Below are 60,948 nucleotides of genomic sequence, written 5' to 3' on the forward strand. Positions count from 1 at the left end.
TCCAGCCAGAAGCGCATTGCAATAATCCAGTTTGGACAGGACAAGAGCCTGGACTAGGACTTGCGTAGAGTCCTCCGATAGGAAAGGTCTAATTTTCCTAATGTTGTAGAGGATGAATCTACAGGACGGGGCGGTGCTGGCAACATGACTTGTGAAGTTAAGCTGATCATCGATTACCACTCCCAGGTTTCTGGCTGTGCTGGACGGTGTAATCGTTGATGAGCCTAGTTGAATTGCAAGGTTGTGGTGAATCTTTGGGTTGGCTGGGATCACAAGCAGTTCCGTTTTTGCAAGGTTTAGCTGCAGGTGATGATCCTTCATCCAAAGCGAGATGTCACTCAGGCATGCCGCGATGCGAGCAGCTACCGTCGGATCGTCCGGTTGAAATGACAAGTAGAGTTGTGTGTCGTCGGCATAGCAGTGATAGGAGAAGCCATGCTTCTGAATGACCGAGCCGAGGGATGTCATGTAAGTTTCCACGTCACGACTTAATTGTTTCCACGTCAATGACGATCAAAGTTTTCATTAAAAACATTTAATGCAAATAAATTACGGATCTCATTCCAATTTTTATTTTGAGAAGGAACGCTGAACTCCTGGGAAACAGAGAGGGTTATTTGCAGATGACAAATGTGCGGGATGACTGGCCATCTTTGAATGGCTGGTGTGGCATGGACAACTGCAATGTTTAGACAAATAGATGTATGTCTGATGATTTGCCTTTTCTAGTGGCCTTTCTTTGTTTCAGCCACAAGATCGGGCAATTTATTGGAGACGGTGGTTCAGCCACATGTTGTGCAAATAGTAATAGTGATCTGAGTTCGAGTTTGTGTTACTTTCCTTAATCCGGTTCCCATATCTCTTTTCCCCGAATTTCCTGTGTCACTCTCCGCTATCCTAGAAGCTATAAAGACAAGAAAACACATTATTTAAACGTGACCTTGTAAGCCCACAGAAATCCCATGACACTAAAGTGAACAATTTCCAATGCAATGTTTGAAAAGGTGTTTTAAAAATGCTTATGCATACTGTTTCCTGTAATGTCATAAACAGATGAAACAACTCAGTTCATTTTAATAATACAATCCTTGATTCATATGTTTACTGCAATAATTTACATGACAAATAGCAATAACAACATGGCTGACAAGAAGTGTCTAAAGAAAGCCATTAATAATGAGCTCTGAGTTCATTCTAAGACGGGCTAAAAATCTCACATAATTCATCACTAATCTATTGTAATTGGGGCCGATACCACGCTCATGTCTACTCATAAAGATACATCGATACCAAAGATCGATACCTCACGTGACATACCTGACTGAAATTTGTACTTTAAGGGTTTGTGACAAGCACATAAAATCACGTCATTTTTTATAATTTGTTGGATTGTTCACAATAAAGACACTATTCTAGTTTTATTAGTTTCACTGTGTTGTGCTTGGAAAATTGCCACCTCACCAAAAAACAATAATGGTACAGGCATCGGTATCAGTGAGTACCCGAATAATATCGGCACTGCGTCTTAAAAAATTGGACTGAGGGTCAGTGGGTTCAGCTGGAGTGTAATTGCTTTGGTTTTCTCAGCACTGTGCTTACTGGTTATTTCTACTATCCCATCAATTATCTCATGTTTAGTGGCTGCTTTATAAATAAACTCATTGAGACCGTTGACCATCAGACACCCAAACACATTTTGCGGACAGTTGAAAACAATCACTGCTTAAAACTCGATTAATCATTATTGCACTTTCTCTGCGAATGCAAGTTTGTTGCAAGACCTAAGACTGCCAGAGCCTTTGAAAGCTGCAGTTTTCATTTACATAATACATGCATGATGAGCTCATGAATATCTAAATGTATCTATTTATCTTTTGGAACGTAGCCTGTGTATTCACAGCTTGATACCTCAGCCCAGATGAGGCTCGATTTTACCACTGTATTTCATTCACAGTGGAGGAGGTTAGTTTTTTCATTGGAAATGCTCTGTAAGAAACCAGAGAAAACATGGGTCTTTACATCTCTGAAAAAAACAGGTCAATTGGACAATCCTGCCTCTGATCCCAAAATATAAAAAATGTAGGGGGTTTCATTGGGGCAGCATCTATTTGCCAGGATTCTACCCCCTTCAAATGTTTGCATTGGTGCACATATAGTTAAAACAATTAGTTTGTAGCATGCACGTAACTACATTTACATTTATTCATTTGGCAGTTGCTTTTATCCAAAGCGACTTACATTGCATTATACTGTTGAATTTGTATCTGAGTATGTGCAATCCCTTGGATCGAACCTATGACCTTAGCATTGCTAGCGCCATGCTTTAACCACTGAGCGACAGGAAATAAAGGAAGACATGGACTGGCCTTTACTGTGCGTATTTTGCCAATTCAGGGCCACCAGGACAAACTATGAGCCTACACTTGAAAACCAAGTATCTGATCATGCTCTGCTGCACCAAACAAGTAATTAAACACTCCTTCCATTCGTTCGCCTGAGGGGGGTGAAAGAGCAGGGTCAGTTGTATGCGTTCCAAGTAGTCTGACCTTCTTCTAGTGATCTACCCTACAATGGATCCCAGTGGAGAAAAAATTAACATGCAAAACGCAAGCACATGTAAAGGCAAATACGCACAGACTTGGTCATCTCCATCTCTTCCTTTATTTGGCAGGTTTTCACATGAAACACAAGTTTAAGCTTTTCATTTGCATGAAGCAGGAGCAAAGCTCAGCAGAACGGAAGAAAACGGGTTATCTGTGACAGCAGAAGTCATTACATGGAAACTCATTACAAACCGTTCAGATGAGTAGAGCGTTAAATCGCTAGATGGGGCAAACGTCAACTTCAGCATGCTTGATTTATGTTTGATCAGACTGCTTGTTTGATGGTTATCTTATCTCCGCACAGTTTGAGCGTTCAAGAACCTTTCAACGTAAAAAAAAATACTTCTCAAACATTTGTACTTAAACAGAGGCATATTTAAAGAAGTTGTTCACCTTCAAAATGAAAATTGCAGAAGAAAGAAAGTCATACATTTTTGGAAATGACAAGAGGGTGAAGAAATGAATTACAACAGAACAATGTTTTAATGGCACCGCAGATCCACTGTGTTTACAAAACAAAAAACAACATATCCATGGATCATAGATTTCATAATATCTTTCTTCATAAAATATGGATGTGAACCTTTAACAGAAAGATAAAAGACAAAAAATAATGCTGGATTAAGGGAAAATGAAAACACCACCAGTATCACAGGAGCAACAATATTCATGAATCATTTTTGAGGGGACACCTTTTTCTCACCTTTAATAAATCATAATCTCATGTCAGCGCCCCTTATAAGCTGCCACCAATATTTTCCTCGATCAGTGTATATTGAATTTGTCATGTTGTGTTAGTGAGCTCATAGCCCGTGTCAAACATTCGGAGAGACCTAATTAATACATTCAAGTAATTAAAGCACAGAGAAGCTGAACTTCTACTTTGGAAAAGGTAACAAATATGAATAATGCATGGTTGTGTAAATGGTGTTTATTAGAAACACGGAATCGGTAATCAGCTTCTGTTAATTCTTCTGATCATTCTTGAGTGTATTTAAATTTTGGAAGCCGATTTTTCATACGGCACCACATGCCGGAGCTATATTTCTCATTCCCACCTTTTAAATTTTGAGCAGGTTCTTGGGTTTTTAAAGCTATTTCTGTTCAAATAATTAGCCGTTCAGGTCTGATCTACACACAAAAAACAAATGGTGCTATATAGCACTAAAAGTGGTTCTTTGGCTCGTAATCATAGGGGAACCATTTTTAGTGCTATATAGCACCTATTTTAAATGGTGCTATATGGCACCTTTATCGAATGGTGCTATGTAGAACCATTAAAGGTGCCATATAGCACTTTATGCTTAATGGTGCTCAACAGAACCAACAATGGTTCTCTGGATCATAATCATAGGAGAACTTCTATATGGCACCTACTTATAAAGAAGCGTTATAGCATTTATCAAAAGGTGCTAGGTAGAACCATAACAGGTGTCGTATATTGTTTTAATTTATCTAGTAGGGCTCATTTTAATGCCAGATACTACCATAGACAAGTTGAAATGCTTTAATAAATGACACTTATTAAAAAACATTTTTTAATCGTATCAAAACACCATAACACCATAGATTTAAAAACCTTTAAATTTATGCATTTAAGCAGCAAATAAAATATATGCTTAAATAAAGGGAATAAACAGAGGCAATACAAAATTAGATTAGATTCAACTTTATTGTCATTACACATATACAAGTACAGTGTAACAAAATGTAGTTTAGGTCTAACCAGAAGTGCAATTAGCAGGTGCAGGATATACAGTTAGAATAAATACAGAATACAATTTATTTCTTACCACTGAGCTACAGGAAACTTGCCTCTGGAACCACTTCTGTCCAGCAAACGGTTTGCGAGTTATCGCTGATGATGTAAAAAACCTACTTTTGCGAACTAATCCTTGGTTTTTCGACCGATCGGAACCAAACCAATGCAGATGACTTCTGTGGAGTGTGAATGTAAATAACTAACTAAGTTTACTACTTGTGTAAATGTTCCATTTCAGTGTTTTCAATGTAAAAAATGTGCAATAAGTTCTTCAAACTGTAATCAAATGTTCATGGCTTACCTCAACCTCAAACAGCAACCCTGGGTCCTCCTTGAACAGTGCAGGTAAGAGCAAAATAGCTGCTTCCAACAGTAGACCTTTAAATACAATAACCTCATTAGGTTGACATAACATGGTGGATGCTTTCACCAAATACTTGTTTAGTTTTTTAAACATTCATTACTGTGCAGACAGAAACATGCAGGGAGACTATCTAAGCAGTGCAGATTGAATTACCTTTTTTAGTCTGCCATTTACACAGTCCTCAATTTTGCGCCTGAATCTCTTTTTCAGGGGACTCTTCAAGGACTCGAGGTGCCATTACAGACAGCTGCGCAAGAAGTCGTTGGTCCACATCAACAGATGTGTGGTCTCTCAAAATCCAAAGTAGCTTCCGATTAAGTAAAAAAGACGCATATTAAAATATAGCCATAACTCAATTAAAGGAGCCAATTAATATACTACTGTACTTACTATTTTGGCCAGTCTAAAACACGTGAACTCACAGAGAGCCTCCTCTGTGCTGTAGTTGGACATAAAATTTCTTTGGTAGCATTTAATCAGTGCCAACTTTTCTTTTCTGAGCTCTATATTTGGTCGAAGCTTCTCAGTTTCCACCTTCATTGCTCACAGATGTTCCTTGATGCTTCGTTCATCTTCTCCGGCATCTACCTATTAAGGGAAGTTAAATTGTCATAAATGAGGGTTGTCAATAAAATGTAACAAATAAGTGTCAATACTAAAGTGATCAATGACATTATAACCTGTTCCAGTCAACTATGCCATGTTATGTTTAAATAAGGCACAATACTAAACTCACCGGCCACTTTATTATGTTCACCTGTCCAACTGCTCGTAAACGCACATTTCTAATCAGCCAATCACATGGCAGCAACTTAATGCATTTAGGCATGTAGACATGGTTAAGACGATCTGCTGCAGTTCAAACCGAGCGTCAGAATCAGGCAGAAAGGTGATTTAAGTGACTTTGAACGTGGCATGGCTGTTGGTGCCAGACGGGCTGGTCTGAGTATTTCAGAAACTGCTGATCTACGGGGATTTTCACACACAACCATCTCTAGGGTTTACAGAGAAGGGTCCGAAAAAGAGAAAATATCCAGTGAGCGTCAGTTCTGTGGGAGAAAATGCCTTGTTGATTCCAGAGGTCAGAGGAGAATGGCCAGACTGGTTCGAGCTGATAGAAATGCAACAGTAACTGAAATAACCACTCGTTACAACAAAGGTATGCAGAAGAGCATCTCTGAATGCACAACACGTCGAACCTTGAGGCGGATGGGCTACAGCAGCAGAAGACCACACCGGGTGCCACTCCTGACAGCTAAGAACAGGAAACGGAGGCTACAATTCGCACAGGCTCACCAATATTGGACAATAGAAGATTGGAAAAACGTTGCCTGGTCTGATGAGTCTCGATTTCTGCTGTGACATTTGGATGGTAGGGTCAGAATTTGGTGTCAACATCATGAAAGCATGGATCCATCCTGCCTTGTATCAACGGTTCAGGCTGGTGGTGGTGTAATGATGTGGGGGATATTTTCTTGGCACACTTTGGGATTTTATGAGTCCGAAAAACATGGATACGTAAAGAACTTACTCTTTTGTACCTTTTTAGGCAGCCACTGTGTCCACATACAACAAAGAAATGTGGCTCACTTTCATGGAAATACCGCAGGTGTCTGAGGTGTTTGTTGTAAGTGAATGTTCTTACATGGCAGTTAGGGCACTGGTACATCAATTGCAGAATATGTGAACCTTACCCAAAAAAGTTTCACAGAATTCCCCCAATTCGATATCTTTTAGCCACTGGCAAACTTGAACAGAAGTCTGTCATAATCTAAAGAGAAAGATAAAATAAAGGTGAATGTTAGCCTATAACATTATCTGCTATTATGCCTACATGAAAACCTGAATTACTCATATCTGCTAGAACAGTAGTTTAACACAATTTGAACTGAACAGTTACTGTAATTCAGTTAAATAAACACAAGGCCATTAAATGTCTTAAATCCAATTCATTAACACTTGCAATGAATCGCTTACTGTAAATACAGATACACAAAATATACACGTAATTATGAAACCAAGGATATTTCGTTACACTTTACTGTTTGTAAACTTATCTCTGTTACGTTAAATGAACCCTGTTTTTTTAGTCTCGAGGTTAACGTTAACGTTATGTGTCTCGAGCTTTGTCGGTTGGTTCGTTTTTTTGTTTAAAACTAGCAATTGCAGCTGGTTCGACTTTGTTGGGGGTTTTTGAGCGTGAATGGGATGGTAATCGCATATTAAAGAAAACTAAATCTGCAATTTAGCGTTACCTTACGCGGTTGGTTTGGCTCTGTCACAAAACGCTATAAGTTAAAGTTACGTTTGCAAATACAAATGAAAAATGTCGCCTGTAGAATACATTTTGTAAAGAGCCTATTTCTGTGGCACTGTTACTCACCTCGATATATATTTGATTCTTTTCCGTCTGAATCCGCGTCCAACGATGAAGTTTTCTCCTCAGGAAGCTTTGAACTCGCGCTTGCATGGTGCGTCCACCTGATTGGCGAATGGTTGCTAGGTTACGTGACGTGCTCTGGTCAAAGGTAGTTCTGAGCAGGTCCAGCTCAGGTTTTTAGCGATTTAAATTCTTGTTCATGGTGGGATTTTATAATCTATGTAAATAAGATTAAAGATGGTACGGTCTAAACCTTTTATAAATGAAATGTAACTATATATGTAAGATATAATTTAAAACAATGGTGTGATAAAAAACACTTCCAACTCATTTTTGTGGGCAGGACACATAACCATTGTTGTATTATGTCTAATATCAAGACTATAGTTATTGAGAATATTGAGAATGCTTTTGATAATCTATCTGAATATTGCCTATTTATAATTTATTATATTTTGCTTTTCACCCAATATGTGATACACTAAAGACATTGGAAATTAGTAGTCTACTTGAATGCAGTTTCCAACAGAAAGGTCATTATATAAGCTTAAATCACAAAAAATTCATATATAATATTTCACTAAATAACACAAAGCAAAGTTAATATATGAGAAAAAGGCAATAGCCCAAAAATTGAGTTTGTGATATAATTTCTGTGACTTCGCACACCCATGTGAAGTGTCTTATCCATTTACATTCATTCAAAGACTAAAGCCGTTCACCATGTTTTAGCTTTCTCTCATCCTCCTTTCTCCTTCCACATAATTTAAGCTACAACTAACAGCTCTCACATCCCAGAATTATCTTGTTGTTTATGTTGTTTTCAATCCTTTCCCCAACTAAAGAGACTAAGAGAGAGTTGAGATCCTAAATAACTATATACTGAGGGGTTAACGGTTTACTTGTACGGCAGTGGTGCTATATATCACCTTAACAACCCCAAAGAACCAATGAAGAACCGCTGAAGAACCATACAGGTGCTTAACTGGTTCTTTATACAGTAGTGGTGCTATATAGCACCTCAATCATCCCGAAGAACCGGTGAAGAACCGGTGAAGAACCATTTTTTTTCTGTGTGTAGACAAAGAAATAACTAAGCTCCCACTACGTTCCAACACTCCACAAATGTAGATTTTATTGGAAATTAAGGAATTTCATAGAACGGAGGGCAATTGCTCAGCTGATAGATAAAGGAAACGAGTAGATAAACGGATATAGGTGCCACTTTATTGCTGACGCTACACCATAGCTGATAAATTATTCACTGAGAGTTTGCCAAGGGACATTTTAGATTTAGTTTAACACTCACCCTGACCACTTTGAGCAATAAAAATACAATGATGTTACTTTCAAGAAACATCTGTCATTTCTACAGTGTGCCAAGCTTGATAACCAAGAAAACTTAAAATTCCATTCATCTGAGAATAATGCTTTCATAGGAAGAATACTGATCAAAAAAGACAAATACGGTTGGGAAAATCAATTAAGACTTTAATTTAACTTTTTTAAGTTTACAATATGGCTTTAATGTGAATGGATGACAGAGTTACAATAAATTATTTAATAAATACTGTATATCAATGAACATATCTGCATGAATATATTAAGTTGCCTTTTGTTTGGTTGGTCATTTTTTTACTTTAACACAACATGTAACTTAAAAGTAACAATAGTTGTGTGCTGTGGGGTGACATTAAAATAAAATACAAAAAAACACTTTCTAAGGACTTAAGTCCAGCTCATTTGAGAGCCTTAAAGGTCCAGCTGCACAAATGCTGTGATTCTCCAACACTTGACTGCATACTGAACTCTGGACAATGTCTTTGATTATCAAACACATTGTCCTAGCACAATAACTTTCACATATAAGACTGGGACAGAAAAAAGAGTTTCACGTTTTCACAACATTCTGGAGATTTGTTGCATCTTTCTTGGATACATTTAATACTTGTTCAGAGAAGTAAACCAACAACGGGCAGACACAAATTCTAATCCATGTAAACAGCAATGGTGTTGTATGGGTCCCATTAAGAAACTTTTAACAGTAAGGATTGAAAGATCACTACTTACTCGTACACACTGTTTGGATAGGTGAGATAAACCTGGTCAAAACACTTAAAAATGTTCTACTTAATTACATTTAGTGTTGGCCTTAGACCAGTATTTGTTTGCACAATTGGTGCCTAAAGGTAGTCCTCAAATGTTTAGAGGAGCCAATGCTTTTCAGTTACCACCAGCGCCAGTAGTTTAGATTAAGCTGAATATCACGTGATGCTAACATTGTGTAACTAAAAGTAATGGAAGGAAAAAATGTGAACCAGTATAAACCGAAACAAGTGCATTTGGGTGCTTTAGGCACCTGAATTATGTTGCATTGAAAGATGCCAACACAAACAACACAGTGTTAAAGCAGCCAATGAAAGCGTAGTCACACACGCAGGGAGCGCATACACTTCCCTACAAAAACAAACAGATTGTTTGATGCTCCCGCTGCTCCACGTGGTTGCCACATGCCGACACTTTGTCTGGCACCGAGGCAAGAGGCAAACCAGCCGGGAAACCCGCTTTTTTGTGTTTATTTTTGGTTTGTAAGCTTTTATAAAAATACAAGTCATAGTGAAAGTGTGGTGTATGTGCACATGCTCAAAGATTTGTGGGTCTTTCTGAACAAGGTACCAAAGCATCTTTCCCTCTATATTTCTCTCTCGTCTCTTTCTCTCGACATTGCGTGGAGTAGAGCTTAGCAGTCATCACCAGTCAGGTCTGTTTGGTCACATCGGTTGACAGAGATGGATGGATGCAGAAATGGAAGAGTGAACGAGAGGATATGGGGGTCACCTCTCTGGGGTGCGCTTTTTGAAAGGTGGTTAATTTCCAATCATGCATCCAATTAGACATACGCACATAGGTTGCAAATTTAGCCCTTTCCTCACCACTGCTCCACCATCAGGTCGAGCACTCTGTTGACATTAAGGTCTGAGTCAAGGCCAAAGTCGCTCTCCACAAATGGAGCAGTGGGGGGTGTGGGCGGGTGTAGGCCAGAGGTTAAAGACTCTAGCCAATCGGCAGGGTCAAAAGCGGGAACCTCTGACCTTCTCTTTCTGGATTTGGATGGTGGAGTGGTGCAGATAGGAGGAGGAGGAAGCGGTGCTGGGGTTGAAGCAAGGGGTGGAACGTTGCTAGGTGAAGGAGGAAGCTCCAGAAGAAGCGAGGAGCACAGAGGAGAGGAAAGGAAGTTGTCATCTTTTTGACATTTGGCGGACTGTGAATGGTCGAGCTGCGGGACAGGGGAGGAGCCTGAAAGGACAGGAGTGATTGATTGGAGATCTGTGATGGTAGAAGTGTTATCTGAAAGATAAGATGTTGAAATTGCTTTTGAAATGTTGGAGAAACCTATTTGGCATGTCAAAATGTTCATGGGTTACACATTTTCTTTACCTGTACAACCAATAGAATCTTCCAGAATGTCATCTATGGATTGAGTAGGGTCCATCTTGCATGGTGAAAGAAAGAGCAGACAGAAAGTCGAACACTTAGTTCCCACTGTTGAAGGACAGCACTCAATACATCAATAGTGGCATGAAGAGCAGACAGCACACACACACCCAAATACACACACCTGCACTCTTTGAATAGCCTCCTGGAGCTCCTCCTCTAAACTGCGAATGGTTGGTAAGGCTTGTGCTGGACTAGCTGTGATTTGCATGGGCAATTCAAAGTCTCGACCGATCCCTTCGCAGAGCTGACAGCAGTTTACCTAATATTAGATATAAATCATAGGAATGCTATTAAGCTCAATGGCATGCATGCTTTTTGGGCTAGCATAGCTCTCAACTGCTTGTAGAAGAGTTTTGCTGGTGTGTTGCAATATACTATCTTGCGAAATGCCTGAAGCACTTACTTTCCCATTTCCACTGCAGTACGCAAAGTGCATTTCCTGTCCACCTGTGTCTGGTGTTCCTCTACTGCATCCTGAATCCTGTTGCAGGAATGGATGCAGGGAACTACCACATAGCTGGAGAAGGAATAAAAAAGTATTTTTGAAGTGGTTATGACTAAATAAATTTACAACAAATTAAAAGTGAAACAGAAGCACAATATAGCAGATAGAAAATAAAATAAAATGCAACAAATTATAGCTCATTCAAATACCTAAAAGGTCCAATGTGTAATCTTTTGGAGGATCTGACAGAAATGCAATATAATATAAATAACTATATCTTCAGAAGTGTATAAAGACATTACACATTGAAGTGTTATGTTTTAATTTAATTAGAATGAGCTTATAGATTTCTATCTATATACACCGTGGGTCCCCTTGCATGAAATTCACAATGTTGATTCTACAGTAGCCCCTAAATGGACAAACTGCTATACAGAGCGCGTTTCGTAAATGTGTTATCTCTTTTGGCAAGGAGGCAAAAACATGATGACATCTTAGTTCTGTGTCAGCCACTGCAGTGCTTAGAAAGAAAGGGGTTTCATTCAACAACCTCACTGCCTGATGCCACTAAATTTTTTATACACTGGACCTTTAATGCAATTTTTATGCAAAGGTTTTATGGTCGATTGCATTTTTCAGCAAGTTGTAAAGTTTAACGCAAACTTAAACTCGTGTTGCCCAAAGCTATTTACCTGAGTGTCTTCTGGGCTTTCTCTTTGTCTGCTCCTCATCCTCTCTCGCATTTCTAGCTCCACATTAAGCTCATCGACTGCCTGGCCTGGCCTCCACGTGGCACCCGAGGGCATTGGAGAGGAAGATGTATGTAAGCTGGGGCTTGAGCCAGCAGAAGAAGAAGTGAGGTAACTATCACTAGCCAAGATTTGTTCTGCTAAACCCGAGGGATGGATGTACATCTGAGTCGGGCTTGCGGAGGTGTCTACACTGTTGGGGATCATGCTTAGGCTGTCCGGGTGAGATGGTTTTAGTGTGGCACCAAGCTGGGAAAGTGGAGCAGGAGTTAATGTGGGGCGAGGCATTTGGAAAGGGCGGAGTCTCTCCAGCAGCGCAGGTTTGGTGCCAGAAACAGGCAGTCCACGTTTTCTCAACTGCTGACGGAGTACCGAAACCTATTAAATAATAAAGGGGGGATTAATGCTGTTTCATGACTTCTTTACAATGTTAAACCTTGCTGGCTTCTCATGCTTTACATGGTCAACTTGTCAAAAAAACGAGTTGGACATGTTACGTAGTATTTCTGTGCTCGTTACACTCCCCCAACGTTCGTATAGATTTCGTAAAGTTTTTTTTCCAACATGAAAAACCGTTACTTTTCTTGGTCACTTATTGGGCAATTCTCCCATAAAAGCACACTCCACGGATAGGTGAAAGATAAAGCCCGCCCAGGCGTCAACCGCCGAGTGTTGCCATGTATTGTGTGCTCCTGATTTAGGTTCCCAGGATGATCATCTGTTTTCGGAAATATTCCTACAGCTGTATCTATCTTTTATAAATGTGATCATGTGATCTCTTCGAAGATACGAAGTATGCAATACTGCTCTATAGGAACTCAAGATTAATATGAGATTGGCAAAAACTGCACGTTCAACCGGACCTTTAAATGTTCTCTACAAAGTTGTGCTCAATCTTTGAGAAAGATTTATTTTATCATAGTGAAATCTTACTGTTAGGTCATCAAGGTTATTTGGGAGTAACTCAGCCTGGTGGATGGGACTTGTATCAGGGGTTGAGGGGCTTGTTGATGATGTTCCAGACTGAGGTGAGCTTTGAGGTGTGGTTCCAGAAAGCTTTGCCTGATTCTCACTATTGGAAATGTAATAAATCTTTGTGAATATTTCTTAATCTGACTTTTGGACATTGTTTTGGACACAGAGTATGTAAACATTATTGTTTTTATTTATTTATTGCGTTATGGGCGTTTTTTTTATTTACCTGTTTGTCACAGTGAGCTGTTTTTGCTGGTTAAGTATTTGCAGTTGTAGGAACACCTGCTGTTGTTGCATAAGTTGTGAATAAGAAGGATCACTGAGTGGAGTTTGACTGTTGTTATTCTTTTGCAAAGTGTTCCCAACTCCGGTCCCACCCCTTTGATCAGGTGGAATGTACTGATGGTATTTCAACTTCCTCATTTTGGGTTTTGAATCACGAGGCTTTCGTGGGCGAGGTGGGCGGGATGAGGTTAAGGACCCACCCTGAATGGAATGAGAAGGCGGAGCCGAAGGCTGTGCTGTCTTGGAGGTGTAAAAAGATAGAATGTAAGAAACAATTTGGAAATGACAAGAAATGAGAGACATAATAAAAGCTGAAACAGAGTGAGAAGTAAATAGATTTTCAATCTCTGTGATTTTGTACCTTTGGCAGCATTGGTGGGGTTTGGGAGGGCATGTGCATCCCTTTGGGTCTCCCAGTGGTTGATATACAGTTTGACCCTGATACTGTCATGGTCATTGGCTGGCTAATGCACTCGGTTGCCGGGAACAACGCCAACCTACACTGTTTTTATAAGATAGGTTGACAGCCATATTCCAAATTTAGATTCACAACAACTTTATTTTTCTCAGTTTAAACAAGTCACCACAACATTTGCCTTTGTTTGAAAACGTATGCTATAACCGATGTTGCTACATTCAGCTGGTTGAGATACTCAAACAATCATGTATTTTTATAGTGCCACATTGTGTTTTAGACTGGCATAGACTTTTACATTCAAATTATTATACAATCTTTAAACTGAAGAAGATACGCATCAATAACCACAGTCCGATAATGTTGCTGTGTTTTATGCCTCCTAAAACATCTTTACCTGTACACTGTTTGGGCTGATGGGTGTAGCAGGTGATACATCACTCAGTGATTGGTCACCGGCTAGCTCAGGTGATGATGAGAAGCAAGGTGATTGGTGCATCCCGAGTTGCTCGGGAGATGCAGAGGAAGAGGAGTTGTCATCTTCAAAGACATCTGAAGGCAACGAAGGAGCTGAGGCGAAGGAAAGGGGAAAGAAAAACTTTTAGTTTTCTTATATTAAATGAGTTTAATAGGTTTTAACACACTCTGTGAAGTAATGTATTAGGATATAATGAATGTCTGCTAAATGACTAAAATTTGAATGTTCAGAATTTCAAATTCGTTTTACCTTGAACTTTAATATCAATGTATTGAAGGTATAAATATTATATTTATTTACAAATTATGTTTATAAAACTTGTGTTATGAAATATTATATATTATTAGAAATAAATAATAAATTAATGGTACATCATTTACAGTAAGTACATTTTTGGCATGAGCAAAGAATAACACTTTACTACGAAATAGGTTGTACTATAGATAGGTGTCTCTACACCTGTGCATTGATATAGTGACTGGTATGGAAGCACAAATGTTTAGTTAATGTGCAAAAACTTTGCTGTGCAATAGACTGTTGATCTGTGTAAAGTCTATGTTGTGAAACAATACAATGACCTGAAGATGAATAGGAAGTGTGGGCAGAGGAGATGTCACAGCATTAAGTCGGCTTGCGTTTTTTGGTCAGTGGATTTAACCGCGTGTTTGTTTGTCTATGTGTATTGAGGAGGTTTGAGTTCATGTGAGGCATCTTTTAAGTTATTTGAAATAACTCACTGTTCTCTAGAGGCAGCCTCTGCAGGAGTTCAAGTGTTCCAGGCCGTCTCTGGATTTTCTCACTCAGATCCTCAGCCAGGCGAGCCTTCTTCTGCCTGTGAGCAGCACCATAACCCCTGTCTGTGTGAGAGAGAGACATAGAAATAACATTGAGGGAGAGAGAGAACTTCAGAGAGATAACTAGAAGATAGGGAATTTGAATGGCAAATCAATTGCTCTGATTTATAATAGAGAGCATGGAAATATATATATTTTTAAGCCATATGAAAGCCTGTATGGATATTTTTTTTACAAAAGAATTTGTTGTTAGTGTAATCCAATTCAATTCAGGCCTTCTGATAATACATGCATTACTGAAGGACCTTCAGCTGAATGACTTGCGAACACAAAGGAGTGTCTGATGAATGGAGACCAGTAGGTTCATGAATAGCTAATGGACAAACCACTCATTTCTGCTTTAAGGTTAGGGTTTCGTTCAGTACATGCATTGGGATAGTCTTTACAAATTGAAGGTCAGGAAATATTGGGAAACTCAATGGATGTGAATGATGCATCACCTGGTGCAGTTTGAGCTGTTATGCCACTAGGGGGTGACTTCTGAGCAGTGCCGTCCTTTGTCTTATGCTGCAATGATAAAATCAGTTCAATAAATGTCACAAATCGCTAATTTGAAAGACTGACTTTTTCAGCATTAACTAAATTGGACACACCACACAGGAATATAAACTGAAAACAAAGAAAGAGGGTATACTTGACAAATAAATGTGTCCCATGGTGTGAATGCAAAACTCTAGAAAGAAACTAGCATTAAAGAGAGATTTATCTTCATTAGTAATTAATATTATAAATATACAAATACAAATGTAATATAAAATATATAGTGTTAACAGTTCGTTTTCAGAATTTTTGCTCTCACACCACAAGACACATGTATGGTATAGTGTCAACTACTCATTTACTGAGATAACATTTTGCAAGTTCATCTAGTAATGGCATTTGGGGAACTTAAGAATTTTTCTGACCTGGCTCAAGAAAAACTCATTCAATTGTTAAACTGGGTACTGTCTATATTTCAAGCAAATCTATCTGCTTGTTTTAATCCTTCAATCTTAAAACCTTCAGAACTTTTTATACAAGTTACATTTTAATTCATTTGTAATTATATATATATTTTCATTTCAATTTCAATTTTGCCTCCTGAATGCAGAATGTTCTTCTGAATTACTCACAGCGTAGATACAGGGGTGAAGTTGCTGGAATCGTGAACAGAAGCCAGTATGGAAGTAATACGCTTTTGTATAGTGGCGTCCCCCATAAGCATCCGATACTCCACAACTGAGTTTTTCATCCTGACAGTAATTACCCTCAACCAGCTGCTGTTTACTATCTTACTACAACACAATTAACTGTGCTAACAGTGTTTCACGGCTAATACTAATAGTTTTCAACAGTAACTAGACATGTAATTACAAACATTAAATATTGCTAAAAAGGTGGAAGACCCACTCATGTCAATTACAGAACAATTTTGGCATTTGGGAGTATTTCACATATTATCAACATCAAAAACGTATTTTAACCATCAAGAGAAAATACTGCCGGAGTGAAGATGGAAGCTACTAGATGCAAGCACCTTATATTCAGTATGGAAGTTCTCCTTGTATGAAGTTAATCTTGTTTCAATTTCATAAACTTTTTTTGTCACACAGAGGTAAGTATGCAATTGCTTACGTCTTTTCCCCCAACTTTGTCAGGGGCAGAAGTCTTTGTTTCTACAGTAGAAGAACAGAGAGTAAGAAAGAGAGAGTGGAGACATGTAACTGTGGAAACTGTAATAAAATGGTAATTCAGAACAGAAATAACATAAAGAGAGCAGTCCAATTTCAAAGTGTAAATCAAAGTAGCCCCATAAAGGAGAAATTTCATGGTGGCCAAGTGTAATGATCAGAATTTAATAAATACTTACTAGACTCTGCATTGAGTTCATTTTGCTGTCTGCGATTCTGAATTCTCAATTGCAGAACTGAAAAAAACAGCTTATTTTAAAATACACTTTGCATTTCATAAATCTCCATCTTTAAAACTGCTCTCACACTGAAAACCATAACATGTTATATTATGTGGATCAAACAACTTTTATGACTGCACGTTCATCACATTCCAAGAAAATTGCATCCGTCTGTGTCTGTGAATAATCATAAATAACTTCCATAAATTATCTACTGGAAGAAACACATCTTATTCACTAAGTTATTCTTGCATGTGGCCAGATTGGCATACGCCATTCACTAATCATATCACCCACAAATGTTAAATTACTGATTGCAGTCACACACACACGCACACATGCACACACGCACACACACACCCGCACACACACCCGCACACACACACACACACACACACACACACACACACACACACACACACACACACACACACACACACACACACGCACACGGTTGAGTGAATTACAGCTAAGTCAAGTAAGAGAAGTCATGAGGTATGGTGACTCTTCCCATGTCATGAGGTATGGTGACTCTTCCCATGATGCACCTCTGTGCTGAGTTTTGAGATCTGAGAGTAGACGTGAGGAAGGGGGTAACTATTTATCCATCTGAATGTCTATTTCTGTCACCCTACCCATCCCCCTTCCAGCTGTCTCTCTCTCTCTCTTTCAGTGTGTGTGTGTCTTCCTCTCCCTTCCTTGCTGTCATTTGTGCTAAGTAAATTCTTCCTCTTTTTACTTTACTGAAGAGGAGAACGACATTATTGAGTCAAATTGTAATACTGGAATTAAAAATTCTGTGAATGTGCGATGGCAACTTATAGTAATGATGATTACTTGAAAACTAACTAGAAAAATGCAAAACAGAGTTTTTACAAGTGGTTCTATGGCTCTTTAGATAATAAAAAATATTGCTTACTACAGTAAACAGGAGTCATAACCAGTCCATTTTCTAACTTAAATTTTATGCTGGCATGAAAACATTATGTCATGTTTATTTGTGTAATGATGATACAGTGGTTTTAAATCTACTGTAGGTCTGTTTAACTCCCAGTGTCTTTTAAGTCATTCAAAATTTAAATTCTGTCATTATTTACACACCATCTTGTCATTTCAAACCTGTATGACTTTCTTTCTTCTGTAGAACACAAAGGAAGATATTTATAAAAATGGACATTTGGTCCCTGTTGACTTGCTTTGTGTCCATAAAATAGCAAGCAAATGGGGACTAACTGATTTTGGTTACCACATTTTTCAAAATATCTCCTTTTGTGTTTTGAGGAGGAAAGAAAATTACGCAGGTTTAAAATGACTAGAGGGTAAATAAGTGATGAAGAAATGTTCATTTTGAAGGTGAACAATTCCTTAAAGTACGAGCCCAACAACAATCGCACCTTATCTTTACTGCTAGCAGAGAAACAGTTTTTCTGCCTGTGGCTCTAGGAGGTTTGTTACGTTTTCTATGGTGAAATCGGGGTCTGATCAGCTGGTCAGTTGCGTTAAAAAGCGGGCCTTGTCAATCAGCGCCACCTATCTTACAGGTGTGAAATACTTCAAGGCAATCAATAATTTTGCCTATGGTGTAAAAGCAGTTTGCCATTTGCTCAACGGGGTCATATGACAAAGCTAAAACAAATATTATCGTTTGTTTTAGATGTAATGCAATGTGTATACACGATTTAAGGGTTAAAAAACGCTGTATTTTCCACATACCGTGCATGTTTGTATCTCCTCTTTGCCCCGCCTCTCTGAAACACGCAGATTTTTTACAAAGCTCATCGCTCTGAAAAGCGAGGTGTGCTATGATTGGCTAGTTAACCAGTGCGTAGTGATTGGTTGAATACTGCAAACGTGTAATGGAAATTTAACGCTTCTTACCATATTTGGAACACCAAGACAGGTACGCCCACCTTACTTGCGTATACATTTGGGCGGTCTTAGTCAAATCATACCCCGAACTGACATAGATTTGTGGGGGTGTGGTTACACGAGGCGTTTCAGGCAGGTCTGGGTGAGCGTTCGCTTTTAGAAAGAATTTATCTTTTGTTCCGACATTAAAATTTTTGCAATTTTATGTGTCTAACACATGCATGGGCAACTCATAACACACCAAAGACACAGAAAAACACGTATTCACGCAATATGACCCCTTTAATGTTTGATTTAAACATACCTTTAGGTTTAAGGACCCTTTTGTATGTTATTAATTTCCATCAGGAATATTGTGCAAAGTCATTCAGCTTCTTAAGGGTAACAATGTTGTAGATTTTCAAACTGTTTGAAGACTGCAAAGACAGAGGACACCTTTTGTATTTCTTGTGATTTTGGTGACGGTTAAATGGTAAAATCTTACTCTATTCTGTTTGTCCATTCTGACTGTTCTTGTTTTAAGCTTCCACTTCCTGATAACTGAATCAACAGTGCTTTCCGGGACCCCCAAACACTTGGATATGGTAACCCTTTTCCAAATGTATGCATTTGTTATAAATTATATCGGACATCTTTGGAGTGGTCTTTTCCCTTTCATTTCTACAGCCGCCCTTTTTACATTCATAGCCTGTATAACAATCCATTATTCAATTGAATTATTTACACAGTGTTTCACAATTTTGCCCTGCTGCAAAGCAGCTTTACATACATTAAGGCAGTAGTAAAGAGGTATGCTGTGAGATTATCTGTGCACTATGCTAGAGTTTCTAGCTCTTTGTGGCACCGTGAAGAACTTGTAACATCCATATACCTTCTCGTTGAAATAAAGGCTCAGTGTAGTTTTCTACATTTTCTACAATATAAAGAAAAACCGTTTCTGAAACCTTTCCTGAAAAACATTACATATGAAACATATTTTCAACAGATGAACATTTTATCCACAAAAGCAATGGTAATTTTTGTAATTCACATAAAGTTTCTGCTATATATGGCTTGAAAACATAAAAGTAACTCTATGAAGTTTCTGCTATATATGGCTTGAAAACATAAAAGTTACTCTATGTCATTTCTGCACGTAAGCCTAGGCATCCAAAACCTACTTTGCATTGGCAATAGCATGCCTCAAACAGGTAGTCTCTGAGGCATGTGAAATACAGATTTTGTTAAAATCAAAATAAAAGGATTAGCAACATTATCCAACCATTTGCACTGTTGCCATAATAAAGTTGAAAAACGTTTATTAATGCAGTTTTGACTTCAGAATCTTGCCATGACCAAAGAGTCTGACTGCTCATTCGTCTGAGGAGTTTGCCAACATTATGTTTGTAGGGAACCCAAGAAGAGAGGGCACTGCTTTTGAAGGGGTTCCAACCACAGATGGGAAGCAACAAAGACAATCTGTCCACTGTCCACGTGTCCTTCAATGAGGACAGAACTGCTGGCCATGTTTGAACAATATGGATATACAGTGGAAGGAGTGATGAAACCTCAGAAAGAAATATTTATATTGAAATGTATTGAGGATGCAGGGAATACTTATTTTCATAACAGTATTCTTTATTATATGTACTACTGTATATTCTATATTCAATCATTTGTCTATTAATACTAGAACATTATATAATTACTACCTGTACAATTTATATCTGTAATTGTGTTAACAGTTAGTTAACAATGATAGTTGAAAAACATGGATAATTTCATTATTTCAAATGTGCTGTTGATATTTGTAAAAATAAATTACCCAGGAATGTGTCATTTTACAAAGCAGATGTAATCTAAAACAGACATATTGATCGGATTACACTACATTGACTGTGGAGCGTAAACAATATTTTTGTCAGATTTTTCAAGAATCTTTTTTTTCTACGTCTTACAATTGATTTCCAGCCTCTGCTACAACCTGTACGACCCAAAGACACAAAGCTGTATTCTTCTGCTTCAATTTGTCGTCAGAGCGGGTCGCCGCTATTACTCTCAGATCTAATGTACAATATAAATGATAAAAGCTGCAATTATTTTTTTTAAGTATTAAAGAGACAGACCATCCAAAAATCTACATTCTGTCATGAACTAATCATTCTCAAGTTGTTCCAAATCTGTATAAATCTCTTTGTTCTGTTGAACACCATGAAAGATATTTGGATGAATGTTACCTGTTGAGATTTCTGGGGCACTATTGAGTAGCATGGAAGAAAAAATGATTCATTTTTTGAAGAATTTAGGAAACCAAACAGTTTTGACCCCTATTTTTTGTCCACCCCAGTAATCTCAGTTGCTAACGTTCTTTAAAATATCTTTCTTTGTGTTCAACAGAACAAGAAATGTATACAGGCCTGGAACAATCATGACAGAATTTCATTTATGGGTGGAGTATCCCTTTAATATAAAAGATGTAGTGTAGTTACTTGTGTCATTAATTCTACTCAGTTACTCCGCAACTATGCACACACTCAACCAGACCTCACAAACAGCAACACAAAACCAGTCCATCTTCCAATGCATTCCAGTTATCTGTACTTACCGGAGCGGAACTTATTGCGGATGAGCAACGACCTCTCAGATGCCAGCAAGGTCATAATGGAGATATCTGAGGAGGAGGAAGGGATGGAGCTTTTGAAGATGTAGTTTCCTCCTGCAGGGCGGGTATTAAAAGTAATTTCTTGAATCCCTTCTCTCCCTTAAGACAGAGAAAGCAAAAGAGAAGTCACTGAAGAGATAAAGGACATCTGGCCTGTACTTTTCTAGCCACAGACAGAGAGCAGCAGGGAAAAGAAACACGTATGACTCTGCACAGACAGAAGGAATCAGAAGTTAGCTATTTTTCTAACAGACAATTAACAGCATTTCTTGAACAGATTCTTTTCTTAAAAGTATTCTGGTGGGAGGAATGTTTGCCAGAGCAGCAGAGGATGAAACGGACAGTTGGAGCAGATGAGAGTGAGTGCGTGCACACAGGCTTGAGTTACACAAATAATTGTCTTTATTTATGTTGCCAAGAACTGGATTTCAATAACGTCAAAGTGCATCTCTCATGGATATTAAAAGCATTTGTACATTCCGTTATAACAAACCCATAGAACTTAAAATACTGATGCTAATCTTTGTTTATTCCATTTAGTAAAAGTAAATAGTGACTGAGGTTGACAGTCACTTTTGTGTTTTACCAAAGAAACAGAGTAAGGTTTGGTATAACAAGGAGATGAGTAATGTTGTATTTGGTTAACTTTATGTCCCCCAGTGGACCTACTCAAGCAACAAATTGCCCTTCGAACACTGAAGATCACAAAATCTTCAGCTGTTAGTCTTTTAAACAGAGTCTTTAAAGCCAAACGCACACAGATATGCCTTCACAAAAGAAACACAAATATTCCCACATAAAATGCATAGACACAATAACATGAATGCAAAGGGAATACTCACAGATTCAGGCTGAGCTCCCCCGAGGGCTGACAGAGTGACGTTTAACAGAGATTAAAGTGAAGCGAGAGAGAGAGAGAGAGACAGAGAGAGATTCTTGCAGTCGAGGTGGAAAACGAGAGCAGAACTTGAGGCGTTAAATCGCGATAACACTCGTGACAAAGTTTGTTCCTTATCTTCCTTTTCGCATGTTTTTTCATTCCCGTCTACAGGTGAATCCGGGGAGAAAAGGGCCCTGTGTTTCTTCTTCTTTCCTCCACACAGATTTAGCCTGTGCACCTCGTTCGCTCTCTATCTCTCTCTACCCCCACACCGAGAAGTTGAGCCAACTGTGTTGGGCTATCAAAAGGGCACCCGACACCCTGCCCCCTCAGAACCCTCACAGCAGACGCACACACACCAGCATCTGTGGATAGATTCATTGGGGTGACACTGGATGGGTAACTAGTGGTGGTCCCCATCTCTTTTGGGGTAAAAAGTCCAAGCTTGACCCCCATAGGTAGCTGGATGAGCTTGTAAAAAACAGTGACCTTCAGTGACACATTATGAGGACACACCAGGATCAATCTGTCAGATGGATGCTACCTGTTTATAAATTTGTATTAGGATGTATTCATTGTGAAGTGTTACACTGTGTGCAGTAACTTGAATGCTCCGAATCAAAACTAAAACATAAGTTTGAACTGAAGTGCTGTATGCATTAGCATAGAGTATTGAAAAAATCAGCTATGAAAAACACTGATATTGCCAGCGGTACAAAAAGACGTGAGGTTTAAAATGAACTCGAAAAGTGTTTCGTTGTTCTGTATATACGAGTATGCATGGAGATACATAATGTACAGCATTATTAAATACATTTAAATCAACAAACATGGGAATGTGTTTGTCTGTGTGTAGGAAACATGCAGAGAGATGTGTTTGTGCCTGTGTGTGTTATGGGGGGCTGGGGGTAAGGGAGATCATTACAGGACCACCTGTTTGGTGGTTTTGACAGACAGGTTGGTGTGTGCTGCTGTATCAGCAGGTCAGGCAAACACAGCCAGCGAGTGAGCAAGCGAGCGAGAAATGTAAGAAATGACAAAACATTCCAATATAAAAAAGTTACATGTTGTTGTTTAAGACACACACGGATAGAGAAAATTAGACAGAAATGAAGTTTTATACAGACGGGGAGTCCTGCTCCAATATTGCACAGTGAAGTCATTTTAACAAGAAACATTGAAACCTTGAAACTGATACTGAAACTGAAAAAGTTACACAACACTATGAGTTTGAAGGTTGTGAATGGGAGCAGTGACAAACTTTGTCCCCTGTGTGTCACATTTGTGTCGTTGTGTACTATTGGGGGAAAAGTGATGTAATCATCTTATCTTCCATCAACCCTCCCACTCCCCTTTCGGGAAACCCTCTGTGATTCATACATGTCCATCTTTGTCTCTCTGTTGTCATCCCTCTCTGCTCACCTCAGTTATATTGTGTCGCTTTGTGGCCCAGTCCTGCTTAACTTAAAATTATATGTTCTTAAAACGGCATGCTAGCATAGAAGAAGATTTGAGATCTTTACTCGCAGATCATGAAGATCTTCGGTTGACAATTATTCATAAGTTGAAATTGGGTACAAGTGAAATAATATCGAACAATGTTGAAGTTTCGTCATAGAAGGCTATGTTTTGATCACTTAAAGGGGGAAAAAAACTTAAAGCCTTTCTGAACGGTAATGTTCAATAATGTTAAATACTCAATTCTGCACACCTACAGCCTATATAAAGAAAAAAAAATTGTGATTGTCATCTCTCAAGATGTGTTCAAATAAATGAAAGTGGACATTTTCCCCCTGCAGTCTAATAGAGTTTTTCCAGATGCAATCTTCTAAATGTTGCATGGCTATTTACGTTTCCAATTTTCTTGCATTACAGCATTAAGTATGAGAACGTCACGTAAACCTGGAGTGAGTGTGCCCCCTGGTGGCCAAGTATGTAACAGCCTCCTAAGACTGCATGTCGTACATTTGATTGCATATTTTAATATGGTCACCTGTTAAAATTCACACTCTTCGCCTCACGGCTTCCTCACCAGTGGACTCCAGAAGGTTCTGTGCCTCACCCAAGTAATTAAAATCACACATCTGCTCTCGTCACCTCTGTCAACACTTTTGTCTCCGTTTCTGCGAGCTCATTTGCATGCTGTCTCTGTGACAACTAAATGTCTGAATGACTGAATGGCAATCTATCACATCAAGATTAATCCTAATCCTAAACCCCTTTTAACCAAGGTCTCCTGCACCAAATCATTCTACCTCAGTTAAAGATCTCACAATCAAGTGAAAACATTTGTGTCACACTGGATTTCTTTGTGGATCACATTGCAACAGATGAATCTTAAGTGACAGTGCATACAAAAATAATTCTGTCATAATTTCATTCAGTCAGGATCCAAATCTGTAAAATGTTCTTTGTTCTGATGAACACAGATAAATATTTGCTTTCCTACATTCTACGAAATATCTTCTTTTGTGTTTATAAGGCAATTTTTCCTACTATGGCAGTCAATGGTGGCCAAGAACTGTTGCAAGCTTTCTTCCAAATATCGTTCTCTGTGTTCATCAGAACAAAGAAATGTATACAGACAACTACTTGAGGGTGAGTAAATGAAGAGAATTTTCATTTTTGGGTGAACTGTTCCTTAAATGCCTAATGCCCAAGAAAACAACACTGTAATGACTTTTACCCATGGACAAAAAATACCAGAATGTTGTTTAAACAGCACAATAGAAACATTTTCCTGCAGGACAAACATACTGTAATGTTTCCTTAATGAGTCTTTACACCCCAGCTCAGCTGCTACCCTCCCACATAAAGCATTCCTGCTTGTCTCAAGTTTTGCTCCTGATGGAATGTAAGCATATTTCAAGTTATTTTTTAATCTGTAGCATTCTGTGCAGTGAAGATAACAGATTCTATACGTATACGACTGTCTAGAATTGGAGGCATAACATGTATTTACAGCTACAAGCCATTCATAGGGTGATTTGTTCATTTTACTTTGTACACGTCACATTAATGGAAAGTAATAAGCATTAGTAAGGGTTTGTGTTATAGCAAGCATGTAATCTTACAGTGTTCTACATGTTTTACTGTTTCTATCGCTCACTCTTTCTCTCTACCTCACACACACATACGCATTCAAACCCACACTTATAGCCACCTGCTGTCGGCTTGATTATGGGAGCCACTCTCCTTGATGCTGCCAAATGGAACACAGACCAAAGGCACATCTGAGCTGTCACTCACACATATACAGACAGCCCTGTCTAGCACAGCTTGTAAGGTCAAAGGAGGCTAAGTACATCCATGCCTAAGCACTTTAAATCTCATTTATAAATTACTATGGCAACCAAATATTGAAATTTCAACACCATATCTTTTCTACCCAGAGATACATTACACGGTGAATGCTAATACAGTGTAACATTATAAATCTACATTACCATGCTTATTAAAAAGTAAATACGCTGCATTCTGACAATGCTACAAATTGGTTTAGTTTGCTATCACTCAGGGCAGAATGTTAATGCATAATTCAAAAAACATTATGCTCCTCTTAAAGTCAATTTAATACTAAACTTCTCCCAAAGTCTTTAAAACAGCAGGGATCTTCGTAAATAAGAAACTTTTTTATGAGAAAAAAGTTACAAGCGTTTGGATTTGATACATTTTATTCCAAATCCCGTGAAACAGGTTACAGAAAGTAGGCTGATTAATATCTGCCATTTCATTTTTAAATAGTGTATTAAATATATAAGTGATCTTTGACATTACACACATTTTATATATTACATTTCAACCATAAATAAATAATTCTCCTTGGTGCAAAATTGTTCTGTGTTTAAAACAACTGAGCAACTTTAAATTGTAACACCGAATCAAATGTTTAATAAATGTTTAATTCTACCATGAAATGAGCTCAATAAATAACACTGAATCCTTCTGACTATATGTGAATGTAAAAGTCATTTGCAAACAACTTTGCAAACCTTGAGCAGCCGGACACAGTATTATATGTGCTGCTGTGAGCCTAAAGCAAAGTACAGTCCACAGTTCATCAGGAGGACCATCAGAAAAAGAACATCAGAGTGTGGTGTAAATAATGAGATTCAATTAAAAAACAAAATTTAAACAACAGTATTTTAGATTAGCCCAAAGTGTCTGGTGCGAATGTTTTTGTTACATGCCAAGTCTACTTGAGTTTATATACATTTAGGATATAAAAAATTGCTTTATGAACCAGCTTTTTAATTTACGGAATTGGTTAACTAGACATTTAGTTAACTAATGTTTTAATTTGTTTATGTGATCATTCAGATACTAATGTGGACACCAGACATTTATGTCTGACATGACACAGTGAAAAGTTCAATATTTAAATATTCAATATATAATATTTGAACTTAAAAATCTTTCTGCTTTGACTTCTAACAGCTGTAGATTCAGAGTCCACATGAGAAGTAAAACTGTTTTGTCCAGACAAAAAGCATAATTTCTAGCTACATAAATAGCAGGTCCCTGAAGAAGGCAAAGGTTTATGAAATAGATATACATTTGAAATAAATGAATAAATATTTAAATAAATTAAGAGAAACAAAAGGATGCATGAACAAGGAGCACAACAAATTCCTGAAGTCTGTTCACATTATCTGAAAGTGTCCGAAATGTAAACTGGGGATATATTTATAGATCAATCTATCTGATGTCATTCCCTGTAACTTTAATTAATAATATAATAAATAATGATAATTAACATGATATCACACCCCTGAGGAAAGATGCTGTGCACAAGCAAAAATAAAAATACAACAATAAATAAATAAATAGATGATAAATGTAATTCAAACTCACTCAAGATAAGGAATTAAAACATAAGTGTCAGCTAAATAATTGAAGCTTAATAGAATCAAGCTGGGTTCAGTCATCAAGATTTAAGTGGAATGAAATTTGAGACTATAGCAAAGAATCAATACAGAATCAACAAAATGTATTTACATCAATGCTTCTTCTAAAATGTTAAACCTCCATTTGTCATGCGACTCATTCACCCACTGTGTCACTGTCAGTCTCCACTTCAGGAAGCGTCGAGCTGTACCACTCCGCATTCTCCTCTTGCTCTTCCTGTATACCAGTGAGGGAAATCCCTGCCCCTACAGTTTTCGTATTCATGTCCATCGCCTCCTGCTGTTGACCTTGGTGCTTGCGCTTCATGTGACGCCGCAGCGTGTTGCGCTCGGCGAACCGCATGTGGCATATTAAGCACTGAAAGGGCTTCTCACCTGTGTGTACTCTCTGGTGCCTCATTAGCTCTCCGGACTCCCGAAAACGGCGAGGGCACAGTTGGCACACAAAGTTTCTCTGACCCGTATGGATGTGTTTGTGTCGCTCGAGATGGCTTGATCGTTTGAATGCCTTGCCACAAAGTTGGCATACATGGGGTTTGTTTTGCGAGTGCGTGATGGAATGCCGTTCGAGGTCCGAGAGATAGTAGAAGACCCGTGGACAGTACTGACAGTAAAGAATGCGACGTGGACCTTGCATGTCTTGGTTCGGCGAGTTATTCATGGGAAATAAAGGTGACGCAGGACGAGAGGGTGAGGTTTCATTGATGATGGCGCCTAATGAGTCTGTTTGGTCTACTGAGGTAGACATAGTCTGGTCATCACAGTTTGTCTCTGTTTCATGGTTTTTAATATCATCGGAATCTTCAGAATGTGAGGAGGGAGTAGCGACCGATTGCGTTTCAATATTTTGAGCATGGCTTTCATTTTTCTTCTCAGCAGACACGGCTAATCTGAGTAGGGCCTCCCGAAAAGAAGTGGGCATTGGCGAGTCAGCATAGGCATCGGTGCAGGATTGCTTGCTCGGACTTGTAGAGATCACTGTGGAAGTGCTGGAGGAAGCAGTTGATGAGGTAGGGCTAAGAGGAAGATTAGAGGGGCTATTCAGTCCTGAGATGTCTGTAACTGTGGCAGAGGTAACCGAACCGGGGCTGAGAAGTGAGGGATGTGTACATAATATAGATCTCAGGTCAAGCGGACAAGGAGCTAGAGGAAGTGCAACAGTGGAAGTGGAGGAAATTTGAGATAATTGGCCTGTTGAGGGTGAGCTTTGAGTCGAGGATACCTGAGGAGATGACAAAACAAGGAACACGGAGGAGGTCTGCGCTCTCTGAACAGGTAAAGAAAGGGTGATTAGGCCTGGATTACTCCTAGAGGCTGGTGAGGAAAGTGACTGAAGCTGAGATGGAGAAAGAAGCAGAATGGGAGTGTTTGACCCTGTAGTATTAGCCACAATCTGGACGGGAATCGACGTCAAGTCGGACACGGCAGGTGAGACAGGGTATAAAGACTTTGACTCGAGGTTTGGAACAACTTGTGAAGCTTCTACTGAAGAAACAGGACCTAGAGACATATTTGGACACAGTGGATTTGCATTGTCCGTAATGCTCTGGACATAATCTTCTCCTTGCCTTGGATTTGGATCTTCTTGTTCGGACAGCTCCTCAGTGTCTTGTGAATTATCAATCTGTGGAACTTTCTGTCCATCCGAGGTTAGTGTATAAGGAATGCCCTGATCATCTATAAGTAGCGTATCCATTGGATCTGGAGTCATTATGTTGGTAAACGCAGATGTTGGCATGACGGAAGGACAAGGGGAGGATAGATGTCCATCCCAATGCTGTGAGAGATATGTATGAGCATCATTCGATGGAATCCAGCAATTTTCATTATGGTCCTCTTGTTCCACTTCCATGTGCTGGGGCTCATCTTCAATTTCATCAACTTCCATATGAAGCGAACCTTCATATTCAGGGTCCACCACCCATTCACACTGCCTCTCTTTATTTCTTTCTCTCTTTTTTGGTAGGCTTAAATCTAACACCTCATTTTGTTCTTCCAAGGAATATCCTTCACTTGTTATTGCCTGGGTCCCTTTGATATCAAACATCTTGTATCCTCCATGATATAAAATATGTGTTTTATAATCTGTACTGCCATCCTTAATGTATTCTAAACTTTTGTTCTGTGCATTTATATTTATCTCCAGCGTCCCATGCTTTTCCACAACCTGTGCCTTCTTCTCACGCTCCTTGTTGCTGTGGTTGACTTTGGCAGCTGTTGGTAGTTTGTCATTTTGAAAACCGTCTTTTAAAACCGATTGTTGTTTAACCTTGATTTCTAATAAATCATTGGTTGAGATGTTCACTATTTTTGTAGCTTTGGTTTTTATTTCACAAATATCAGTACCAAGAGCCTCAGACTCCGTCTTGGGTATCAATTGCAAGTTTACTGCCAGACTCCTTGTGTTCTCCTCAAAAGTAATGACTTTATTTTTAACACTCTTATTTTCAAGAGGAGTTGCCTGGTCTGATTCTGAACCAAGGAAATTATTTGGTGAGCTCTTCTTGCTGTAATCCTTTACAACCCCAGTCTGATCTTGTGATGGAACAAAAAACACATTAAGGTTGACTCTGTCTTCAGTTCCCACAGAGAGCCCCTCATCTGATACCAAACACTTTCGACCTTCAGACATTTGGCAATCTTTGGTTGCAGCAAAATCGGTCCACCTAAAATGTGGAATGGCCTCCCCTATTCTGTCCAATGCACAATGTTTGCGCCTAGCAACATCTGTACATTCAGCAGTAGAAAATATATCATATCATTCCATATCCATGCAGTAAGTCAGTTTTTCATAACCTGAGAGAATGATGAAATATTTCCTGGTAGGGCCAAAGGACCTTGTTGAATCCATCTACATGGCACAATTTCCAGTTCCATGCCAATCTGATCTAAGTGTAGATTTTCATCCATGTTTCTGGTACTCCCTTGAGCCAGGACCCCCACTCTTCCAAGGCATCTAAAAAAATAAAACATGAATGCATTGTAAAACCAACAATTGTCAATACTATACATAGTTGCTTGTTTCACATTATTCTGGGGCTGGAGGTTTGTTTATATAGGTTTCTTGTAGTTTTGTAAAAGCATATATTATATATTTTAACTATATATTAAATTTGTTTACAGCCGCGCAAAAAACTTTTTTACAGGTATGCGTTTAGGTAAAATGATAAGTTTTCTGTATTTCTGTAAAATACAGACAATAATTCTTCAAATTTCAAATAAAAATATTGTTTTCTTTTGCATTTATTTGCAGAAAACGAAGATTTTAAAAAAGGCCAAAACCACAGAAAAGATGCGCTGTATTTTTTCAGACCTCAAATAACTTAAAGAAAAGTTAATATTCACTTTTAAGCATAACAACAGTAATATTTATACATAGGAAAAGTTCAAAAATGTATATTTTATACAATAACCTCATGTTTCTTGCCATGCTGTTAGTCTTTCATGTTGATGTTGGATGGCTTTATGTCACCCCTGAGGTTTGATTTTGCTGGAATTCAGCAGACACTGGACTGGAATAGCCACAAAACATCTAGAAATTATGATTAAATTGAAATTTGGAGTGGTCTCTTAGTTTTTTTCTCGCAGCTGTATTAGAAACCCTGGGGGATTACAAACAAATGGATGATGAGAACGTTTTGGTGTTACCAGGAAAAATAATTTCATGATCTGTCATGCATTCTATATAAGTAAGCATCCATGACTTTACATATGTATCAAACAGACAATGCATTCAAACAGAGCAAGCAGAGGAGGCGATATAATACATCTCGAAAGAAAATCTGTAAATACATAGCCTACTTTAGGGACACTATTATTATCATTATCCCTGAAATAAAATTATTTACTGTACCTTTATTATAATATATCAATAATAGTATAAACGCTTCAAACTAAAGTTTAATTTACCATTGTTTTATATACTAATGCCTAAAAACATTTAAATACAGGTTATAATTATAATCTTCGGGGGAAAAGAAATAACATACATAAAGACTTGACATTGTCTTCTGCTACATACACATACTGTAAGTACAGTTACATTTAACTAATATCAGATTCTTTACACAACAAGACATCATTGATCTTCACTAATATAATTCAATTCCTTACCAGTCCTTAAAAACAGATAAACTCATCCTTTTCCTGCACATTTATGATTATAGGCTAAAAGCAAATGTGTCAAATGTCCCTTTTTGAATTAATGACTTGTACAATATGATTGCAATTTGATATTAAAACATTTTTTGTTGTATAAACACAAAACAGCGTATGTATAAGAAGCAAATAACCATAACACTATGACATAAGCAGAGAAGTATAATTCCCATCAATTCTTTAGAAAAAGAGAGTTTAACCGGATACCAACGTGTCTTAAAACAGATCTTTTTTTAAGAATTCTGACAAATAAACTTTTTTCCTGTAATATTTGCAAATGTGCTCTTAATAGCGCGCCGCTGTGCCTGTCAGTAATGTCAAATGCTGAAGTGCGCGCGACTGGCGCGCTGTCATGGTAGCAGGTCAAGTCCTCCATCCCTTGCTTTTCATCACAAATAAAGCATGTTCATATGTCATCGCGCGCGGCTCAGGGTTTGACACCAACGTCCATACACCGTCCATGCAGCACTGAGGGAAAGTAAAGATCAACACGGGGACATTCGACGCCATTACGCGTCGGAGGTCCGTTTACAGAATGAAAAAATATGGGTATGACCAAACACCGCGCTTTGATGTTTGTGGGGTCCAGACATCGATTCGAACCCGTGGCATTATACGACTCAAGTCTTTACCCGAGTGATTTCACCATCAATAACGTATAAATTAGAATTGAATTTCAATTTCTCGCATATTTTGGTCAAAAGCACTGACTGCCCTCGAACCTGCGACCAGCCATTTTATGCGTACCGAGGGTTCGAACCGGTGACAGCGCTCAGACACAATGCTGCCTTAGAAACCTCACTGTAAACTTTGAAAGACAACCAACGCTCTCTAACTGCTACTTACAATAACACGTTTCTTCTTAAACGCCTAAATATATTTGCACGCATTTCTTCGTAATAACTAAAATATTGAATATGAAACTGTTCTCACCCCACGAGTCAGCTCGCGCAGGCACTGACTGGCCCGACCCTTAGATACTTCCGGAAGACCAAATATGAATGAATGGCTGGGCGGAGAGGTTGAGCGCGAGGGAATGGGAGGGGGAATGTCGTGGTGTAGCAGTTTTCTGCGTCCGACCTTAGACATGGACGTGATTTACATTTTGGGATGCAAATGTGTGTCGACTGGCAAAATGACAGGAAGATTGATCTATGACACATGGGACCTCTCACTAAAACTGTGAAAACATGACACGCAAAAAATCCAGAAAGGATGGTTTTCATTAGTGTATGACATTAATGATGATTTTTGGCAAATGCACATCTTAATTGTCGAAACATGTGATTCTTTTTAAATGTATTATTATATACTAGCCTACTATATAACTTTTCATAAGATTCTCAAAAAACCTGGAACATGACACTACTCATAGTATATGCATCAAAGATCACAAGTATATTAAGGAAATATAACACATTAATACATCAATCAATACATTTAAAAACAACAAACATTTCCAGTTTCTTTATTGTCAAATCTTACTGTAATATTGAGCTGAACACATAATTGAAAATTAATTCATCGCTCAATGGAAAGTACAGGATCATTATTGATAAAATTATTAAGCTTATTCTTTTCTGTTATAATACTCCCAGTTCTACTTTATTCTGTATATAATCTGATCAAGCAGTCCAGTCAAAATGTTCAAAGCTCAAAAGTAGTGTAACTAATAAAACAAAAAAATATCATATTAAAATAATATTTGAAATAATATTTGTTGACTGCATTTTAAAATAGGCACAGTTCAAAGCATTTGTTGAATGCATCATTTCAGAGTTTGTTTTGGCCAGTTCAGATAAATACACATCTGAATCAAAAACAACAAAATAAAATGAAAAATAAACCATGCAAAAAAAAAACACCCCCCCGACTCTGTTTAAGGTAACTTTGTCAATGCAACATAGAAAATTGAGGAAAGCGATATTAAAAAGGCATAACTGTAAGATCCCACTAGTTGGGATCCAGTCATACAGTAAGTTTATGCATCCATAATTTTTATAATGTCATCTGGTGAAATCTGTTGATTTGATGAGTTCACTGAAGGTCAGCAGGGTCACACGCATTAATCTCAGAGATCAGCCGATGTGGAAAGAGCTTGAACTGTAGCCACGTCGGGTCTAGATAAGATAGACAAAAGAGGGACATGCAGTGCTGTTTCATAATGGGTTGCCTGTATTTATGTGTATGGATGTGGTTGTGTGTGATGATTTTTGTACCAAGATAGCAACTAGGTGCCATAAGCTGTCCATCCTCACAGACTTCTGTGGCGGTGAAGCTGCACTGCTTCTCAGGATGTTGACAGAAAAACGTCACGTTCTCTCCATGAGCAACCACACCATCCGTCAAATCATACGGCCAACGCTTTTCTCCGCCCACTATTACCCTGCTCCGTTGTGCTGGGACCGGACAACGGGCTGATCAGAAGAAAAAAGGTACAACAAGGGAGGAAATAATGAACAGAATTATAAAACAAATTTGTCATCCTGACATAAGTATAGGAGATTTTATTTTCAGTAGAGTTCATCAGCTCTGATGGTGTTGTGTTGTTTATTTGGCTGTCTCAAGTGTGCGTTACTGTTACCCCAGCTGAAAATACCAGCTTTCCTTACCCCGACAAGCAGGCACTGCACTCCACGTGCCATTAGGTAGACAAGTTACTTGATTTGGCCCATCCAACAAGAAGGTCTTCTTGCACAGGTAATAGATTGTGTTGCCCACCTCATATTCAGCTCTCTGGACGGCCACCAGGTGTCCACGATCAACCTCCTTAGGAGGAGGACAAAACACACCTGAGAAAATACATGTGCACACACTTACAGTCGGCCTTCCAATAACAGATAATACAACTTTTTTTATTACGTTTATTATTTTGTGAAGAAATGAATGCATAATTTGTGATCATTTTGAGCATTAACTTTACATTAAAAGGAGTTTAGATCCTAAAAAACACAAATCTAAATCATACTGTAGTGCAATGGTTTTTGATTGGTTGAATATAGAGTCTTTCACATTTCCCGGCATTACATTTTAATGTGGTTTAGTGCAGTTGATCTCAATGTTTTTACTTCAAAGTTCCCCCATTATCAACAGCAATATTGAAAGGTCCCCTCAGCAATTTCTTCCCAAAACAATATTGTGGAGGTTCAAAGAAAACATACTCTATTTTCATAACAAAATGTATAATAAACAATAAAAAAAACTGTTGTTTTTGCTCATTTTAGTGCTTGCATTGTCTGATTTAAAATAATTTGAAGTCATTTGAGGTATTCTGGGAAGTTTGTTGAAGAAGCCCTCTAGTTGATAAACCTGTTGTTGTCTGAGTATGAGCTTAAAAAGATGTTGTTCCAACAGATGGCAGTATTGCACTAATGGATTTGAGTCAATTCCACTTAAGAATCAACTCTGCTACTACACACACATATACTGTACAGACACATTACACAAAGTGTCTCATCCACCTACTCAAAACCCCCACACAGTCTTTATTGCTCTTCTCTTGCTGGCTCGGTACCTCTCATCTCTCTTTCATTGCCTTGCAACATGGTGCAAAAGCATATGAAGATTGCTTTAAAATGTTTAACTTCCACGCAACACATGCACAGTAACATGGGTAAAAATCTTTTGTTAGCCCTTCTCATGTGAAGCATGCAATACATTCATTGTGGAGCTAAAGTCTGCAGGCAAGTGGACCTCGAGAGTCAGAGTTGAGATCCCCTGGTTTATTCAGTCACTTACGGCTACAGACGGGGTGAGGGTACTGCCACGTCTGGTTCTCATGACAGATATTATGGCTATGTCCAACCAGCACATATCTGTACAGAAAAGAGGACATGTACTGTACATATGTGCATAAAATCAGTCACAGTTTTCTTTTCAATTTGATCTGTTTCTCACCCAGATTCACACCGGTACTTGATGCTGGATCCAACAGCGGCACTGCCCAGCACGGACATCAAATCATCGTCAGGCAAGGAACAGGACGCCTCAGGCACCCGAACCGTCTCTTCTGTACGACCTCCATTCTGGGAGGCTGGTGGAAATATCAGAATATAATACTTTTGAGTATGTGCAATGCAGATTGATATGTACATTATGTTCAGTGATTACAATACACTTCAACTTCAATATCATACTGTATGTCCTTGCCAAGCTTTAGTCTAAATGCATTTGTAGGTCAAACAAGAATGGATTATGAAAGGACGGAGATATTATAACCAACATGCCTTTGATGTTCTGCATCCCTGTGGTTGTGACAGGAATGCTTGACCCATTGCATTTGAGTAGATAAGGTGTGACCAGTTGTGGACCGCGTGTTTGGATATTATGGAACAGGTTCACAGGTCATGTGACTGAGCGAGTAACCAGATGATATATGGACGTGTGCGCTGCATTTTTACTGTTTTGTCTGAAAACCTATCTGGAACAAGCTATTCTCACATTCCCTTTTGAGCAGTTGAGTCACACATTTATGTATCAAATCTCTCTCCCTTTTTACTAGGATGACTGATAAACGGGGGGAGGAAATCACACAGTGAATTTGACCAAACACGCCGAACTTCCATTGCACATCAGCTCAGCTTGAGTGCAGCTGAACTTTGTGTGTGAATCTTGTGCATCTACATGCCTGTCTCTGGCTGTTAAATGCGCTGTGAGTGCAGGAGAGAATCGCAACAGGACAGTTCCCTCAGACCCCAAACGCCCACATCTCAGCTCTTTGACAGCTTATTCCTAGAAATACCTCACATGTTACTTCAGGAAATGTGTGTGTTAATGTGTGGGAATGCTGCAGGCTGGAGCTCGGCCGACTTACGCCTCCTCTCCTCAGAACCGGGGTCTTTATAATAACCCTGTAGCTGGCTTCTCATTGGTGTATGGATGCTGTGACCCAGGTTCACTGGCTCTAAGCTTTTTGTTCCATAAACTATTCATGCTTCCTAAAACATATTACGCATGCACATATCACACATATTTTTCAGTTTTTCTGCAGTCATTGTTGACTCAATCATGTGGAGATAATATTGCTGCTGTGAAGGCATTTCCCTTGCATTGCATAATACTGACATAACTTTACAGGCAAGACAAGGTCATTCTGACCTAGCAAGTACACTGTATGAAATATAATTATGCAAATAAAGCTTGATATCATAGAGAAACTATGTTTTATGGCGTTTTGAAAATTGTACTGATGCTTTTGCAGATGGATGAAAAATAATGTGTAGAATCTACATGAAAAACATCAACTTTCTAACCTTACTTTTTTATTTAAAATGCTTTTCATGAAATATGGTTATTAGCCAATGTGCTATAAACAACCTGTTTTATTATGATCTGTTAGACGGTTAAAATCACTAACAAATAAATAAGACACAAAATGTAACAGTTTCAATGTTTAATTCTTCCTACTTGTGCAAACAGGCTCATCTCCACTCCACTGCCGGTCACCTTGGCAACGGCGTATGATAACTTCCAACCCATTCGGCATGGTGTACCCAGACTTACAACGGACCTCGAGCAGAGCGGAGAAAGAGGGTGAAGGGGAAAGAAGAGCTACATCAAAATGGTTACCCGGTGGGAGAGGCCACGGACACGTACGACCTGTTTACAAAGAAAAGTCAAATTTAATGAAAAATTTTCTTATAATATCCCTGGAGTAAAAATTGTCTGACTTTATTTTGCTGTTACACTGTAAAAAATTATACGACTATCCCTTTATGTAACAGTCTGATGCCACAAGTGATTATTCACAATTATACGATGGTCTGTCTGAATACTCAATTTCGATTGGCTGGAAGGTGTCCATTAAGTAAAGGATCATACACAGCTAGCCATGCATTAAAGTATTTTAATGCACGACGTGAAGGCGAAAAACCAGCTGACACAAAGCGTCTTCAGCAATGAGGGAGTACATCGTGGTTTTAGAAACTCTCGTAGTTTCACTAGGCAGAGACATGCACAGTGCAGGTACTTTACACATTGCTCTCTCTCTCTCTCTCTCTCTCTCTCTGTCTCTCCATTAAAAATAAATGCTATAATTTCTTCAAATAAATGCAATCCTTCGGCTCTACTTTATCTCTGTGTTGCATTTAAAGCGGACGGAGTGCCAGAACCAATGAGCCGCTACTGACGAAAATAACTGCCATTTTCACCCGTCTGATCAAAAATTGTTCAGTACATCAATAACAGCTTTATCTTGTTTTAAACTTGGCAGATGACCATGGTATAAGCGGGATAATGCACGAAGTGGAGGCGAAAAACCACCCACGCGGCAGTTGAAAGATTTTGATTGATGCAGCCAGTCACAACCATTTTTAACATTTACATTATCAGATGTGTTAGGGGGTTTCTAGCTCTGACCTGGAGCAACACAGCTGAGTCCACACTGCCCGTCACAGAGACACTGGCGCTTGCTGCCACACTCTTTGTCTAGTAGGCACTTTTTTGGGCATGCTCGTCGTCTTTCATTACCCAGGATTCTCTCTGGGCACTGTTCCATTGCCTCCACTACCAGATATATAAGCATAAAGAGAAATATAAAAAATGCATGATACACATTTGTATATGCCCACACTCAAATGAGACACTCAACACACTTCACATACAGGTGGGCTGAAACACACTCTTTCAGGCAAGCACACACATTAAACTGTACAGATGTCTATTGAACAATTGAATCCTTGCCATGAAATAGCAGGCAGTTGAGTGTTTGGCTGTCTGCCCAAGACACCATTCTCTGAGCTGAACCAGGTGTACTGTATACACAATACATCTATATAAACCTGACAGTGATCGATGAACCATTTACAGGCTCTTCATAAAATACAATAAAACACATCATAATAAAAACATTTAGAAGTGAAAGAGTTTACAGTAATCACAAACCAGATCACACACAGATACAGGAACTATCTATAACAGTAATCTGTAAAATTCTAAACAAATTTGATTATGAAATTATTTTGACCTGAAAGGGAATATAAACAGTGTACATGTGTGTGCCATATTTCATGGGAAGAAACAAGTATTCTAGCAAACAGCTTGTCAGGGCACGACATGTAAAAAGGGTGGAGATGGTGATAGAGACATGTTCTTCCACATCCATCATACTAAAACAGCAGAACCACACACTTTTGACAATGGTTTTATTTTCCCTGCACTATAACACACATTTTAACAAAGAAATCGTAGAGTAATAAACCCAGAATGTACATGATCACTTATTTTTTACAGATTGTACAATAATGAAAACCTCATCAAAACAATAATGTGATGACGAGAACTAATTTGTGACTAAAAAAAACGTTATATTTTTGTCTTTAAAGTAGTAAAATACATTTTAAAGTTTGCCTTAAATTTGCAGAATTGCCACTTTATCAGCCAATTTCTTCAGGTCTCGCCCTGATATGCTTTTGAAACAGTATTGAAGTAGTTCCCATGTATTCTGGGCCCTTATTGGCTGACCATTCCTCATTAGTCCAAATTATCCATTTCAGAAACATTTTGTCAAATAAGATTTCTTTTTGCTAATAAAAAACATTTTTTCAATAATGTTTTTGTCTACAAAAATCATTTCAAATATATAAGCAGATGCCTTTTGATCATATAATTTGTAAGATCACAAAATATATTTCAGTCAAGTGGTTCTAACTTGTGAACGGTAGTGCATGTACTGCACAATATTTTCCGAACATTTTCAACAAAATGTCACCAAACAAACCAAAAACCACACATAAGATCAGTCATTCATTTGATCAAATCAATATAAAAGCTACCCATAATCCTTTACACCTCCCTGACACCCACATACAGCAGAAACAGGCACACAGCACTCACCTGATGCTACGGACGGGCAGCTGAGGGCCCACACACACAGAAGACAGAAGAGCAGAGATAACTCCATCTCTCCCAGCCACTCACTGCAGATGTTATGAAAGCGGTAGCAGGACAAGAAGGGGGAATATAAAGATGGGGGAGAGTCTAGAGGAGGGGGTACTGTGATGGTGAGGGAGGAGTGGAACTGCGGTAAATGCGAGAACACACACATCTGGATCATATTGAGTGTTTTGAATGGTGAGTAGAAAAAAAGACCTTTCACCCAATTCCATTGATGCCAAATGAGAGCAAACATTCACCCCCACATTATATGACGGGCCACATGGATAAACTCTTGTCCACATACACACGCGCCCTGCCAAGTCAAATACTTGAACAAAGCATCTGCTGGACAGTAAGAACACACCCACCTCACGTTTACCCCACACATAATCTTGTCAGAGAAGAGCACAGGTCCTCGTTAAACATCTCAGCATCCTAATGCATAAAGGAAACTGCTTCTCGTGCAAGAGTAAACACACAACACTTTAACAAATAAACGTGACGGCACTCCATCACAGAGCGACCATCTAATCCAATAAAAACTCAACATGTTCAGGATAGATCCCCTTATTTACATGTACATCTCACCCGTTTGATAAATGTCACACTGGTCACACACCTGTTTGTCTCATTGTCTCTCTCAAGGATGAATGCAAACATCCACATTTGTGTTTGTTGTCTGTGAAGCATCAGTATCTCTTTAGGAAAGGTTAACTTTTGCTTTTAAACAACAGAACACTAAAATAAATGCACTTTGATGGCCAGCTTTGATCTTACTCTGTTGTCTTTGGAGGATAGGAAGGGTCTAAAAGCTACATAAACTTTGTATATAATGATTGCGTAAATTCATAATAAAACAAAAAAAAGTTTTGTGACAAATGTTTAAGTACCATGATCCCTGCCAGTGCTCTGGATAAAGATTCACCTGTGCAATAAAGTACATCTGTTGCCAATGTTCCTCTTTCCTTCTTTTTCTTTCTCTTTCTTTCTTTCTTTCTTTCTGAAAACTAAATCGTACTTGAGACTTTTTGCATTTTAATTTTGTTTTGCACCTGTCATCGCTGCCCTTCTGAAACCTTGGATGTCCGAATTCAGTTTTTTGTGAAAAAAACCCACTTTATTTTTTAAATCTTTAAATAATGTGCTTTAACGTTGACTAGCACATTTTATTGATAAGATATTTGCAAAACCCAGTGACAAAAAGATGACCAATATGAACGATTTATGGTGAAAAATAGAAATCACAATATATGAAGATACAAGGTTTCAGATGGACAGCAGAAACATATTGCTTTGAAAAATTGGTCTCCAAGGTCCACATCCTCTTCTGGACTGCAATAACGGACCTGTGTTTGAGCTGGGCACATGAAGAATGTTCTACTTACCACATCAATGTTCAACAAGCCAGGGGCATCTACTGTATATGTGGTGCTTTTTTACATGCAAAGTAAAATTAAAGAACAAGCATCTTCCAGTTTGGCACTATCAGATACATATTTAATTATAAAACATTTAAAATAAAGGGCGTAGTATATGACAGAAAATAATCAGCTTTTTATGTTTAGTGAGTAAGGACAATTGTTTATTTGCGGTCTTGGAGAAAAAACTACATTCCCCTGCATTACTTTGGCTAGGTGCAGTGCTGGTACACTGATGCATTAGGGCATTTGTACATCAAAAAACAGAGTCACATCACAAGAGTCATCCACATGTGGAAGTGCAGAAAGTGAGGACAACATTACCCAAAATTCGTCTGCATGAGTATACTGTCACTAATGAGAAAACAGTTTGCAGATTAAGGAGCAAAAAGGAATTTGCCCAAATATCTAAATGCACAAAAACAGAGAAAACAAGCAAATGTATGAAGGGGCTCTGTACTCTTAATGCTTACTAAAAAACAAATACTTGGGGGAAATCAAAATTCTTGATCACCAAGGGTGAGTTTTTTCAAGTATATCTCAGATATATAAATTGACCTGCCTGTGGCAACACTTCTACAGCTGGTGTTGACAATGAATGCAATAAAGAGGAAGTGACAAAATCTGTACAAGAGACCTGTGTATTCTCTTTTAAAAGAACATTAAAAGTATACAATATCAAGGAACACAAAACAACAACAGAAATTATTCATTCATCGTATTTGTAACAGTAATAATGAACAATAATAATGACCAGAGCCGTAAGTCAATATTATAATAATAACAATTCATAATATGCAATGTACTTTAATGGTCATTAAGGAAACAATCAGGAGTGACCGGAAAAATTAAGCGCCACAAAACAAACCAACAAATGGATTTTGACTGATTTAGTGATCAGATTAAAAATAATTCCAATACAGATAAAAATTCTAAATCATTCCCATACAAGTGAGACAGCTCATTGGCTTGAATATGTTTGCATATACAGGTGCAAACCAGCAAAAAAGCAACATACTTTTGTATTCATATCAACCGGTTTTGAAATGCAAATTCCTGTACATCCAATACAAAAAAATCATTCTATACAATTAGACGAGAGCCCATTCTTTTAATCCAGAGAGGTCGAAATGTTGTTTTTGCACAGCAAGAACAGCCTCCGCAAGTTCACGTGAGATGTTACGACGCACATTGTGCTGCTGGCGCTCAGATGGCTCCTGGTTGTTAGATTTCTTTGTGTAACCGTGAGTCAGATACTAAACGAGTTCACATGAAAGATACCAAAGAGAAAAAAAAACTGGAAAAGTCCTATTCACCTCACATAAGAAAATGCCAATAAAATGTGTTGTAATTAATGCAAGTCTTCATTTGTCTGACTCAGTTTTTCTTTGAGTATAACAAATGGCAGCAGTAGAAAATGGTTTGTCCGAAGAGTTGAGATGCACCTGTCATTGTCCTCCATGGTTCTCAATCATCTGCTAAATCAGGTTAATCAAAACATAAGTGCTTGAATAAATGTATATTAACAACATTTTTATACAAATTTATATCGTCTCATTATTTAACAGTTAATTTCTAAACTCATTTTTGCTCAGATTAATGAGCTAATACCTCAACCAAGAGCTGATTGTTTCTAACGTTATATTACAAGTAAAACCTCAATCAGTTTACTCTATCTCTGTTTCTGCTTAAAACCCATCTCAAAGACATAGAAAATATATAAAATTTTAAAATGTTCCTTTTCCCATGAATCATATTTCTATCGTATAAAAATATACAACTCTCCATAATTAAAATCATTGCCATTGTACCCTACAGAAAACAAAAATGAAAGAGATGATAATCTCTCTCACTCCAGTCTAAAAGCTCAGGTCTTATGCCATCTTTATAAATCAATTCCATATATTGGTTGCACTTCTCTGCATCCTCTGTCTTTATCAGAGTCATCATATAAATGTTCATTGTGTTCTCAGTCTATCATCTAATATCCTACAGATCTTATCTTCTCCTCACTGATCCAAATGGTGGCTCTCGTATTTGTTCAAGATGTTCCGGCACCGACCGAGCTCTTTGCGCATATCGGCTACTTCCTGTCTGAGTGCAGCGTTCTCACGCTCGAGGAAGGCAGCACGCACTGAGATCTGGTTCTCCTTCAGTCGACGGGCATCGCGTGAACGCTTCGCGGCCTCGTTGTTCTTGCAACGCCGACTCCAGTACTTATCATCCTTGAGGAAAAACAGAAAAAGAAAAACAGAGAAAGAAAAACAGAGAGGTTATAACAAACTGTACCTATTGCACAAAGATTACATTTGAAAATGTTGTTTATGTAGGATTTAAAAAAAAAGCCACAATCACAGCATTCGTATCTGGGAGTTGTGTATTGGTGTGTGAGTCAACGTGTACAGTAGTCTCAGTAGTCACAGCTGTCGCCTTCACAGCTGTGAATGACATTCCAGTGAGAAATGTCTTTGAACCATTAGAAGGCCTGAGGTTCGTTTAGGACTACACACAAAGTGCTGCTGTGGTTTTGTGGCTGTCACAAGTCCCAGACACTGGGATGTGGTTCACACTACTCTGTCGAGAGTTATAAGCAGCAGTAAGATCTCATAAGAAGATCTTGCACAAATCTTGTGTTAAAAACTCAATGAATATAACTTGTAGTTCCTACAATGGTATATTTTTACTTTTTTTAAATGGTATTAACTCATTTAAAATGTAGTACTTGTAGTACTCAAAAAACCTATAAAAAAAACCCGCGTGCCAGCTTCCTTTCAAAAGCTCACATTTAACATAAAATACAACATCATAAAGGAATGTTGCTTCCTGTTCAAGTATTCAAATCATTTTCTCCCAGAGGAGAGGTCATATCTCTCTACACTGTGATTCAATTTGACTGCTGTGCCCTTTATACAAAATTTGATCTGATGTATAAGCGAATCAGAGTTTCCAAGACATCTGCTTCAATATTTAGACATGATCACACAAGCTAAGATACCACCCATTCCCCAATGAATTAAAATGTGAAAATGCGAAAAAATTAATCTTACATGCTTTATAAACTCTCTCTGCTTAATAATATTAAAACTATGCATGTAATAAACCCGACCCTATATGTAAAGGGTCCTTTTTAACTTTTGTCTGTGTTTCCATTAAATTATGAAGTTATGAATTTAAAATTGGAATATCCAGCTGGTTAGCCCTGTTTTGCCGATCAGTGAGGCAGCTTCATCTTTTTTTAATGCACATCAAGGGATTTATTCTGTAAATGTGTTACCATCTTAGTTTTTGCACATTAATTCTTATTAAATAAAAAATGATTTAACTCTTTTGCACACATTTTTTGAATTTGACAACATCTTGGTCTTTCCATACACCTTTTATATGTGATATCCCAAGATGGGCATAAAAATATGTGGATTGAAACAGATACTGAGAAGCGATACTCTCTTCTACTGATGCAAATATGTTCAATATCGTTTTCACATAAAGCTTTTGTAAAGGCCCGCTACCAAAGTAGGAAAAATTACATTGGTAGTGAAAAGTGCCTGTTTGTTTTCCTACATTCTTCAAAATATCTTCTTTTGTGTTCAACAGAAGAACAAAGAAATTAATAAAGCAATTTTTCAGACTTTGGTAGTCAAAGCTGGCCAGGAAGTATTTCGTTACAAGCATTATTTCAAATATATTTCAATGTGTTCATAAGATTACGGAAATATATACAGATTTAATTGGATGATGAGTAATCTTTGAAACATATCATTAGATTTATGAGCCAAACAGTTCACATGTTCATGTTATGTAAAGAGGCACTTGCAAAAGTCAGACATACTGTAAGTAAACAATAAAATTAGCAGGAATAATTGAACATGTTCCACCAGTAATTAATTAGTCAGAAACTACATTATGTGTCACCAGTATGAGAAAGTAAAATAACAGTTTGTATTATGTTAGAATTATATGGATTGTGACTATAACGTGATACTGCATGTTTATGGTGGAGTTCTCACCTTCAGGTCGTTAGGGACCAGCATCTTACGAGCCTTTTTAATCATGGGCTGAGGTTTGAGCTCTTCCTCGCTGAAGCAATGCCTGCGAGGGTCAAAGGCCTCCTGTCCAGGCACACTTGACAGAGCAACATCCGCAGGGTCAGGGTCAAAGGGCAAGTTGTTATTGTTCATGATGGGCGAAGCAGGGAGTGGTGGACAGGTGGTGGAGGAAGGTGAGGGCGTCGGCTCCAAACTACCTGGTGGTGTATCTGAATATAGAAAGAAGAAGGCGCCTTGGTTAAATCAAGTAACTATGTATATTATAAGAATGATGTCATTTTCTTAAAACAGTACCCAAAGTGGCCACATGAGGACAGTATGGCCCCAAATCAATGATTTTCTTGTATTTCCACTGAGCAATATTTGTGCTCCAAATTATCTGATTTAAAAAAAAAAAGAATAACTACTAGTACTCTAATAGCGGTTTTATTTTATAAATTAATTGAATCCTTTACATAGTATGTATAGCGATTCTGTATTATTGCAAAACATAAGATTTACCAGCTCTTAAGGCTGTAGAAACAGACTGAAGTATCAAAAGCCTAACATTGATACATTACATTTATATTACTCTGGCACATGCTGCTATCCAAAGGGGCTTATGTGTAGCCAATGCAAATGGCTATACATATTTGTCTGTGTAGGGAGACGAATCCATCACCTTGCCGTTCATTATTCTCAATTGGGCCACAGGAATCATAGAAAGCTAAAATATAGAACTTATATCCCACTGGCACACCGACACAAAACCACCACATACACTCATACCAGGTCCTGCATGGAAATAATATAGACTAGAGTCCTACGCACACAAATATACCCCTATACACATTAGCACTTACAAAACATCCCTCGCCGAGTCCTCCCACACATATCGTATACAGAAGCGTTCCTACACAGACCGTTAGGCAAATCAGTTTAATGCTTCTTTTATCTTGCCTAGCACAGTGCCAGACACACAAAATAGACACCTTGGTTAAGTCAACTTCCCCAGTGGTCACATACATTGTTTAATGTAGTATAATATATCAAATCTGTGCACATTTGTGATGTGATGACTGTGTTGCATTGTGCTTTGCAATCACACACGAAATACATACCAATAGCCTTTTGATCTCTCTCTATCTGTCTTTCTCTCTGTCTGTCTATCACAGCTACTCCAGAAATGTAAACAAACATCTAATCGGAAGTACAGTATCGAGTCACACTGAGTCATTCCATCTCAATCTTTCAATCTCTCCCTCTCTTGTACTCACACACTCCCACACACAGCGCCTCTGCTGTGCTCCTCCCCTGTCCCCGCTCTCACTCTGCCTCCGCACGTGACGGTGTGTGCGCACATGGACCAAGCGTGTGAGAAGAGGAAGAGATTTAAAAACATTCCAGTTCAATCACACACACGCTCTCGCTGCCTTTCATTCTTTGGTTTAGCTCACCTGTCTCTCCACACTTTATTCTCTCACTGTTTACTTACCATCCTTTCAGTTTCATTCTCGGCTATATCAAAAAAAAAATTTTCCTCTCTTTTGACTCACTCTCTATTTATTCACGTGTCTTCTTTTTCAGCCACGCAAACATCACAATTTCTTTATGTTCAACCCCGTCCCATTCTTTACAAGCAACAAAGGTATACAAAAACACGAATGCAAATCCCTAAATCACCTTTTATTCAACCCACGCCTCACACAAACACACAATCCAAACGTTTTGGATAAGAAACGTACATAATGTTTAAATACCTGTAAAATACGACTCACATCTGTTTACAAAAAAAGTGCAGTCGCACACCCTGTAATACTCACTCCCCAAAAACGCCCAAAGCTCTTAACACACCAGGTATAGTGACGTGCACATACACACCATTAGCATCTATCCAGTCACAACAACATTCACACCCACACCATTAATGCTCTGAAACAACAGCAGCACACACCCAAGAGATAGCCCGATACTTAACAACTCACACACAAGCAGAAATTCAAGGGGAATTTAAGGAACAGAATAATGAAGATGCTTAAAACGTGTACACCTCATGTGGTGCCAACTGGCCACTGTGGACTTTTTCTTCATCTCACACACGTAATTTTCTGAGCTACAAAAAAAACTCACTGTGCAAGCAGTCTGCAGCTCCCATCATGCCTTGCGGCGTGTGCATGTCCAGCCCGAGCAGCGATGGCGAGGAAGAAGCGGTGGTGGATGACGGTGAGGAGGAAGAGGAACAGTGTGGGGGGGAGGTGGGGAGGCACTGGGAGCCCTGGTTAGGGATGGCAGACTGAGAGCTCTGGGATGGTATCTGAGCGGAGGTGGAGTTGGATGTGCTGTGCATACTGCTCATGCCATTCTCCGTCAGAAACTCTTCAAGATCCATGTACTGCAACTGGAACAGACCACCGTCACATGGCAATGTTCGTTCCCATAGCAACGGGCCCAGGAAGGAATTGTTGTTGTGGTTAGAGAAACTGCCCGTGCCTGTTCCGTTGCTGTCAGCAACTAGTCCATTGCTGCAGCCGTTGCGCAGAGGACAGCGACCGAGAGAGTCTTCGTTAGTATCCAACCTATCCTTACCTAAATAAAAAAGATATAACTTACTTTAATTGTAACTTAAAGTCGGCATAAAATGGAAGTTGCAGTTGGTGGTGTTGGAAAAAATGTAGGGCAGGGATTGATTTTGTCCTTTGGTAATTGATTGGATCGTTGGAAATAGGAGGCCTTGCCATTGGAGAGTCAGAGCTTCTGGGATGCCAGAGTCGGCAGACTAATTTCGGGTCGTTTAACACTATGGAAATGTTTTGGCTTAACGAAGTGCTCAGCAATGGAAAGAGGATCTGTCACGTCGCTAATATGTTACTTTCTTCTTCTTTATCTAAAAAAACACCCATGTTTGTCGGCCAAAAATCCTCCTTTTCCCACACAGTGCTATTCGACCGGAAATTAGTCTGCCGACTCTGGCATCCCAAAAGCTCACCGGCACCATCTTGTGCACAAGCGAATAGCCACATACACAGAAATTCCTCAAACAGCAATTTGCTTGAAACTGTCTGTTTTTGTTCCTATAATTCACACATTCATACTGTCATCAAACCTACAACAACGTTTTGCAATTAGCAGAAAGTAAATGATCACGACAGAAAGAATACTATACTGTGTGTACTTCAACCGGAGGAAATTATTTATAATTTATCAGCTTTAATATTTTGGCCAGATTATATTATCGGGCCCATAACGTTAACATTAAAAACAACAATTTAACTACAGTAGGGCAATACACAGGAGACCGTGTGACATTCGCAATATTGTATTGACACGCAGTGGAAATAAATCGTCTGTTGGTGTGGTTATGCACAGGTCTGTAAACAGAATGGCTTAGCCAATAGATGACCTTAAAGTACCTAGGTGGTTCGCTAAGAGGCTGAATAGCCCAGCCCTGTTTATCTCTTCATCTAAATCCCATGTGATGTCCTGTTTATTTGGTATACTCTGGAATTACACATCACCCTGCCATTTTACACAGTTACAAATAAAAACGCAACCTAATGATGAAACAAACTAGACTGCTGACTATTAACGTGACATTTAGTCTAACCGAAAGGACACGAGTATAAAGCATAAAAAACGTTGAGACGTAGGGTTCTTGTCAGGTGTGTTTTCCTCACCCTTCATTTCACAACAGTCTTTGACGCGCTGGTCAGCCTTCACGGGAAGTTGCAGGAGAGACTTTAAGTTTGCCGTGGAGTTGTGCCCTCCTCCAATCGAGCCTCCTGCCTGGCTACTGTTACCGAACTGGGGGCTCGCTCCAGCAGAGGGCAGGTCCGGGGGAAGGATCTGTGAAAGCGGCCTGGCCATCATTCAACGTCCGCCCGACTGAACTCCAGTGACAGGTAGTTGCTTGGATGGTTCAATTCTAAACCACCGTCGGATCAATCACATGACGATTCATAGTGGAAACAGCGATACAGAAAAGACATTAACACTTTGCCCAACTTAACAATATGTAACGTATTGCATTAAGGAAAATCTAAGCAGTTCTATGAGAGTAAACATACAGTTACATGCAACACAAGTGTTCATTCTCATTGTTTGTTACTCAGCAGTAAAGACCTGCGGCTCACGTGCGCTTAAGCATTTTGCATTACATAAACATACATTCAAGTAAAATTACCTTTAATTAAGACTGTATTTGAAGTGTGCCATTCTAAATGCATCCGACTGTAGACTCGTCGTTTAAATACAAATATGCATTCCCAATATTTCCAGAAAGTCTCGGGAGCTTTTGTGGAACTTAAAAAAACAAGTCCACCGTTCAACAAAAACAAATGAACTGGACCAAACAATCCCAGCAGTCAACAACCGCGCACGTACAAAACCGTACGAATAAAAATCCAGTGGTGCAAACAATAACTTCAATAGTCCGTGCACAAATAATAACGGAGCAACGAAACTTTCGTCGTCTCGCAAATAACGAATGAAAAAAAACACTAAGCGTTGCCGAGTCGATTTCGGCTGCGTAGTGCTATTGGCTGGATGCTGTCGTTATTATTTTTATTCAGTCACTCGCTTTTCCCACTGTGGTAACCTCCTTCTGTTCATCCGAGTGTGTTGCCGCACGCTTTGAGCTCGAGCAGTCCGGGCTTTCGCTCAGCTGGAACGAACACGGGCCACTCACGTGACGTCACACCCCCACGGGCAGAAGCGCGAAGTCGGCACAGTGGGCGTCACCGTTTCATATTAATAAGACACGCCTCCTCGTGACAGGCACGCTTCTCTGGGGTGGACAGCACTGATTAAAAACAAATCGGTCGATAACTTCATTCCCAGCTTTCCCGATGACGCTTGTGTCCCGCAACAAACACGAACGCGTTGTCACTTATTCGCCAGAAAGCCGTTTAAATGTTTTAAAGACCTTAAAAAGTATAACATATAAACACTAATTTCCTTTTTAAAACAAGATTGCGTTTTAAGTCCTTCTTGTACTGTTCTGCATGATTATCAGAGAGCTGCCATTTGCCGTGGAAAAATGTCAAGCGAATGAGCACACTTTTTCACTTCAGTAGTAATCCGCGGGAAACGTGAGCGTGAGTCCTAGAGACACATCTAATACACGTTGACTCTCAGAAACAGACGCGCTCTCCAGGGCACATGGTGTTCGCACGCGGAGACGCGCCTGAGCTTGGCGTATACATCGCAGCGATTGGCTGAGCGACAGGCAAACTCCTCCCTTCTCGCCGCGCCATTGGCTGCTGTTGAGAATAGCGCTCCGCCCATATATCCCACCGATGCCACGGCCGCGTGAGAATTCTGAAACAGCGTGTATCCAGGCGCACACCCACAAAAGATTCAGAAATGAAGGAAACAAATTTGCTTACGGCTGAACCTGGTGAACCCGGCCTCACGAGTGTATCAAAGTATTATAATGCTTATTCCAGAGTCATTTGTTTCCAAATTAACTGTTACACGTGTGCTTCTCGGTGATTTTTAAAAACAGAAAATTGTATTAATAAAGGGTTTCTAATGAAATCACTGTTTTCAAACAGCAAAAAATATGAAAAGACATCTGCTGCGGTTCATTTTCCGATTCAATCTTTACTGTTCTGTTTGTCTGAAAAGCAGTAGGCCAGTATTCCTCTCACATTCATTCCATGTCTCCCCTCACGCGCACACTAGCACCCAGTGTACTTGTTTTCCTCCCACTAGCTGCGTTTAATCTATTTGATAGGTGCACTCCTGAAACTCCATAGGATCCCCTGCTGCCACCATCTGGTGAACATGGAAAATAGCAGTTTAAGGCTTCAGAATTTTGTGTTCCACTGAAGAAAGTTTATATAAGTATGAGCAGTTGATAACATCATTTTTAATTATAAATGGCACACAAAGGTGTTAATTTCTGAGTTTTTAACTGGGAGAACGTAGACACATACGTAAAACGTGGGAGCATAGAAGACACCAAATGGATCGCATGGAACACAATCAGTGATGTATAAAGTACCTAAAAGCAATACTTGAGTAAAAGTACAAATACCTTGCCATAAAAACACTTTGATAGAAGTGAAAGTAACCTTTAAGAATAAGACTTGAGTAAAAGTTTTAAAGAAAGAGATAAATATTATCCTTAAGTATCAAAAGTAGTTCTTAAATTTAATCTACTTAAGTATTTGAAGTAAAGTTGAAGCAAACATTGTTAATAAAAATGTTTTTGTAGCCTAAAAATAAAAAACGGTGCTTACATAGATATTTACAACCTTGAAAAAGCTCTCAAGCTCAGTAGTTATATCTGGAACAACAGGTTGCCAAATTGCTAAACTATCAAAATTCAAGTTCAGAAACCACATCTTTATAACTTGACTTTATAAATAGTTCCCTCCCACCCCCAATAATATCCCTCTGAGATCAAAATCAGAGCAAATCTGTCTGGTCCTTACTTCTTTCTTTCCTTGAATTTCCCAAACAGTAACAACCCAGTCATTTGAAAATTGAAACTGAACATTTTGCAGTTCATTTTTAAAAGAAGCAGCACGTAAAAACCTTGTGTTGAAATTAACCGTCTAGAGCACCTTTTTGCACTTGCACATTGAGCTTTTAATCAATGATTGGTTCAGCACAATCATGGTGACCAGATCGGCAACTTGTCTATTTCAGTTCTGTTTCTATGCTTTTATTTTGTTGTAACGAACATGCATAAGGGGAAAATGTATCAGAGTAAAAGTATACATTTTGTTCAGGAAATGTAGTGGAGTAAATGTAAAAGTCTGCAGAAATATAAAGATACTGTACTTAAAGTACCGAACTCATGTATTTTCTGCAGAAAAAAGTCATACAGGTTTGAAATGATGACAGAATTTTCATTTTTGGGTGAACTGTCCCTTTAAGGTTTACAGTCCTTAAAATATGTCGTGTTTACGTATGTAGAGGTATGTTTACCTTTCGTAAAAGGTCAAAACAAGTCAAATAAATGTAATTGCAGGACATTTTTAAAAGGACTTTGTCTGGACTCTCAGATCTAGTGTTTGTGACACTTGTGCCTCAAATGTGCAAATATCGTACAATTAAACATACCTTCAAATACTAACTAACCCAGTAATCTGCACAGAATGTATGAGGATATATTTTAAAACTTTATTAAATGCTTGGGTATTATAAACAAACAGCTTATGTGTAAATAAAGTGATAGAAACGCAATTATTACTTCTTTTAAAGAAAAAGAGACTATGTAGTTTGGCATCTCTACATAAAAGGTGAGTAAAAGTACATGGGTTAAGATCATAGTTGGCAAGTGGACAGACTGTCACATGTTAATACACTTAATCAAGACCTGATCTAAAGTGAAACTCCTACAATCACTCTTTCTACGACCTGAAGTGTATCTATAATAAAAAGATAATTTTGCTTAAAAAACAATAAAATGTTGACACAATTTACAAAACAGTACACTTATTTCTTTCTTTTTCTTGTTTATACTCTATACATGAACGCTACGCTGTACTACAAATACATCGCGTTTTTAAAGGTCTCAATTTGGTATGGTTTTTCCCCAAAGTTAATTTAGGGCAAACAAGAAGTCAATTTACATTCAATTCATGTTTTTTTGTCCGCAGACTAGTTATGCTGAATTTTTAAGTGCCGGCATAACCATCCTACTGCTAGTATACATTCCAAACAATTAATAAATCAAAACAGGGCAAATTGTTGGACACATTTCTTTGTTATTATAAATTGTTATTTACCATGTAATGATGCTTTAGTTTAGATTCATCCATTAAGAGTGAGTACATTTTTAATTGTGGTTGTCATGTAACCACCAGAGTCCACAGACACATCGCTCAAACTGACCTTTGAACACAAGGACATTTATGTCCAACATGCATTTAAATACTTCTTTAAACAAAACACTAGGACCCTAATAGGACCCTTCTTTTATCCTTTGACTACTGAATGCACTTTTTACAAAATCACATCTCCCCACTTGCTGAACATCAACAACACAATATATATTCAAGACAAAATAATTCTACAGAGAATTTGATGAGGAACAGTAAGGAATAGCCAACTGTCAGGATAAAGCACAGTATTAGTCAAATCACTAAAACTTTATCTATTGCCAGCCAAATACAGAAGGGTAATTTCAATATTAACAAAAGTGCTCTCTCAGACGATTGATGTGGTATAGGAGATAAATTTGCTAAAACTTTCATTAAAATGCCTTTGAATCTTTTGTGAGTTTGTTGAGGGTCTTCATTTTAGGGGTCCACATTACAAGAGAAAATTTACTGATTGAAAGAGAAAAAGAAGCTCTCATAACATACACAAAGTCAAAGACTAAATTAATTCATTAAAAATCCAATAACTTTTCAATTTCTTTTTCATCATGAAATTTCCAACCCTATGTATATGTCCTCTCCACCTCAACATAGAAAATGTTTATTGGCTGTAATCCATATGCAGTGCTGAAGAGTTCCCTTTACACTCAAACCTTCTGTAGGTTGATCCCATCACTAATTTCACACAAAGAGCCCTCTCTCGCCTAAAACTGTCCAGAATTCCCCGGCACACCTTTTTGTGCCTTGCGAGGAGCATGGCATTCCAGAAACGACAGGGGCAATGTTTGCAAGAAAATGCTCTGTTGGCTAAATGGGAGCTTCTGTGAATAAGGGCTGAGAGGAACTTGCGAGACTGTTTTCCACAAACTGGACATCGCAAACGATGCTGAAGGCCACTCACTCTGGGACAGTGTCTAGCTGCTATATGAACTTTAAGTGCTGCCTGTTGTGAGAAAGTAGGTCCAAGACAAAGGGGGCATGACTTTCGTTTTAGAGGAACTTTGAGAGAACGCAGACGGTTAAGCTTTAGTCCACCTGGAAGGCCCAGTTCGTATACAGCACTCCCTCCACGTCCTTGCCGAATTCGCACAAGCACAGCCATGCGCTCCTTCATTTTACTGTGTGTCCTGTGAATCGCTCTCCTCCTCGGTAGTTTCCTCCTTTCATTTTTTTGCCTTTCCCCAAGTGAGACTTCCACCTGTTCTCTCTCCACTCTTGCAGCGGGGGTCCATTTGTAGCCTATCTCCCCTCTCTCTTGACGTTTTTTTTTTTTTTTCTTTTGTCTCCTCAGCTCGTCTTGGCTTTGAAAAGTGGAGTGGTGTGTAGATTGAATCTCAGCCGAATGTTGCTGGGGGTTGTGGTGCCGTTGGTGTGGCTCTGATAGAGACAAGGCAAGCGGATGCACAGGTAAGTTTGTATTTAGAGAAGGTCTGTGACCAGTTTGGTAAATGGGCTCACCCTTTACCCCGGTGTGTTGTTGCTGATGGTTACAAAGAAGAGGCACTGTGGAACTGGAGGACAGAGAATGTGAATAAGTTGAGGCATTGGATGAGGAAGGATGCGATGTATTGGAATCAGGCAAGTAGAAGAGAGGCGAGTAGCCAGCTTGTGATTGGGGTGGAGTCTGCTGGCTGTGAAGAACACCACCATGAGAGTGTTGTTCGCCATGTGTGCTACTTGGTGGTGCAAGCTGAAGCAAAGCATTTGTAGCAGCTTCACTTTCGGATATTGAACCACCGACATTGCTGTCTTCCCCTGTGCACCTCTGAGCGACTGCCTGGCCAGTCCGTGCTAAACCATGCTGTGAAAGCCTGTGTCTTGTAAGGCTGTTCGAGTATGCAAAAGCCTTTCCACAGATTTCGCAAGAAAACAGCTTTTCACCACCCCCCTCATGAACCGTTTGGTGATGTGCGGTCAAGTGAAAGTGATGCCGGAATGATTTCCAGCATATAGCACATGTGTACAGTCTAGGAGGGGTCTGTGCATTTGATGTCTGTGGTTTGATGTCTTGAACGTATGAATAGAATGACGAAGAGCTGCCCTGACCCCCCTGATTCAAGCTGCCACCAGTGGACGTATAGCTGTTAAGGTTTTCCCCACCTGGTGTTGTTGGCACTTCTTCCAGTTCTCCTTTCTGGTGTAGCTTGCCGTGTCTTTTAAGGCTCTGAGCATATCCAAAGTCTTTACCACACAGGAGGCATTTGTAGTTTTTCTCTCCAGTATGCACAGTGTGATGCTTACTGAGATGAAATGCCTCCCTGAAGTACTTGCCACAGACAGTACAATGGTGAGGTTTTTCTCCAGTGTGTATTCTGTCATGTCTTCGCAATGTTTCTCTCCTTGCAAATCCTCGACCACAGACACTGCACAAATACGGTCTAATATCTCCACCAGGCTCTCCTGGTCTATGAGTGGACTGTCGTCTTTTATGAGCCTCAACACCAACTGCACCAGGTTCCTTTTTCTTGCGGGGCTTACGAGGGCGCTTGGGCTTTCCAAGAGGGGCCTGCTGATTTAGCTGCTGGTTGAGGATCGCTGTACTCGGGTTAGTGTTAGCCCTGTAGGACTTCTCCAGACCAGATGTGGATGATGGACCACTTGGGGAACTAAGGGGCTCAAGACCCAGACCTCCAAGCAAACCACCGATGATGTCCCTTCGATCATCCCCTCTACCTCCACTGTGAGGAAGATCGCTGCTCATACAATTTGCAGCTGCAGCAGTGATGGCAGAAATTGCATTGTTGACCGAACTAGTGACATCATCTTCAGAATCATCCAGCAGAGATGAAAGTGGGAGGTGTGGCTGTTGGTGATGATGTTGCTGGTTTTGGTTTGGAGGGTGTGGATGCAGTGTAGGAGCTAAGGGTGCCTTCCTAAGTGCAGGCCCTGTCATGCTGCCACCACTACATGAAGACGTTCCCGAGTACATATTTCCTTGAGAGCGTTGGTCCTTGTAGTCATCACTGAAGCCATCGCTCCGGTAAGAACCTGCACAACAGACTAGGTAACAGTAATATTGCTATGCACACAAATTTTCACATCAGAGTCTAATGAAAGTTTTGACTTTGATTGGGTTTACTAAAAAAATACACTTCGCTATACGTTACTCACCGGCTGTATTAGTTGCTATTCCATCTTGGGAGCCCCCAGCTTTATTGCTCTTGCATTCAACTAAATTACTTTCATGCTTAGATCTTGGTGAACGTCCTGATTTTCCACAGGTACCTGAAGCTGCATGGTTTAAAAGGGAAGTACTTTCCCGAAAACAGCGACCGCAAGCTGGACAGCGGAACGGTTTCTCTTCATGTATCTTTTCATGGCGGGTGAGTGACTCACGCCGATTGAAAGCACGACTGCACGTTGTGCACGCATAGGGCCGAGCCCCAGAGTGTATAACACCATGCTGGAGGAGGTGTCCCTTTTTCTTAAAACCTTTGCCACACTCTGAACAACGAAAGGTCTTGTCAGGACTGGCACATGAAGATGAGGCTGAGGCCTCTTGAGTAGAGTGGGGAATACTTGGATCAGCAGGATGCAATACAGGGTTTATAATGTTACTTCTCGATCCACTTGTGCCAGCTGTGGTTAATTCATGACTGCGTAGGTGCCTGCGCAGACTGGAAAGATGTGTGAAAGTTTTGCCACACTCTCCACACTGATAAAGGTGTTCTTGTCCAGGCTGAGACTGAGGTGGCATGCAACCATGGTTTTCTGTTTTAGAGCCATTTGTCACCAAGACTGATGTTGATGTAGAAGATGCAGAAGATGATGAGACGACAGAGGTGGAGGATGAGGAAGTTAGGTGGGAAGGAGGGTCTCCACTAATACCAGACAAGTCGACACCTCCATCCAACCCTGCAGTATTATCCTGGTTGAGCCCCCCTGATGTGCTACTGTTGGAGTTTGGGTTTGCAGAGCTGTGGCTGTTACTGCTGTTGTTGCAATCACTCTTCCTCTGAGGCAAGTAGCCAGCCATTGCTTTCTTCCGCCTGCTTCCACTTCCACCTCCTCCAGCACTATCCACTTTTCCATCCTCTTTAGATAAAGAAAGGTGTAAAGGAAGAGAAAGGGGTAAACCAGCTTCCTGTTGCATCAGAGATGCCAGCTGGTTGGAGGAAAGTACAGGGATACCTTGAAAGTCAAAACTTCCTATTGAAGAGGACTGGGAGGAGTGCAGTGGGTGGTGATGATGCGAGTGAGGGTGAGACAGGGTGTGAGATTGCAGTTGCTGCTGTTGATGTGGCGTTGGCTGCTGTGGTTGTGATAAAGTGGCTGAATGACCATGGGTGTGTGAAGAATGAAGAGCAGAGGGGGGAGCGAGAGCTGAACTTGTCTCTACTGCAGTTTGGCCCAGACCAAGACCAAGATGGTTGTGACTGCCTTGCTGAACTAAAAATTGTTCTAGACTGGAATTGGCTGGTACTCCAGAAAGGAAATACTGATTTGCCGCTAACATGCAGCTAAACTGTTGATGGAGGCTCCGGGCATCAGACTGAGATCCTGCAAGCTGATGACCTAAGGTAGTTACTGCACTACTACTGGGAGGGTTATTGGAGGTAGAAACAGAACTTGATGGAGATGGGGAGGAGGAAGATGGCCCAGGGGACGCCTGAGGTCCTGACAGTCCAGAATGCAATGGGGGTGGGGGCGGTGGAACAGATGAAACCAGTCCTCCACTACTGCTAGCAAAATGATCAAATCGTCCGACTCCTGAGTGCAGCTGCTCTTGTGCAAGGGCTGCCTCAGTTGGATGAAATGAGCGCAAAAACTGGGGATATCCACTCACGTGACTTCCACCACTACTACTGCCACCAGACATTTTGCTTGATTTCCTCAAACTCTGAGAGGACGATGAAAGAGATTGCTGTTGCAGAGGTGGGGGAGGAGCGCTCATTTTTGCAAAAAGTGATGCAGAATCTGAAAAGGCACTGCCTCTAGAGCCTTGTAGCGGGCCTAAGCCAAGTCCAGAAAAAATTGCCCCGGATGTTTCACTTTGCTGCTGTTGTTGCTGCTGTAACTGGTGTTGGTGAAGCTGTACTTGCTGTTGGTGTTGAAGTTGTCGCTCCAATCCAAGACCTTTAAATTGATGGGCCTGGTGTCCACTAAGCATCTCTATGATGTCCACATTGTATTTCCCAAACTGGTACATCTCCCAGTCACTGAAACATGGGTGCACAAAGCCAACACCTTCTGCTCTATGAGCAGCAAAAAAAAATTCTTAGAGCGTTGTGGTTGGAAAAGGCAGAAGCGATTTTAAAGTCAGAGCAACCTCACAAGCAGGCTGGCACCTCACCTTCCATTTCATAAGTACTTCTCATGCTACTGGAGTTATTTAGTTTGAAAAGAATGCCATGTGTTCCAATTTTTTGTCCAAGGAGGCAACGTGTAGACATTTTTGCATTGATTGAGTCATGAGTTTGGCTGTTTTCATATTGTTTGGAGCCAAAAATCTGTATTTTATTTCTTAATGGCTGTTAATGTCACTCTGTGGAAAGAACAAGACTCGACTCCATTTAGTTTCTCACTGGATTCCACACAATCTCAGTTATATTGTTTTGTTCATATGGATTCCATATATTCACAGTTACATTGAATAATTCACTTTTGGTATCAACATTTCAGTACAAACGTGCCATAAGAGTGCAAAAAATATGGTAGAAAAATGTGACAATTTCATGTTCACATTTTTGGAAGGGAATTTAAGTGCTTTATGTAGTTTGCTTAGAGTGAAAAACAAATTCCACTTGCTTGGTTACATTTTTTCACGTCATGACCATCCTAGAATTGGATGGATCCTCCACATTCCATGGGCTTCATTTCAATCAATATTTAATCATTCTTAATTCACTCTTGGGATAAGTGGCTTAAATCTCTGTTTCCTTGTTTCAGTTAATATATTTTCCATATTCTCTTTTTCATAGTTGAAAGTAAAATCCTCCTTCACCATTCTCTTGAGCTAGAAATAAATCCTTTATGTCTCTTCTCTCCTTACTGCAAGAAAAACAGAGTAATGTGTTAAATTGCCCACATTTCACAAAGACTGATACAATTCATCTGAAACATTAAAAACAAGCTAATCTTTACACAATAATAATTATATAAAACAGCAATAGTATCTCATTAAAGCTTTTTCAACACACAAAACTGTAATAGGCCTATTCAAGGAAAATTATAATAGTAGAAAAGTTGTTGTAAAGATTGATTAAAATAAAATAATTAATGACAAAAAAAAATAAATAACAAACATTTACAATTCTGTCCAAAATAGTAATTTTATTCATATGTTTGTCGTAAAGTATTTCGTAAAAAAGACTATTACATCTAATAAATCAGCCACATCTTAATGACAGTATTATAAACAGCCGTCATGCTCAACTGGTATTCGTTGTCTAGCAAAGATGTAATAAACAACAGCAATAGTGTCATAGTTCTTCTCATCTGATCCTAGACTAAACTGTAAAAGGGTAGAGGTTCGCGAAAAAAAGCTGAAATAACAAATCCAAAATGTTTACGCAATTTTATATATATTAAAACGCGTCTTATAATTAATCGAGTGTTTCATATCACTTCATCTTACATTGGTTTAACAGTTGTGCGAAAAAGATGCTGAGTGCAGTTTGAATTGTCTGGGGTAAAGGTGAATTTCTCGTATTTATTATCTTTTGAATGCACCGCGTATCACTGAAGAAAATATGTCCATTTGGATCCACTCAAAGAAGTAAAAGAAAATAGTCTACAAATGATGAAAATTGAATAACACGTATGTTATGCCTTGGAAAAATGATCTTCGCCGCATATAATGGACGCGAAATCTTTAGGCGCTGTTGCTATGTGTTACATGTTAGCATGCAAAACAGCTGGCTAATACAACATATTAAGCAAAGGGGCTCAGTTAAGCTTGCAGTCGGTATGTGATGCGCGACTTAACAACAGCAAGCCGGATACTGCAAGAGCTAAACGGTCGTTTATGTTGCCCAAGTATATGCATCATAATGGAAAAAAGTCAAGACAATAAAATAGGCCTTTTTACCTATGCATCAATCTTTTAGCCTGGTCAAGATGAACGGGGCCTGCTATTCTCTCTCTCCCACCCTGCCCCCTCGCTCTGCGCGCTGTTTTCCAATGGTTAGCCTTTTAGCTACTGCTAACTAGCAGACTCCACTGCAACTGTGCTGCGATAGCATGAGACCACGAGCGTCTCTTACATTGAAGAACTGATGCACTTATCTTAGTTACATCCTGTGCACATTTTATCAAACCGTATTACGACCTACGTTTTTTTATTTGTTATTTTTTGTTATTATTTTCGTTTTTGTTTGCTAAAATATTTTGGACGGTCTATATTTTTATATAGAAACGAGTGACGTGGGAGCTTTAAACATTGGTCGTTTCCGGACTTAGTTACACTTCCGGCTACCCTGAGTTCTGTCCGCTATGTTTTTGTTGTTGTCGAGACTGTATTTGTCAGAAACAAGAGCACGTAATGGTGGCATTCGTTTGTATTTCTATGCCTCATAATAACGATAGGATTCGCGCCTTTCTGTTTGTGTAATGTAGATTAAATGCGTTTAGCGTTCGGTTGAAACAAGTGTTTTGGTGTTGTTGTGGTGGTCGTCAATTTTTTGTTGTTGGCGAACTAGCAATAACCTATTTCAGGACTACGAGGTACATTCGAAAAACAACTAGATGGATATTATTATAAAAATTAATATAATATATGAAACATTCGTTGTCCATTTGTTTTTTAATGCGTTTAGTTTCATGTTTTTGCCTTAAGATGTCTTATAGTGGCCATTTTATCGCACACTGACAGCTCAAATTCATTCTGGTCCTTATCAAAATGGCTGCCTTGGAATTCCTAGCCTTTTTTATCCTGATGTTTCATGTAAGATTGTCATCAATCAAATAATAAATGCTGATTTAAATAATGAATAATAAATAAACATACATACACAAATGAATGCATACAAGTGTTAAAGTGTATACAATACACTACAATACAAAGTGTTTATGTATGTTACTGACATGATTTAAGGCAAAAGTTTATTTCGTTAATTTTATTCTACAATGATGAACAGTATGGAAATTCAGTTGAGGATTCATTATATATTGATGTCTCCAGGACATTTGTTTTAATAGTAAATTAAATGTAAACATAATTGGGTTTAACCTTGATTTTAAGTGATTTATTTGAACTGGTATTCAGCTTTTGCACATCCTTTAACATTCTTAAACATTTATGTACTTCGTTGTCTTGCTTGCCTGTGCGATCAATGCACATTACATTGTTGGCTACCAACCTTGTAAAACGCTTCAGGACTTTATTTGCACACCCAATGTTTGTTATTTTCTGCAGCAATAAGCCTTGTAAAGAAATTTCATAAACATTTCATAATTATGGCTTGTGAATACAAAACTGAACAGACATTGCTACAGACTTTTTATGACAAGAAAATACTAAATTGATTCTAATTGTCCCTGAAATAAACATTTTTAAAAATTTATATTTTACTTAATCAACAAAATAAGACATTCAGTTACATACATACAAAATACATCCTATGACATCATTTATAAACCCATTGTGATGTCTCTGCAACACGGAATGACATTTGCAGGCTCATAACAATTACAATATGACATC

The 60,948-nt window shown here is 39.0% G+C and overlaps 5 protein-coding genes across 6 annotated transcripts; all 5 read right to left on the reverse strand.

Moving 5' to 3' along the window:
- Positions 1-8,221: 8,221 nt before the first annotated feature.
- On the reverse strand, positions 8,222-22,359 carry LOC306901616 (uncharacterized protein). Its single transcript, XM_079469509.1, has 15 exons — positions 22,052-22,359; positions 21,153-21,308; positions 16,658-16,714; positions 16,423-16,463; positions 15,249-15,315; positions 14,692-14,811; positions 13,874-14,046; positions 13,423-13,563; positions 13,003-13,301; positions 12,735-12,873; positions 11,745-12,179; positions 11,011-11,124; positions 10,729-10,866; positions 10,548-10,602; positions 8,222-10,457 (listed from the first exon to the last, which is right to left on the reverse strand). The coding sequence occupies exons 2-15, from the start codon at positions 21,205-21,207 to the stop codon at positions 10,039-10,041; spliced, it is 2,253 nt and encodes a 750-aa protein (XP_079325635.1). The 5' UTR covers positions 21,208-21,308; positions 22,052-22,359; the 3' UTR covers positions 8,222-10,038.
- A 4,636-nt stretch (positions 22,360-26,995) lies between these two features.
- LOC306901901 (uncharacterized protein) lies at positions 26,996-32,147 on the reverse strand. Its single transcript, XM_079470089.1, has 3 exons — positions 32,088-32,147; positions 30,410-30,598; positions 26,996-29,952 (listed from the first exon to the last, which is right to left on the reverse strand). Exon 3 carries the CDS (start codon positions 29,626-29,628, stop codon positions 27,133-27,135), a length of 2,496 nt encoding a protein of 831 aa, XP_079326215.1. The 5' UTR covers positions 29,629-29,952; positions 30,410-30,598; positions 32,088-32,147; the 3' UTR covers positions 26,996-27,132.
- A 380-nt stretch (positions 32,148-32,527) lies between these two features.
- Positions 32,528-39,178, reverse strand: ntd5 (ntl-dependent gene 5). The gene is made up of 8 exons (XM_079469101.1): positions 38,988-39,178; positions 37,512-37,658; positions 36,561-36,752; positions 35,052-35,187; positions 34,893-34,969; positions 33,767-33,946; positions 33,374-33,571; positions 32,528-33,274 (listed from the first exon to the last, which is right to left on the reverse strand). The coding sequence occupies exons 1-8, from the start codon at positions 39,052-39,054 to the stop codon at positions 33,192-33,194; spliced, it is 1,080 nt and encodes a 359-aa protein (XP_079325227.1). The 5' UTR covers positions 39,055-39,178; the 3' UTR covers positions 32,528-33,191.
- Positions 39,179-40,029: 851 nt separating this feature from the next.
- dbpb (D site albumin promoter binding protein b) lies at positions 40,030-50,177 on the reverse strand. The gene is made up of 5 exons (XM_079469454.1): positions 48,653-50,177; positions 48,147-48,394; positions 46,603-47,058; positions 44,455-44,702; positions 40,030-42,672 (listed from the first exon to the last, which is right to left on the reverse strand). The coding sequence occupies exons 2-5, from the start codon at positions 48,337-48,339 to the stop codon at positions 42,457-42,459; spliced, it is 1,113 nt and encodes a 370-aa protein (XP_079325580.1). The 5' UTR covers positions 48,340-48,394; positions 48,653-50,177; the 3' UTR covers positions 40,030-42,456.
- A 1,411-nt stretch (positions 50,178-51,588) lies between these two features.
- LOC306901578 (uncharacterized protein) lies at positions 51,589-59,671 on the reverse strand. Of its 2 annotated transcripts, none has more exons than XM_079469436.1 (3): positions 59,335-59,671; positions 55,416-58,295; positions 51,589-55,292 (listed from the first exon to the last, which is right to left on the reverse strand). In XM_079469436.1, exons 2-3 carry the CDS (start codon positions 57,451-57,453, stop codon positions 52,906-52,908), a joined length of 4,425 nt encoding a protein of 1,474 aa, XP_079325562.1. In that variant the 5' UTR covers positions 57,454-58,295; positions 59,335-59,671; the 3' UTR covers positions 51,589-52,905. The 2 variants fall into 2 exon arrangements, with proteins under 2 accessions (XP_079325562.1, XP_079325561.1); XM_079469435.1 differs by having other exon boundaries at positions 51,589-55,304.
- Between the last annotated feature and the right edge of the window lie 1,277 nt (positions 59,672-60,948).

The sequence above is a fragment of the Barbatula barbatula genome (assembly GCF_947034865.1).
Source record: "Barbatula barbatula genome assembly, chromosome: 12".
Classification (NCBI taxonomy): domain Eukaryota; kingdom Metazoa; phylum Chordata; class Actinopteri; order Cypriniformes; family Nemacheilidae; genus Barbatula; species Barbatula barbatula.

Bases quoted from the DNA above. Each gene is read 5' to 3' on its own strand.
- LOC306901901 (XM_079470089.1), bottom strand. From the start codon at position 29,628: ATGTCTGAAGGTCGAAAGTGTTTGGTATCAGATGAGGGGCTCTCTGTG.
- dbpb (XM_079469454.1), bottom strand. From the start codon at position 48,339: ATGATGGCCAGGCCGCTTTCACAGATCCTTCCCCCGGACCTGCCCTCT. The intron at 47,059-48,146 runs GTGAGGAAAACA...TTTTTTATTTAG, and splicing joins AGACTGTTGTGAAATGAAGG to GTAAGGATAGGTTGGATACT. The intron at 42,673-44,454 runs GTGAGAACTCCA...TTTTTCCTCAAG, and splicing joins TGGTCCCTAACGACCTGAAG to GATGATAAGTACTGGAGTCG.
- LOC306901578 (XM_079469435.1), bottom strand. From the start codon at position 57,453: ATGTACCAGTTTGGGAAATACAATGTGGACATCATAGAGATGCTTAGT. The intron at 55,305-55,415 runs GTGAGTAACGTA...ACTGTTACCTAG, and splicing joins AATAGCAACTAATACAGCCG to TCTGTTGTGCAGGTTCTTAC.
- ntd5 (XM_079469101.1), bottom strand. From the start codon at position 39,054: ATGGAGTTATCTCTGCTCTTCTGTCTTCTGTGTGTGTGGGCCCTCAGC. The intron at 36,753-37,511 runs GTCAGAGCTAGA...CTTTGTAAACAG, and splicing joins ACTCAGCTGTGTTGCTCCAG to GTCGTACGTGTCCGTGGCCT. The intron at 35,188-36,560 runs GTAGGAAGAATT...TATTTCCACCAG, and splicing joins AGATGAGCCTGTTTGCACAA to CCTCCCAGAATGGAGGTCGT.
- LOC306901616 (XM_079469509.1), bottom strand. From the start codon at position 21,207: ATGACCTTGCTGGCATCTGAGAGGTCGTTGCTCATCCGCAATAAGTTC. The intron at 16,464-16,657 runs GTAAGTATTTAT...CTTCTACTGTAG, and splicing joins TGAACTCAATGCAGAGTCTA to AAACAAAGACTTCTGCCCCT. The intron at 13,302-13,422 runs GTACAAAATCAC...TACACCTCCAAG, and splicing joins CCCCACCAATGCTGCCAAAG to ACAGCACAGCCTTCGGCTCC.